The sequence below is a fragment of the Stegodyphus dumicola genome, chromosome 1 (genome assembly GCF_044657685.1).
Source record: "Stegodyphus dumicola isolate Sdum_Otavi_A_Nest chromosome 1, ASM4465768v1".
Classification (NCBI taxonomy): Eukaryota; Metazoa; Arthropoda; class Arachnida; order Araneae; family Eresidae; genus Stegodyphus; species Stegodyphus dumicola.
The window spans coordinates 38,555,066-38,627,154 of NC_140768.1; positions in this window are offsets into that span (position 1 = coordinate 38,555,066).

The window sequence follows — 72,089 nt, forward strand, 5'->3', positions numbered from 1 at the left end:
GTTGGTTGTGAAAAGAATCTATTTAAAACTTTCATTAAAAAAAAAGCAACATGTTATCATTTTTTTAGATAATTATCTGCTATTAATTTCAGGTAAAAATGATTCTTTAATAAATTATAATAATATTGCGAATAAATCAGAAATATCACTTCTTAAAGAAACAATTGGAAAGTATACCTGAGAAGTTGCTAATAAAACCTAAACAAATTCTTGAAATTATGCAGAAACATAATTTTTAAAGGCTTTAATGTTATGCACATGCATTTAGATTTTGAAATATTTCTTAATGATTTTTTGTACTTAGTAAATTACAGGTATCATCTTTATAACAGGTATCATCTATAAAACAAAAAACTAAAAATAGCGAAACATTTTATTATAAATTTAACATATTTTTACTGGAAAATTCATGCATAAAACAGCTTACAAACACGTACGTTTCACTACCGTATTGCAATGTTTTGAAGTAACAAACATGGACGCCACTTCTTCCGTGGAGTTTCATTCCCCGATAGTGGAGGAAACTGCGAACCCTCCCTCCTTCTATTCTAACCTCCTTGAAAATTTCAGTTTTATGCACCGAAAAATCTGCCTTCTTGCCCGCTGGCCGAATTTTTTGTTTTTGCGAAACTCTAATTTTAATTGTAATTTTTTTAAAACTGTTTTAAATGTATTTAGTGTTTCATGTTTTTCTATATTTTACAATTTTTAATGGAGATATTTTGAGTTTTTATGTATTTATGACTTGCCGCTAAGTGACAACTGAATTAATTCAATGAGAAATATACCTCTGGTTAAATTCGAAGAAATAAGTTTAAATGAAATGCAACCACATGCCCACCCAAGTAGCACATGACGTAGTAAAGACGTTACAACGACCACTTTGCAACCTCTGGGACCAGTTTGCAATGTCTGTGCTACGTCATGTGCTACTTGGGCATATTCCATGCCACATGATTCCATATGCCCATTGTTCCATTTTGTTTTAGGGAATATATTTAGTATTTCTTCTGTATACATTCTTTATTACATATATATATATATATATTCTTTCTGAATCTATATGATGTAAATCGTCTTTTTTTAATCCTTTTGCGCAGATATATTTTTCTATCTAAATATCTGATAGTTGACAAGAAATGCTTTTCACATTTCATTAAGAAAGCGGAAGAAATTCCAATAATTCAATTTCTGTGTTGTGTGAGGCAGTAAAATAATTTAAGCGAATGTTAAAAAAGCAGATTTGTCGTTTCATGCGATATATGTTAAGTGGAAATTTTCATTTGTCTTAGAGATAAATGTAATCTTTTGTCTTTAATTTCTCTGCAGCTGTCAGCAGCCGCTTCGAAGGCCACCATTAATTATTGAATACAAATGATGTATTGGCAGATTTATCAGAAATCCGGTAGTAATTATATAATGACCATTTTGTATGTGAATAAAAGTCAATAATATAATATTAAATAGCTGTAACAGAGAAATTTTACTTTATTTTACTTTAAAACGAGTTGTTGCGAAATTTCAACAAATGTTCATTGGCCGAATTGCGTACAGTTCACAGATCGAAACAATGTAAAATTTACAAGAGATTTTTGCAGTGTCCGCCCTTTCCATTCACAACCTTTAACTCAAATATATAAGAGAAACATTACATAGGATATTCGAATTATAATTAAATAAATAACATGTGTAAGAGAGCAATTGAAAATACCATAGTTTAATTCTCTTTAATTATCAGGAAAATAACTGTTTCTGCATGTGCAGCTCTGCATTGTTTTCTTCAAGTTAGGCAGAAAAATTATGCTTTCATCAGCAAATTGTTAACAATTGTTTACACATATTTTTTAAAGCAGATTTTCTTCGCAATGTCTTCACAAAATTCGTGTACGCTGTTTGATGACATAGTTCAATACTTTTACAACATTCACGGATTACACGCATTCGACAAAATAGTAAACAATCTACTCTTTTTTGGTATTTTTTTTTCTTCACAAAAATATTAGGATAGTGTTTTTTTTTTTTTTTTTAATTGGCTAATTTTTTTTTTTTTTTCTGGCGGGTAGCCATCTTTAGGCTTACGCCACTTCTAAGGCCAAAGTAGTCTACTAAGGTCATTTTATTATAGAGGTACCTAATAGTCAGCCACTGTTACTTCCTATGAGATGACACATAATTTACATCCATACGCTGTCCGGGATTCGAATCAGGACCCTTCGGTATAGAAAGTCGACACCCCTAACCACTTTGAGCAGTTATTATGATATAACCGAGATGAATTTCTTTTACTTATATTGCTTTCTGAGAATCATGATGTGGATATTATGCGAGCGTATATCATAATATAAAAGGAAAATCTGAAAAGTTTCAGATTTTAAATTACGTCCAAAGGGGCGTTTTTTAAATATTTTGTGTGTTACCTTTAAATATCATGCTCTTCGCACTAAAAACCATAAAATTCAGTTCAAGAGCAATGTCGCAAACCAATTTTAAATTGAGTATATCTTTAGAATTTCCGATACACAGTCTCGCGCGCTGGAGATGAAAATGTTTTTTTTTTTCGTACAACGTTGCTATTTCTCACTTTGAAATCCTTGAGTTTGTCAATCAAAAATTCTTTAGAGTTTTACAAAATATGAAATCCATAATAAAACGAATTCCAAATTTCAAATTTGGTCTTATACATGCGAATAGTCATAGGAGGATTACGTTATTCAAAATTGGGTAGCTGTAGGAACCGTTGTTTTATCACAATGCAAGTCTTTATTATTTAATTTCTTCAAAATTTAATATAGAGCGATAATATTTGGTGGCAACAGTTTTAAAAGTAAAACAGACATTCAAAGTGATTCGACGCAAAATCGCAAAACGAAAACAATAATCGCTCAGGAACAAAGCCCCTTTGGACTAGAAAAAAAAAAAAAAAAAAAAAAAAAAAAAAAAAAAAAAAAAAAAAAAAGGATTAGTAGGTATATGTGTAACAGCGGAATGGTAGACTGAGTTCAGCGGGAGCGTCAAAAACGTTCACAAATCCTTTTGAGAGACCGTTAAAATCTGAAACCTTTCAGATTTTGTAGTATTTACTTTTTTTGAAAATTTTGATAACTTTTAGTTTCATACCATTATTTAACGACATTTTCAGAAAACACTATTCTAAAAACCTTATTATAAGTATTGAAGATTAATTTGAAATTTTATTTTTCAATTTTACTACAAGGATCCGGGGTCGCAATTAGGTACTTGGAGGTCCCGGGGTAAGAAATGATAATACAGCCCCATTGTTTTATTGTTTCTTCCAAACCTTTTTGAGACGTTAGGTATTTTTTTTTTTTTTTTTTTTGAAGTAGGAAAGATGAAAAATGAGCAATCGTCTTCGCCGGGAATAGAACCACGGACATCTGGAATTCCTGCCCAGCTTTCAGAATCACTACACCACGAAGGCACGCTAGGAAAGCGGGAGAAATACCTTATAACTTTACCACTATTTCCCCAGTAATCGTTTATCATTTTCGTAATAATTAAAGCAGATTGGTATACTGCAACGAAATGAAAAATGTTTCGATATGCTTCCCATTAATGTCCGCTATTATATGCTATTTTTAATTTAATAATTTGTTAATCTCATTAGGTCAAATAGAATATTAAATTCGAGTTACTAGACGTACACAGCGTAATATATAAAAAATGTATAATACAATTGAGTTAAAAAGTTTACTAGTAAACTATTCACTTTATTTTATACTATTTTTTATTTTTACATTTAGATTACAAAAGTATCTGCTTAACTATTTAGGAAGAAAATCCATTAACTATTTTCAAAAGTTAATTTTTGTGTTCGATTATTCTCAATTGAGAACAAAGTGAAAATGGCGAGTTCATCCAATCCCATAATGCTTCGCAAATATTTTTTCATTATTTTCAATTTTGAGAATAATTTTTCAGCCTTAACCTAACAGTCACAGAAACCGTTAAATACATTATACATGCTTTGCATACATGAGGAAAACTCGATGAAAGTGAGCTTATTGTCAACAGCTTTGGTGATGCTATTATTCTGTTTAAGCTCCTCTGTAAATGGCGACTGACTCAAGAGTTGCTGGGATGGAAATATTGATGGCACATCCTCTAGAAGCTTTCACGCAAAATCAGCTGCTTTGCCATGGATCACTTTTTCATTTTTTCAATAAGATCTTCGGTTTGAATTTCTTAATACAGAGCATTCTTCATGACTTGGAAAAGATGACGCAGCTGAGTAGGTAACGTATATTTATCACTGTGGAAAACTCAGTCACCTTAAAATATAATTCTGGATCTTTTAATCACTCATCTTGACATAATTCAACCTAATGTCTTTTCTCTTTCTTAACCTTATTACAGCAAAATTCTTCAATTATTCTCAAAAGCTCCAAGATCTCTAAAGCGATAGATACCAGATCCCCACATTTTCTTCGCATTTAAACAATTCTAAACAAGGCATTCTTCAGTAATCCATGGCGCTGATAACAGGTCGATGGTTTAAGATTGCAAAGACTGAAAAATGTTTAGGATCCATAAACTTTGCATTGTATAAACTAAAGAGTAGGAAGTCAGATGTTTCCAATCTCTTCCATTTAGTTGCACTGCATTTTCTTGGTTTTTTGGCTAGGGAAAACTATGCAGTATCGACATTCATCAGATCACCAGAGCTATACTTTAAGACAAATACTGCATCATATGTACCAGTCCAGCGAGTTGGGTTAGAACAAAGTGTCAGTTTCGTGTTAGATGATCCACTCTGATATATTGTTTTCAGTTCTTCTCAGCGAACAATTACATGTCATTGTTCGCTGGTAAGCAAAATGCAAGCACATTTTGGACACTTTTGGACAAATCGCAATATACATTTTGGACAGTTAAAAAAAACTGGCAAATTTCTCTATTTCGCCGAATAATATCTTTTAAAACTACATCTAGGTTTTGTTGCATATAATGTACAAAGGAAATAAGTGGCATTTTTTCTGTTACACTTTGTTGCCCTGTTTGATCAGTACTGCAATAAGTTCTTCTTTTAAAGCATGAATTATTGTTTTATCATTAATGCAATAAGTTCTTCTCACGATTTCTAGTCAGTTTTTCCTTTTTATTTGTAGCGTTAATTTCAATTATTCTTTCGCAAAAAGATTTTATTTTTGAATTTTAAATTAAATTCTTGCTAAATATGTTTGAGAGGATTTTAATATAGATTCTGAAGTCGAAGATTATAGACTTGTGAAAGCGATATGAACTCTTTTTATAGTAATTATCCATAATTTTATTACAGTGTTTGGTGAAATTTATCAATACTGAAATTGAATTTTTTAATTCCAAATTTTGAAATTCTTCTTTGGGTCTTGTGCATAACAGACCCAAATCTGAATCTCAATTTCAACATGAAGTAATCTGAATTTGTTTTTAACATAGTTTGCGGATATAATGGGTAATAATTTTATTGCTATGCAAATAAATTTCGTTACTAATTCCCTGTCAAACAACGTCCCAAATGTATTGGAGAACTGAAGAATACTTCTACGTATTTGAAATCAATACGACGTAACCTAAAGGACGTTACGTCCAACTGATTCATACATATTGAAAGAGAAGAATTCTTCCAAGATAAAAAGGAAGTGACACTGCCGTAAGTGGCGCATTCAAAACTCGGAAAAATTAATTGACCTTTACATCAATATGTCTCAGAATAAGCACCTCAAGTAACAAAAGATTTTTTTCCCTCAGTAACACACACAGTGTCAAATAACTGAGTCCATTAGAGAACAATAATAGAGAAACTGGCGAGTATGGAACAGATCAATCAATGAAATAGAGTTCTATGAACACGTGAAGGTAGTTAGGGGTGGAGGAGGAGAATACTGGTTCATTACCTCTCTTTGGGGAACAGGTAAAAAACAAATAAATAAAAGCCAAACAAAGACAAAAAAACACAGAAATAAACTGCACTTTAGATCACAATGGAAGACAGGCAAGAAAGAAATGTATATTGGGGTATTGAGTGTGGAAAAAATACGCGATAAAAAGTTCGTCTGCGTTTTATTTTAGGCTTACAAGAAAGAAAAGTTCCAACAGCGTGTTGGAAATACGTTATTGTACGAAACAAAGAAGACCTTTCATCCAGATTAAAAAAAATAAAGAAGGTTATATTAAAAAAAAGAAATTCTTTCTGTCGTAAAACCGTGGCAAGGCAAGAGGCTTTTAAAATCTTTAGACAATGTTAAATTTCCATGATTGATTGATTTTCAGCAGCGCAAAAAGTACAAATCGAAAGGAAACAGCAAACGAAGAGTATTTGTTTTTAAATTTAAGTAATATGTTCAGAAATTAGGCTTAACTGTAACTTCTCTTGCAATGCTATAAGGAATTATTATTTTAAATAACGGGCTTTGTTAAGCTGAGCTTTTACTTTAAAAAAAAATACCTTCAGAAAATTTATCCCTCATCGAATGTAATATCATTTATTTAGTTCCGATGTTTATCCTTAATTTGAAATTCCGTTTAACTTTCAAATTAGAGGATAGCAGCCTTGTCAAATTTTACTTAACTTTTAAATTAGAGGAAAGTAGCCTTCAGCTCAAAGATACCTTTTATTAGTTTAGAAAAATTTGTTCTTGAAATACTTATAGATTTATGAATAGTATTTTTATTTGAATAGAGCATCTACATTTTAAAAAGCATACATTACTTTTTTTCAGCAAGATCAGGGTTTTTTTGTTTTGCTATTCATGATAATAGGAAAGAGCTGCATTGCTTATTTTTCATCATAGTTTTCTTAGCAGGTATTTGAAAAATTCTGCATATGACATCATTGAGAATATGAGAATAGAGGCCGTTTGTCAGTACACAGATGAGGGTGCTCTTGTCTGCTGGAAGATACGTTCGATAAGTTGCTTCCTCGAAGCATCCCATACATTTTCAATGGGGTTTAGATCTGAAGAATGTGCTGGCTGTACAAGCAGTTTAATATTATTGCTGACTAGGCAATCCTGAACAGCGAGTGTTCGATGTCGTCCATGAAAAGAATTTGTCATTGAAAGGACCACGGAAAAGACAAACAGTACAACTTCGTCAATCTATAGTTGGCCGTTCATATTCCAATTGCGACAACATGCAGACGTTAATCATGATGCGGGCCATACCATTATACTACATGTTCGATATTAGTCAGTTTCCTAGATATTTTCTGGACAATAAGCAATACTACTGTCACGGTAGGTAAGAGGCCTTTACAATCCGATGACAGACTGAATATATTCTCATCTTGGAATCTAGCATTCTCATCAAGCCTACTCCTCTTCAGTCCCACTGCGATGCTTGCAACACCATTTCCAACGGGTTGTACACTGCTGTCTGGGGAATAGGGCATACATAACAGGTCTGCGGGGGTATGGTCTTCCTTCTTCCAAACATCTGGTTGCAGTTTTGGGGAGATCTGCTGTCCTGCGGCAGCAAAACTCATTTACCGACTGCTGAGGGTTGTGTTGCGCCGATTTCGTTTTGCTGGTATAGCAGGTACACGTACCATGTAAATCTAACATGACCTACCCCATGATGCTGACTGCACATTTCAGTTGTTTTAAATGTTTTTCACAGCGGTGAAACAATGCTGTGGACGATGCTGAACTTTCTGGGCACATCTATTATTTTGCATCCTTTTCCCACCTTTCCAATGATATAGCCAAGCGTAAAATCACCTGAGTGATTTCGGCAGAAGTACTGAAAATTTTAAAGTCACCAATTAAATCTTCCGAGCAAATCTTTTAGTGCAACAACTGCCCTTTCGAGTCAAATCTTTGAAATCTTTTATCAGCGCTATCAAGTGATGATAAAAGATGATGAAAAGGAAAATTTGCATAGGCACCCATCGTCTTGCTATATCCTGTACTTATTCTATTTTTCCACATTTTGCTTCAATCCATTTTGTGATTGCTATGGGATATAATGTTGTCCATCCTAAGGAATTACCTAGTATAATGTACATAATGGGGGCAAAAAATTACATGGAAGCATGACATAATTAACTAGATAAATTAGTAAGAAACAATTATACTATACTTTCCAGTCTCAAGGAAAATACCCAAGCCTTACATTTAAAGAATACTGTACAGACGCAATATTTTTGTTGAAATTGACAGAACGTTTCATGACAGGTATAAAAAAGGAGCTAATGTCACATCCATCTCCGATTTTAATGAAAAAAATTTTAAAAGACTTTTAAAAGTGGATGTCGACCTTTTCAAGGACTCAGAAAAGAATTATAGAAAGTTTGGTGACGATAACTATAGTAGTGACTGACTTACTAGCTACAAACGCACAGACATTCTTCTTTATATATATATATATATATAGATTGCCGAATGTACTTTTGAATGAATAATAGTATTCGCTGCTGAAACTGGCTGCGTATTTCAGAAACAGGACATTCAAAATTTATTTATTATGATTTCTGTTATCGCACACAATCCGTATAATCTAAATGGAAGTGAAAAATCAGATTAGAGATAAGGATTTGGTTTGATTTTCTTTATTATGGCAAGACACGCGAGGGCTATCCGCTTAAGGTAAGTGATGCCTTTGCAGAGGATTTACTAAGGGAAACTGGTTGGTATGTATATTACACATGGGGAAAACCACGAAAACGCCGATGCAGGCAGCCTTCTCGCCTGGAATCTAACCCAGGTCTGCCCTACCAGTTTCGGCTATTTTATCGCTCGGCCGCTGGTGGGCCTAGAGATGATGAGGAAAAAAATTCATATAGTTCTAACGCCTCTTCCGTGACCATGAGCGCAAATACGCATGCGCCATTCGGACCGAATTATTCTTAAAATAGGGTGGAAGGATGGGGACTTTCTTTCCCTCCGAGATAGCTGTTTCCAGAGAGGAGAAGGTTTTCACTTGATCTTTCATGTTGCAGCAAGTAATAACGCCCCTTTTGGACGAGTCTACGTGTTTTGGCAGAATGCCAACCAGGGTTGCGTTTGAGGCGGTCGAACTATAGCAGGTAATAACTTCAGTGCTGGAAATGTCTCAGTTTCACTTAAAAATTTGTGCAAATACAGTTTTTTAGTTTCATGTTTAGGACTTTAATCCTTCACATTGTAGATATTCTCTTTTCGGGAGGGTAACTTAAAAACTCAATCGTATCCTCAACGAGATCCGAACCACTGTTCTTCCAGCTGCTAAGTGGAAGCTGTTTATACCACACGTACTCATGCAGAAAAATGCAATAATTTCATACAGCGTTTGCACTGACAAAAAGTACTTGGATGGATATTAATTATCTGTGTATGTGGAAAAAAAACACAATATCTCATCCGTTTTAACTTTTATGAGTCTGATTAAAATAAACTTTGCTCTCATATAAATATATATGCTTTAAAGTAATTTAAAACTGCAATTGTAACACAAATACTTTTGAGTTAAGTATAATCAGCAGACTAATGAATTACATATTCAAACACAACGCGCATCTCTGTTTCTCCGTTTGCCAATGTGTTTGGTAACAATTTCGCAATTTAAATTGAGAGCAGTAAATGAATGAATAATTTGAACGGTGAGTAAGTATTTCTTCACTTTACATTACACTTCCAGAACAATATGCAAGTAATTTAAAACTACTGTATTATGAAAGATAATCTGTAATTTTATTTACAAATGAATAGTAAGATATTTAAATCATTTAACTCAAGTATATGTAAGAGATCTACTTTTGTAAAACAAAATGGTTCTCTAAAACTACCGAAAAAAATATCAATAACCTGAAGACATAATAATAGCTAAAACTTCATATATTTAATCGTATAATAATAAAATGCTCTTTAATTATTTAAACAGTGTCATTAAATTCTTAACAACTTAATATTAACGTTTGACAAATATATTTTCTATTTATACAGCGTGTTTGAGAAAGAAAGCTACGATGTTATTTCCTTAAAAATTGATAAAAAAAAATTGCACGCCAACTGCAACGTTTCTCAAAATAAGGCAGAAAATCTTATGGGATGAATTTCATCACTGTGTATAGAAATGTTTCGTAAATTAAAAATGTAACATCATTTGCCGGCCTCTGAGGGCAAACTCCAATTAGCTACCCGTTCATTATGCTTTCAGAAGCTAAATATCAAATATTCCACTTTATTTGCAAAATTCGTAAAGACATGCGTAATAAATATATAAGAAACATCAGCTAATACAAAACTCATAACGAGTGCTGTTTTATCTAATGTACATAGTTTAATTATTTGATAAAGCTATCTGATTTTGTTGAGTGAAAATTGCTCTGATTTTCTGGGCGACTGAAAAGTGTTCTAAAGGTTAATAAAGTTTTTTCCTAATATCTCCTCGAACTTAGCTGTCAGAGATAGGAAAATTTCATACTTACCTAATGAACATACAGTGAATATTCTAGTTACCGGATATTTTCTATGAGATCCGTGTAATATGTTAAATATTGCATACAGTACAACTCAGATCATCCAAACTCCGACTATCCGAATCTTTTTCAGAATTTTTCAGAATCAACAGAAGAAGAGAAGGAGAAGAAGAAAAAGGGAAAAGAAACTCAAGAAAAGGAACGGGAAGAGACACTAGAAGATGAAGATGAGTGTCACTTGAGGAGTTAACCTTTTGAGGCCGGGCTTTGGTAACAGTAAAAGCTACCAAAGGACAAGGAATCTTGAACCGAATGCTTTCCTCCCTTTAAGAAATCACCTCTTATTTGCAACAAAGATTCTTGTGTGTAGTTTAATGGATTCTCAGAGGGGTGCATCTATGTCGCAAAAGGAAGACCTTTGAAAGAGATAAGTGGTTAAACCCTAGGGACGTCAAATTTGACATTTCACCCCACTTTTCAGCCTGGAAAATGGGGGAAAAAGACATGGCCACTAAAGTGGACAACCCCGTCTTTCAAAGAGAGGACTCTATGGCCACTATAATGGCCCATCCCGTCTTCAAAAGGTTAAGAAACATTCTTTTTAAAATTCCTGGATGTTGACAAATTAGTGCAGAGGGTACAGCAGAATGGATGGTGTATGACGTCAAATTCTAAATGATAAAATTGTTGAAAGTGTGTGAAAAGAAAGTGTCGAGGAAGAAGATGATTTTAATATCGAAGTTGAAGCAGACGCAGAATCATCAGCTAGTGCAGCGTTTACTGGCCTTGAAACTGCGATGAAGTGGATGGAGCGTCAGCGCGAGTGTGACCACATGCAACTTCTCACTGTTGAGCGGACACGTGACTTGGTTGCCCGAAAATGGAATAAGACAGCCAAACAGCTTACTTTGAGAAGCAATGACTTTCAACATTTGTAAGTACTGTACAATACGCTGTATAATATGTACGTAAAAGTGTTGCCTTTTCATCTTAATTAAGACCTCTTTTTCCTTAAAAATAGTTTTTGTTTCTTCCATTTTCAACACACAGTATTTACAGTAATTGATTAAAGCGTATGCAGACCCTCTTTTCGGGAAATATCCAGTTATCCGAATGGGGTCTGGTCACAATTGATTCGTATAATTGCAGTTCTACTGTACCTCTAATACTGGAACAGTTTCCATGAAGTTATGTACTTAATATTAGGGAATTCCTTGACTGGTGCAATATGTTTAGAATCAATATTTAAGAACTTAAAGCTTGCAGACAGCTTATCGATCGCATCATTAAGTAGACTTGAAGGTTACAGAATACACCTCTAATAAAAGGCTTTCTTTACGAGTTATTTAAGCTTCTAATTCTTCTCCTAACTTCTTTTCAGCTTTCAGGTGCATTGCAACCAATGCAATATTAGTAATGAAATAGAAACTTTAATAAAATATGATTCTAATGCTATATAGTAAACATCTTAACAAAGAATAAATTTTGTTTTCTTTGCCTATAGTACATTATGTTTGGTTCAGGGGTGTAGCTAGAGGGAGGCAAGAGGGGGCATTTGTCCCCCGCCGCAGCTTTCAGTGGGCGTCAAGCTCATGTTACGAATTTTTAAAATGAAATGGTTTCCACTTCTGGCAAACAGAAGGGGAACGCGAGACCTTCAGCTGTCCCCAGGCGCTGAAAACCCTAGCTACAGCTCCAGTTTGGCCCCACATCATTTACCATCCACGCAGTTTGGCAAGTGTCTCTTGCAGCAAATATATATCTTTATTTATCTTGCATGTGGTTTGGCAAAACTGTTGACATTTAGTATGGTATAATATTTTCAGATTCACTTTGTTAATTAATCTTGCACATTATAACTGCTTAGAAAATTGAGAGAGCAATGAAACATACTTCTTAGTCTTAAATTTTTATTTTATTTTTAATAATGCATCTAATTATACATTTTAAAAATATATTCAGTTTGTAACTTATAGTTATTAACATTTCGAAATTTATAATTTTTGCAGTTAATAAATGAGGATAATGTGCCAGTTATTACTCATCTTAGCAAAAAATTATATTTCTTTTCTTCAAACTTACAAGTGTTTGCATTAAATGAACTAAATTATTAGCCCAAAGGGCTAATAGGGATAATTTGCCCAGAAGGGCTATTAATTTTATTTTGGAATTTTGCGTCGTCCACTACAAAACGGCGTTTCACTTTTCAAATGGTTGTTACCAGATATTAGAGCCCTGCATTGTTTTTAAAGAAATTAAATAATGAAGAATCTGCACGAATGTATGTATGTTTCTAGCAGCGTGAAAAAAAAAACAACGACTCCTAGAGACATCATATTTTGAATAATATACTCCTCCACTCGAATATGTGCATCTGAAAGCCCAAATTTGGAATTTGGAATTTATTTTATTATCTATTTTATATTTTGCAAAAAATTACGAATTTTTGATTAACAAACTCAACGATTTCAAAGCGAACCGTGGTTACACTATAGGAAAAAAACCAGCGCGAGAGAATGTGTATCGGAAATTCTATATACATGCTCTTTTTAAATATTTTGTGATATTGATGTTGAATTGAATTTTGGTTTAAGTGTGAAGAACGTGATATTTAATAAATAAAGTTAACACACAAAGCGTTAAAAAACGCCCCTTCCGGCTTAATATAAAATCTGAAAGCTTTCAGACTTTTTTTTGTATTATTTTTTCGTCAATTAAGACTAAAAAATTTATTCTTCCTCCATGAGCTGATTTTTTTTCTCTTTATTTCGAAAACTTTGAGCCTGGAAGTTTATTTTTACAATGTTTAGAAATGTGAGTGAAATGTGATTAAACAGCCTTTTCCATTATATATAAGTTAAAATAAAACATATTGTATTTTAAATGTCAATAACATTATATAAATATTCGATAATAAGGAAACAAAATCTGTTAAATTAGCCTATGCCTTATAACTGGTCTTTAAATATCGTGATGATCCCTTTCGAAAACAGGGCGTTATGCGCATGCCCATTTCATTCCAAACAGTCTCCTGAAACCCACCGAAAATCCTCCCGAGTTGAGTTTCTACCGCAAGCATAAAGAGAGAAAATATGAATCAGTTACAACAACACTACAACACATCCCCGCTTAACAACGGTTGCATGGGCTTTACAGCATGGCCCAAATTTATGTTCCTGTAATTACAGCCATCTCTTTCCTCTGAGAGCGAAATTGTTGCCAGTCTCCTAATTTGGAGACTACAACAATCTAAACTACACTGAGCAGTAACAAAAGAGAGAGAGAGCTGAAGGCCAGGAGCGGAGGCAGGGAGAAGTAACCCCTGATAAGAGAACTAATTACCTCGCCATTGCTTCTGATCAGAGACAGGGTATTCATATAATAATGAAAAGTAATGAAACAGTCTTCGGTATCTGCTTGATACGTCCTGGTCTCTTAAAACTGAAACAAGTTAGGAGAGTGGAATGGTGTGGTTTATCTAATGGATGACTGCCCGGTTTCCCCTCGCAGTAAAAGGGGCATATGTTACAGAAAGATAATGTAATTTGGAAATGTCTTCCTTTTTTTTAAGTTTATAAACATATGTACGTGCGTACAACGTATGTCTAAGTTAGCCTTTCAACGTTCTAAAAAAATGAGCTGTTGTCGGATATATATGGAAATGTGCTGCTGGTGTTGTTGCTAATTTTTTCCATGTCTCTCGGTTTGCTGTCGTTTTTAGTGTGGTCTGGTTTGTGTCTGTCTGCTCGGCTCTGAAATTAGCCATCGTGGCATTGTGTTTATGTTCCACATTCTGCGTGTTTTTATGCATGTTAATATGATTTATGATGCAGTTAACAGCGTATAAATGAGAAAAAAGACAGAGTAAAAACATCGCATTAATTACGTGGTGTTTAGGCGGCGTGAAGAATTGGCGAAGTGGTTATTTAATTAGTTTAATTTAATACAACATCGATTCATTAGTCGAGATAACAGATTATTGTTGCAATCCACTTTTATTTGTGCAGTATTTAATGGTAAAGGTAGTACATAATTCCGAATAAGATATTTTGAAAGGATTTCTTAGTTAAGAGATACCGTGTTTTTATCATAAGCTTATTTGTATCAATGTCTGCTGATTTTTAGATGTTTCGTGTTTTATTCTCTCGATATTTCGGAAACCAGTTAAATCTGCGAATGTTTCCTCTTTCTCATAGCTTCCTAATACAAAGCTAAAAATAATATAATTTTTTGACAACTTTCTCTGATATACTGATACGCACAGATTACGAATATTCAAGTATTCCTTTTAACATATTTGATTTTTGGTTTGGACTTTCTAAGGGAAACTGGCTCGTATACACGTTACTCACGGGGAAAACCACGAAAACGTCCATGCAGCCAGCTCGTTCGCGGGATTCCAACCTCGGAACGAACTACCAGTGTTCAGCGACTTTACCGCTCGGTCGCTGATGGGCTATTTGATTTCTAAATATGATGCTTTTATCAGCCTTATCATAGCAGAGCTCTAACTTTCTAAGTTTTGCTGAATCTGATTCAGAAAATAATAAAATAAAATTAAATGAATTGGTAAAACATGAATAGCATAGGGTAGGCATTCATGTCATAAGGTATTTTCTCCCTCCTTTCCGCAGGCTTTCGTGGTGTAACGGTAGCACACTCGGCACGTATTCGACAGGTCTAGGTTCGATTCCCGGGGAAGGCACTGCATATTGTTCACGTCTTCTGCTTCAAAATAACCTAATGACTCTACAATGTGGCAGTCAAAGATTGATATTTATTCAACGTAACTTAATTGACGCCATACTTATCACATTTCAGTTTCATTGACTATTACCAAAACGCTATTGCTAATTTGCGACCATAAGACGATTTTGTTAATTTAGAGGGGATAGACATAATATTCATATCTTGATATCAGTGTATTGAAACAAGCAGACAAAATTCATAAACAGTTAAATCTCTTTTCATGATTTACCACGATATTATTTAAGTGTTTATGGCATTATGGCATTTTAAACTCTTTCGCTCCCTAAACACACCCATACACATACACGAATACACAGACACATACACACAGAGAGAAAGAGATAAACCTAACAATCCAGCTTTAGCTAGTTCTTGATAGCAAACTTGAAAGGTTAGTCGATTAAATAATTATGACCGCTCATTCCGAGATATTTACCTACGGAAGGTTGATTTCCTTAGGCAAATAGAATGAAGTACGTTATAAGGAAAATAATGCGATCGATTTTATTTACTCTACAATTCGAATGTTTGTTCTTCAACTAGGAAACCTGGTAGAAATTACAAATTTTTCCTCGTATTTCGCCACTCGGCTGATGGCAAGCCAGCAATTTTATAAAGGGAAGTAACTTATCTGATAGTTATAAATTTTATTTTCATCCGCAATAAACTTTTCGAATGGATTATTACGTTTTAGAGCAGAATATGAAAACATCTAATTTCCTACATGCTATTAAATCTGTAGACTCCTAGGAAGTAATTAAACTGTTGTTGATAGTGCTTTCGGATAGAAAAACGTTAAAAGAGCATTATTCTCTAAGTGACAAATCCTTCAAATGTTAACGAATTGTAATCACTCAAAGGATGCAGAATCATATTTTAACGGTTAAATTTGCTTTAACCGTTAAAAGAGTTACGTTAAGTGTGAGTTACGTGAGCCACGTGAGTTACGTGGCCAAGTGTTTTCCTGCAATTCTGGATATCATATCTCCTACATTTGCTTCCTTTTTTGTGAGCTGGGTATGTGTTACTCAGAGAACTGTTTATTCTTTATTACACCATTATCATTTTCTGCCTGAAAAATAAAACTTACTCATACATAATAAATCTAAAATAAATCGGTTTTTGCTAAGTTCGCTTCAATTTAAATCTCATTTGTGTCTGACTCTTTTGCATCCACTGATACAGATAGATGTAGGATACTTTTTCCTATGAACAACATAAATAGTCAATCAGGCGTTATTTAACTTAATTAAAGGCTCAAATCAGCGAAGAGTTGGGAAAGTGTTTGTATTGCGGTGAATTTAGTGTAATTTATGCTAATAATGCTTGTGGAAATTTTTAAGATTTATATATTACTTATGCGCAACTTGTAGAAAATAAACATAGAATAATTATTAGAAAATTGTATATATATTTTTTTAATATGGGTTTTCGCAGTTATACATATGTTACGTGAAAGACCGAAATTGGAGAATGTCGACTTTCACCGGAGAATGTCAACATTCACCAAATACGTCGGTGAAAGATCGAATATTGCACTACATTCTTGTACATTCGGACCCTCACCGGTGTATGTCGACAATCACAGATATGCTCTGGTGTAGGTCGAAAAGAGAGGAGTATATGTACACGCTGTCATTTCAAAAGGAAGTGTTCCACAAATAAATGCAGTTGTAAAAGCAAGGGCCTCTTGTGCAATTCGAAATGTCATAATAGTTTAAGTTGTTGCAAAAAATAAGATTTGAACCACAAAATTTGCTAAGTTTATAACTTCTATTATTTTCCTTTCTCATTTTGAATGTACTGTGTGTTTTAAGTTCTTATATTCTAAAGTTCTTATTCTGAGTCTCAAGTGTGTTTTTCCGCTAATGAATTAAGGAGAAGGAAATATAATATTCTTATATGTTCAACATTCACCATTAATACATGGTGAATGTCGACATTCACCGGTGTAAGTCAGAAATAAGAGTATTTGGAAAATATTTCGGACATACACAAAGCAACTATGTGAATGTTGACATTCACCGCTGAAAGTCGACATTCTCCAGATTTCGGTATTTCACCGTAACACATACATACATTTCAAGTATGTTAAAATAGCCCTTTGAAATCTATAATAAAAAAAAATTAAATATGAAAGGTTTCAGATTTAAATTACGTCCAAAGGGGCGTTTTTATAACGTTTTGTGTGCTACCTTTACTTATTAAATATTATGTTCTTCGCACTTAAATCACAAAATTGAATTCAACAGCAATATCGCAAAATATTTAAAAGAGCATATCTTTAGGATTTCTGATGCACAGTCTTGCGCGCTGGAGACTAAAATGTTTTTTGTTTCGTACAGTGTTGCCAATGCTCGCTTTGAAATCGTTGAGTTTGTTAATCAAAAATTCGTGACAGTTTTACAAAATATGAAACACGTAATAAAACAAATTCCGAATTCCTAATTTCGGCTTCTAGACGCCCATATTCGAGTGGAGGTTTACGCTATACAAAATTTGATGTTTCTGGGTACCGTTGTGTTTTCACAGTGGAAGAAACATACATACATTCATCCAGATTCTTCATTATTTAATTTATTTAAATATAATGCAAGGCTCTAACATTTGGTGACAAAGTGATACACCGTTTATAGTGAACCAAACTGAAAATGCCAAAACGAAATTAACAGACCTTCTGGACAAATTGCCCCTTTGGACTAAAAATTGTATTTCGATTTCTAGTGGAATCGTAATTTTATAATTACGAGTATATGAAACAAACCTTTCATAATCTTCAAATCTTACGCTTAAATGTAAATGTCAAGAACGAGCCTTATTCATAATTCCTTTTTATTTATCAATTATTATCGATTTTAATATTTCATCTTTTTTCCTGCGCATTGCAATGATTCTGTGGTTTGTAGCTCGAAAATGTTCACTGTGTTTCTATCATTAAGATCATGCCCCTATATGTACCGCTATCCCAATTCAATTACTCTTATGAATATATATATATGCACTAAAACTCCCTAAATTTGGAAAGAATGTTATAATCATTAATTCTCAACATCTCTGATGATTCAGAATTGCATATCATATTATCTCCATGAGTCGAATCTCGCTTATATTGCTGACTGTAGGGGAGATTCTGCTACTACTTTATAGAAGCAACTTTAGGATGTCTAATCACCTCGCGGCTAATCACATCTGACTCAATAATCTAATCAATGAGTTTCTCTTAATTTTAACAGCATATACTATTCCCCTCCTAAACTTCTTCAATTAAGCAGATAAATTCAGGAAAATTAAGTCGCACATAATCATTTCATTATTTCAGCACACACTGCTTGTAATTTCAGATCTTTCGCACAGAATTTTAAACACGTGTGAGAAGGACTTCAAACACTCAATTTAATTTAAACATATTTAGATGATGAATAATTAAATTATTGAACTGAAAATACTATCGCTTTGAGAAATGTATTGTCAAAGATTATTTCTGCTGAAATTTTAATTGACTTAATGCTTCGAATAATATTTGCGGTGTTCTTGAAAATCTTTAAACTTATTCAGTAAGATGTATTTTTAATGCAAATACTTACCTATTGTATATTAATACTTTCGAGAATAAGGTAGAAAGTGATTAGTTCTAAAATGTGATGTGTTCTGTATCTAAAGGTTGAGAATATTTTAATTTATGTGGCATTTCAAAAGCATAATGTAGATGGAATTATATCTCAGTTTTAAAACAAATCCTGTAAATTAACATTAACAACGCTATTAAAAACATTTCTTTTGCCTTTAAATTTCAAATTTTAATTTGTTATGCTTAAATAAGAACCTTCTTCACATTGTGAGAGGCATTTCTTAGAAATTTCTGTAATTTTTAAATGAAATTTCACTTTTTTCATCTAATTTACTTATAATTTAAATCGTATACTCCTATTACATATTAAAGGCTATTCACGGTGAATGTATAGAACTCTCAACTTACTGTATTGCTTATTATCTATGCTGTCGTAAAAGATGTTGAATAGAACATCTTTTCTGTATTTATATATTTTCCTTTAAGCTTCCGATTCTGAAGTTTAGAAATTTAAAACTGTTTCAAACGACATTTTAGTTTTTAAATGTCGCAATTCTAGGTAAAATAATCACTGAATAAATGTATGCAATATTGGTATATTTAATTACGAATTATGGATTTTCTCGGTTTAAAAAAGCCTTTGATTAAATATATTTTTGTTTGCTTATGTCTCATATTCTTTAATGTCTTATACTTAACGTTTTACATGCAACTGATAATAAAAAGAAAGCTTATAATTTCATAATATTTATATACAACATATGTTTTACAAGTTCTGTCAAAGATATGTATGTATTTTACTTCTTTGTACGAAGTAAAGGAAGTATTGTAGCAACGAAAAATTCCGGGTATCCTATTTCAAAAAAAAAATATCCATTTTGACCGCTATCGAATACAATTTAACGATGTTTTTGCGTGACATATGTACGTAAGGACAGAATAAGGGTCTCTTTTTCCCCAAGCGGATTATAAAGTTCATTTAAAATGGATTCAGAAGAGTTTTCTCCCCCTGACGTCTGTACGTACGTATGTATGTCTCTCGCAAAAACAAATAGCCATACAACGTCAAATTTTGTATAAAGGACTGCTATGACAAGTAGTTGTGCATCTCTCTTTTTAGTTGCAATCAGCCGCACCAAAGGTATATATATGTACTTTTTTTTTTACTTTATACTAATATGTATATATACCTACTCTGTTACTCGGCTTCATGAGGTCAGTTTTTTTAATTCGCAATTTACGAGCATACCGGTTAAGGTTTCTAGGCATTTAGTTACTCTGCATGCAATAGTTGTAGAATTATCAACAATTTAAAAGTTGCTTAAGTGCGGCTAACTATTTTTTACCATAGCAGCCATATTTTTCTACATTTGAAACTTAGCAAAAGAGCGAATTAAATCAGTTTCTGAACCTTCAGTGTCTTTTTAGCCGAGTAGGACCAAAAGTAAACTTTCAGTTTTGTGCACCGACAAATTTGCCTCCTTTCCTGCTGGCCGAATTGCCTATTTTTGCGTAGAAACTCTAATTTTAATTGCAATTTTTTTTTTCAGTCCAAAAGGGCTTTTTTCTTGAAGGACTATTATTTTCGTTTTGCGATTTTGCGTTAGTTCACTATAAATGTCCGTTTCACTTTTCAAACTGTTCCCACCAAATATTAGAGTCCTGAATTATATTGGAAGAAATTAAAAAATGAAAAATTTGCATAATTGTATGTCTATTTCTCGCATTGTGATAAAACAACGGTACATAGGGCCATCGAATTTTGAATGACGTAATCGTCCTACGAATATGGGCATGTGGAAGAGCAAATTTGAAATTTGGAATTTGTTTCATTATCGATTTCATATTTTGTAAACCTTTAACGAATTTTTGAGTAACAAACTAAACGATTTAAAATCAAACAATGGCAACACGCTATGTAAAAAAAAAAAAAAAAAAAAAAAAAAAAAACTTTTTATCTCCAGCACGCGGAACTGTGTATCGGAAATTCTAAAGATATGCTCACTTTAAAGTTATTTTGCATTTTGCGACATTGCATTGAACTAAATTTTATAGTTTAAGTGCAAAGAACACGATATTTAATAAATAAAGGTAACACATAAAACATTAAAAAACGCCTCTTTGGACGTAATTTAAAATCTGAAACCTTTCAGAATTTTCTTTTTAATTATTTTAACTGCTTTTGTTGTTATGTGTTTTACTATATTTTCCAATTTATGGTGAAGATGATATTGACTTTCCGCGAAGTGAGAACTGAATTAATTTTGAATAAGAAATGTATTTCTAATGAAATTCTCGGAAATAAGTTTTAATGAAATGCAGCAAAAAGTGCTTATAATTTAATATTTCGTACAAGGAAGTCATGTGGTGTCCTCATCTGATGTTTTAGTAAGAGACTAACTTCGTATATTTCATATACTTGAGGATTCGAAGTTCTTGTTTAGTCTTCAAAATTAATCATCAGATTCAAAGATATCATTGGCTATTCTCCAAATAAATAGCAGAAGTATTTAGCCATAAAATGCGCTATTGATTGTAAAAAATTAACTAGCAGTAAGAAAGCGTTAGCACGTTAAAGCTTTATACATTCAAATGCGTTGATTTAAGATATTTGTATTTATATATTTTAAATTCTAAAATAACGCGACAAATTTAAACTGTTAAATTTTGATCCATAGCTAATACATTTTATCGCAGTTAATATTTACAATTTGTTCTTACTGTTTTGCTTCATTATTACATTGCTCTTGGAATTTAAAGCGAAAATGCTCTGCTCCTTTGCTTGGGAGAATGTGTATTCAAAAATTACTCGTTAAGATAATTTCGAAGTTTTCAGAAAAGCAGCGACGCCAAAGCAAAAAAAAAAAAAAAAAAAAAAAAAAAAAAAAAAAAGTGACAGGTGATTCAAAATTCAGAGGGAGGTCGTGTTGTGTCATGGTAAAAAACATCTGTTAATTAACACAGGACAGATTTCATAAGTAATTTGTTCCAGTAACGATAGTTGTTTCTAATTTAGCTGTTTAATGATAATTTAATTGTTAGGAGTGGGTTTATAGCTGATAACATTTCCTGTGCTTCATAAAACGCATAACAGTTTCTTTGGATGAATGTTCTTATCCAGATAAGGTCTTATCTTCCTTAACACACAGCCTCATGGACCACAGAATGATCTGGTTGGAACTGCTCGTACAGATCTTCTGTTGTTAAATAAAGATTTTATTTTATCATGCATGAAAAAAAAAACATTACGGCTTACTTTATACCCCAAAATATATTATCTTATTAGGTGTCACAGATGTTCGTTATCAAAATCGAATTTCTTTTTGATCATATTCTGGGTGGTCACCATGGTATAGTATCTATAGCTAAAGTTGCAGAAGTTGTTACAAAGAAAGTTCTCTTTTACTGCAAAACTGTAAGCCACATTATTTATAAGGTGTATTTCAGAGGCTTTTCTTAATTTAGCAACTAATTCTTGTGATAATATTTATATATATTTTTATCTGGAGATAATTATGTTTCCTTTTAAACTAGTAAAACTAAACTCAGTGGCGTAACAGCCCTAGTGGGCTGTTACGCCACTGAGTTAAGTGCCACTGAGTCACGCCACTAGGGCTGTTACACCACAGCCCTAGTGGGCCAATGCCTGCAGTGCCCCGAAATCTGCTTTCTTGACCATGTGCCCAGGGTGCGTAAGCATATGCCCTGCACAAGTGGTAAGCTTGTCGCAGGACCCCCAGTGTTTAGTACCCAAGAGAACCTGGTACTCATTTTATCGACCCAAAGGATGGAAATCAAGGGAGTCGACCTTGCCCAGACCGGAGATCGAACCCCGGACTTGTACTGTTACGCGATGCGCTAGCCACTGCTCCACCGGGCCTGACGTTTCCTTTTATTAGCCCAAGAGGGCGTTAGACCAGAAGGGCCATTGATTTCATTTTGGCATTTTGCGTTGGTTCACTAGACTACATGTACATTGTAAGAACGTGAGACAACTCACGTTCTTACAATGTACTTCAGGTAGTCTAGCCCTTGTATGGCCATGTTAACTTTTTTTTTTTAAGATCCTAATAAACTCCCGGGGCGGCCTCATGGGGCTCCAGGGAGTTGTTGCCTCTAGATAGTGGAGGACGCGGGGCATATGCCTGTTTACCTATGTTAGACACCAGGCGCCCCCCGTCCTCCATCACCTGTCACCGGCTTTGGTTCACTATAAAAGTCTAAACCATTTTTCAAATCATTGCCACCACATATTAGAGCCCTGCATTATATTTAAAAAAGAAGAATCGACATGGAAGTATATATATTGTGAAAAAAAGGTACCTAAAGGCATCAAAGTTTGAATAATGTAGTCCTCCACTCGAATATGGGCATCTGGAAGCCCAAATTTGGAATTTGTGTTATTTATTTTTTAACACAATTTGGGCTAACACAAAATTTTTGATTTGTGTTAGCCCAAATTTGGAATTTTTGTTATCTATTTTATAATTTGTAAAAAGTTAACAAATTTTTATTAACAAACTCAACAATTTCAAAGCGTTCCATTAACATCATGTGCATCTTTAATCACGGATATTTTGTGTGCGAGGTTCCTTTACATTTCTTATTGGTATTGTATTGGTAGCCTAGCAGCGCCAGAGACTTTAAAATGCCTAATGTCTTTAAAATGCCTGGTATTTTGAATGTCTGTATCATTCCATATCCCGTTTCGAATCTCTCGGGAAAAAAAAAAAAAACGCTCTTTTGGGCATGATTTTATTTTATTATCTGAATTTAATTTGCCAATCCTTGCAATAATGCTTACATATCTATTTCATATTTTCTTAAAATATCGCATACAGATTAAATCAAACCATATCACTTGTCACCTTATGTCAAGGTAGATTTGCGTGATAAAAGACACAATCACTTCTAAGTATCAAAGACTTCTAAGTATTTTAAAACTTTATTTTATTAAAAATAAAATAAAATAAAGTTTAAAAATACTTTATTAAAAATAAAATAAAGTTTTAAAATTCTAAGAAGTCGTTTATTGCTATTAAATTTCTCAGTCTGATAAAAAATTGTAAGCTAAAAGATGAATTAAACATTTTTATCGCAGTGAATAGCAACGATTTGGAAATTACCATTTTACTAAATCACGTGGATAGTACATTGGTACGGTAGAAAATTACGAAACTGCATGGCTGATAAATGATATAGAGCAGAACGTACAGTAATATAATTGCCAAAATTCTGGAAATATTTTCTAACGACGTTTCCATATGAAATCATTTTACTCAGTGGTGAGGTACAGATATTTAATTAAATGAAAATATCCGGTACTGTGTAGAGTCATTGGTTACTTTGAAGAAGGAAATGCAAAAAATGCCAGGACTCGGATTCTGGACTACTCGAATAACCGCCGAGTACCGTCAACATTCCAGTGACACCATGAAGGTATGTGGAAAGGAGGAAGAAAATACTTTACATCTGAATTTCGGCACAGAAATTATCATAAAAAATTCATCTTTTCTCAAAATTGTCAGAAGCACGAAGAACTTGACTTTTGTTTGCATTCGGAGCAAGTACTGACTCACAAACAAAATTCTGTCTTCAGATTATGTTCTTCCAGGCTCTGATATAGTTCTAAAATAAAAATTTGTACTTCAGAGCTCAATTAACTGTGTAAATGAGGACATTAGCCCAATCTTCAACTACAAAATTTTAAGTTATAATGCAATGGCATGCTTAAAAATAAACGTCAAGGAAATGATCTTAAGGAATACGTTAACTAATCTTCAAGTCACTTAAGTATATCTGTGAAAATTATGTTCTAGTGAGCACATAGAGTTAAAACATGTTGTTGGTATTGTTGCTGTGACTTACCTCACTTGTTTGACAGTAACATTAGAACAAGCCCACGAGTTTCATCTTGGCTAGCAGAGGAAGATTGTGTCCGTCGTTACTAAGAGCTTTGAGCACCAAACAGGTGACTCTACAATTTCAATCAGTGCCCCCCCCCCAATTTTGATGGAGAGAACACAAGGGGAGCGGGTCTGGGGATTTCCCACGTCTCTTCCCCTACGACAGCCTCTCGAGAGGTCTTTTGGTTAGCCATCTATTTAGGGTGCCCCCATGCCGCAAAACCACCATACATTTACAAACATCCGTGCCTTCTCCGGGATTCGAGCCCGAGCCCTTCGATATTGTGCTCAGCCGGGGCTGCCCAGGACTGCGGCTTGGTAGCTAGTGGTTGACTCCCGCCGAGTTGGTAACCAATTCTGCATGGATATATCTATACCTGGGTCGGAAGCCAACTCAGCGGTTTACCTCCTCTAACCGCTATATCATCTGGGAAGCATAAATAATATTACTTAGCACTGTCTCTGTAAAAATACGTTTTCAAAGATGAAATGCGTAAAATCTCACTAAATATCAGCACTGACAAATGAAAACTTTCAGTCAATTTCGATGTTCAAAAGCAAAACATTTCTATCGCATTGAATGAAATAATCCCCATTCAGAACAAAAATTTCATTCATTTAAGTCCAATAAGCTGATGTTATGATAAATATATATATACTCGTTGTAACAGCTTTTTGAATTTCATCAATATGAGTTTTTCTTTATATATTTATTATTTGCATGTAACATTCAATAATTTCGCTAGCTTCAATTTATGTTCTGACCAAGAAAAACTTTAAAATATAACCTGTTAAAATATAAAATAAAAAAAAACTCTTACTTTCTACTAACTAAACTTTTTTCATTTACAGGCACATACACGTTTCAAGAGCATTTGAGCTAATGCCACATTGTGTTAAAATATGTAAAAACAAAATATATGTAGAATTTCCGATAGAGTCTTATGTGCTGGGGATAAAAATGTTGTATTTCGTAAAGTTTTGTCAATGCTGGCTTTGAAATTGTTGAGATTTTTTAATCAAAAATTTGTTAACGATTTACAAAATATGAAATAGCCATTTTGTATTTTGTAAATCTTTAACAAATTTCATAGAATATGAAATAGTAAACAAATTCGAAATTTCAAATTCGGCGACCAGTTGCCCATGCTCGGCCGGAGGACTATATTATTCAAAATTTGAAACTCTAGGCACCGTTGTTTTTTCAGTGCAAGAAACACATGTACAGTCATGCAGATTCTTCATTATTTAGTTTGTTTAAATATAATGCAGGGCGATAATATTTGGTAGCAGCAATTTCAAAAGTGATACAGCCGTTTACAGTGATTCTAAAAGATTTAGTGATTCGTTCTCTGAAGTTTCACCACTTCACACATTACGAGTAAAAATTTCTTCAACTAACTAATCGATTAGTTAGGGAAAAAATCTCTTCGTAAATTCATAAACAAATTCTATGAAATTGTCGCAGGTAAGTTTTGTTTCGCTTGATTACATCTTCCTAAAATCAAGTTAAGTCGAACCAACTGAAAGAATTGCATTTTCGTAGCTATTTTAGTTTTTCTACTTTAATTAATTTATAGCACTGTAGAGACATTAGGTAATTTGGAAGCAGAGAAGATAAAAAATATGCAACGCCTTCACCGGGAATCGAACCACGGACTTCTCAATTACGCGCTGAGCGTGCAGACCACCACACCACGAAGGCATGTCAAGAAGGCGGGAGAAATACATTATAGCATATTGCAACAAATGAACAAAAAAGGGGGGCAAAAAGAAGAACGAAAAGTGGAAAAAATTAGAGGGGGGCAATTTCGAGGGATCAAAATATTTAATATTAAAATAATGATATTATTGTTAATTCAAATTTCTAAAATTGTTTAGAAATATGATTAAGATTTTATATTCTTTAGAATTCCCTGAATATGAGAAATGACTTAGTAATTTAATTAAACGATTATAAGGTTTGGTTTTAACTAACAGCTTTTTTTTCCCTCTCTTTTATTTTCACTCTTGCTGTCAGCACAACTCGATCCGGGTAATTATAGGACATTTTAAACAGGTATTTTAAAATCTGTCTCATTTATGTGACTGCTCATTATCTCATTGCTCAATATGTGAATCATATGAATTATATTAAATTGAAATTAAACAATTTTACGCCAAATATTGCATCAATACAAGTAGCGCAGCCATTACGTTCATTGAAATCGAGATTTTGAGCAATTAATAGTGTCTGTGATTCTGTGTTTGATATTTTTTTATCATTTTAATAATAAAGTTAAAAAAAAAATCTGAAATGTTTCAGATTTTAAATTACGTCCAAAGGGGCGTTTTTTAACATTTTGTGTGTTACTTTTTCTTATTAAATATCATGTTCCTCGCACTTAAACCATAAGATCCAGTGCAACAGCAATATCGCAAAATAGTTTTAAAACGAGCATATCTTTAGAATTTCCGATACAGAGACTCACGCGCTGGAGATAAAAATGTTTTTTCTGCACAACGTTGCCATTGCTCGCTTTGAAATCCTTGAGTTTGTTAATCAAAAATTCGTCAAAGTTTAAAAAAATAGGAAATCGATCATAAAACAAATTTCAAATTTCAAATTGGGTCTTCCACATGCTCATATTCGTTGGAGGATTACGTTATTCAAACTTCGATGACTCTATGTACCGTTGTTTTATCACAATACGAGAAATATACATACATTTATGCAGATTTTTCATTATTTAATTTCTTCAAATATAATGCAGGACTCTAACATTTTGTGGCAACAGTTTGAAAAGTGAACCGACATTTATGAGTCCGACGCAAAATGCCAAAACGAAACTAATAGTCCTTCGGGATTCAAATCCCTTTGGACTAATAAACCATAAAAAGGCGAGAGAATTGTTATTATTATTAATATTATCATTATTATTTGCGTGGCAGTATATGCACGAGTAAATCTGATAACACAAAAATAATGCAGTTTTATATTGTAAGATTGTGTAATATTAAAATTTAGTATCGTCATTTGAATTAATGTTTCACAAAAATTTAAATACTTTATAACGTATTTTCTCCCTCCTTCCTGCATGCCTTCGTGGTGTAACGGTAGAACACTCGGTGCATATTCGAGAGGTTCTGGTTCGAGTCCCGGCGACGGCGTTGCTCATGTTTCTTTAAAGTAATCTAATGACTGTGTAGTGGCTCACGAACTAAAACAGGCTGACGGATGATGATTCTTCACCACTAGAATTTGGTGGCTGGGTCCTCAAATTTCCAGTAACTCTTTTGGGTGTGTTCTTCCCCCCGTTCTTCTTACCTTCGCGGTGTAACGGTAGTACACTCGGCGCTTATTTGAAAGGTCCAGGTTCCAGTCCCGGCGAGAGCATTCCTCATTTTTCACTTCTCCAGCATAATAAAAAACCTGATGACTCTACAGCTTTAATTATTATGTTATTACATTTATCAAATAAAATAATTATCTTAGATATACCTAGCTACCTCTGTGAAAACAAACTCCGTCCGTAATTTATTTCCTTGAGCATAAATTTGTTGCGGGGGATGAAGGTATTATAATTAAAATGTATTTGGTTTCAAAAATTGCTTGGTTTGCTTAGTGATTTTTAAAGCAATTAGTACAGACTAAACGAAACATAAATTAATTTGGTCTACAAAGAGTAAATACACAGCTGGGAAGAAATTCAAAACATTATTAACTGTTCCAGAAATAATTGCACAATAATACCATTTTAAATTTTCTGCCTTGCATTTTTAACAGAACTTCCTGAAATGCATTTTCTTTATAAATAGCTGTCTATTAATTGTAATCACTTTCCCATAAAATTCTGCAGCAAAACTGCCAGTAAACGCCTTAATTACTTAATGCATTACTATTAATAGTACGCCTACTAGAATTATAGAGTACTTCGAATGGAATTAAGAAGTTCTATTTGTGTCGATGCTAATGCATAATGGAAGCTGTTTCGGTATATAATCTTTTCCTTTGATGATTAATAAATATTCCAAAGTTTCCTAAAATACCATTTATGTAATTTCATTTTCTTCTAATGGTATACGTTTCAAAATACTGTATTTTTAAAATTCATATGTTAATTACAGAATAAGTACATTATTGCATTAAACTGAATTTAAAATAACATTTTAACTTCATGTCTCCTTTCAAATATGTCATATTCGTCACATATACACCCAAGCATTTAAAAACAATATATCATTATAACTTGACGTGAAAGAATGGGCTAACATGTATCTCACGGAGCTATATTTAGACCTCTTAATTATCCACCTTGTAAAGCCTCGTACAAATTATAAAGATAACATAAAAAGATCGATATTATTAGAGTGCTCATTTTATGTGCTGCTGAGCCTCATTATAGAAATATCAAAACGGCAGATGTTAATTAAAAGCTGGCCATTGGTGTTACCCTAAACAATTAGTGTGCTGTGTAATCTGGAAGATTCTTTCAGGCAATTCTGCCTAATTTCATTTAAGAACCAGCAACCTCTTCTTGAGGAAATAACTACAACTTCTCTAACTGAGCATATTTGAGCTACTACAGAGTCTTTGTGAAGACTGGCGAAGCTCAGAATTCTAGGAAATACTGGACATATTTTATGGAAACTTAATCTGGCAAGTATGTTGGCTGTCCTAGTTAAATTTGAGACTTTTCATTAGTGAGTTTGAAGAGTTATCATTCATCAGACGGAAGGATAAAGCTGCGCCATCTTAAAGAAACTAACAACAGAGTGCAGAACCTTTTCTTATAACTTATGTCCCATTTTCTGTTCTTTTGCAAAAACATACACATCTTTGCAGTTTTTTATATAATATTTTCAACAAAACATTGCCAGCTCTATCTCTATTCAGCTCAGGATCTACAGCTATTTTTTTTGCTCTGTCATTTGATAAAACATTGCCAGTTCCAGAATTTTATCAGATTAAAAGAACTTAACAATTAGACTATACCTCATTCCTGAAAAGTATATATGTTTAGTCATTTTAGATGTTTCGGAAGATGTTAACGATTGATGACAGTATTCTAAATGTGCTTCTTTGGGGATGGACGTTACAGGGATACAAATAATAGATTCTCTCGCACAGAGATACGTCTCCCACGAAACATAATAAATATAAAATTTGGTACCTCCATCCCAGTTGCTATGGGAGGAAGTTCATAGTAAATTGCCTAATTGCTGCCTAAAAATTTATTCTTGCTGCACGTACGACAACGTACGACAAGACGTACAGCAGTGTTCACAAAATCTGTAGTAGACGATTTCGTTTTCTATCATGACGAAAGTGCATTGAAAAATTACTACCATGTTTTTGAGACAAAGTCTTAGCAGACTTAGATCTATGGATCTAATTCGGATTCGCTCAGTTATTACCAGCCTATCACATGCTTCTGCAGCGATTCATTTAAATTTCGGGTCATTTTGGCAATATGTCCGTATGCATTCCTTTTTCTTAAGGTTTCAGACCAAACATGTGAAACAATTATCATTGTCTATTTTTTTATGTTTTTATCTTCATGCTCTGTGTTATAAACAGCGTATATTTCTTTTCATTTTCAGGAACGCATACGTGTAGATGAATAAGAATAGAATCGGATTAAAAATACGAAGCTCAGTCCAATTCTAAGCTTAATCTTAATTTTGCTATTATTTTTCGTTTTAAAGCAGGTACAAAAATTCAGCGTCGTGTTATATACGTCAAGCCATCTTATATTCTGTAATAATCCTTACAAATCTTTATCAGAGCACATTTCATTTTTCACAGCAGGCATGCTATGCTTGCTAAGGAAACCCTTTCACAGTGTTTTTATTCACATTTTCTTCCACACTCTTAACCGTACAATAACTTCCGTCGTAGTCGGAAAAATCTTGAAACCTACAAGATCGAGGAATTTTAAATTTCGTAAATGAATAGCACATGATCCATATTAGTGCAAGAATATATTGTTAATCGAACATTCCATTCTAGTGTATCGCTGGAACGGATGTTTGAAATAAAAATCTGATAATTTAACATATTACAGGTGACTCATAATGCTCACGGATATAGCATATTTAGCTATAAACTTTTATTATACATTAGCTTTTCTGAAATTTCGACCATTACGATAGATAAATTGACACTGATACAATTTCAACGGTAGTATGCAAGTTTCTTAATATTATTCACACTTAATTGCTTAAGTGTATAATACACTTGTTACTTACCCTTTTACTTATATATTTAAATGTCCAAATTTATTTTTTGAAATAATTAAAATTAAAAATTTTTTATTAGGTTAAAGTAACCTATAATTCACACGAAGTTCAAGGAAATATTATTTTTCCACTATTCATTATTTCGGATGAGGTATTTTTCTTCAAATTTGAAACATGTATATTATGTACATGTAAACATGTATAGGAATTAGAGTGTTATTAATGATAAAGTTTATTTTAGATAAATTTTCCATCTATATTCTCTACAATAATAATTCACTGTAATATTACTTCATCTAATGTAGAGTAAATAAATGTAATTAAAAATTGTTTTAATGAAAAGTTAATATAAAAAATAGTGTATTTTATAAGCTCACTTAGCATTCGTTAAGATATCCAGAAAAGATACATCATTGAAATTTAAAAATCTGCCTCTTACATTCGTTTTTACATGATTGAAAACTCTCCCATTGACAGAGTATAAGGAAAACTAACTGCAGGAAGGATTAAAAAATGTAGGTAACAATTTTATTAGATAAATTCAGAACACACTGTAAACGTTTTAGCTAAGATTATGAAATTTTTAAACATAAGCTGTAAAAATTTTAGTTAAAATGTTTTGTAAAGCAGAACCTTTATAGTGTTTGAAAAAGTCATCTAAGGAAATTAATGAAAAATATCTTGAACACATCTATCAGCAAGAAATAATATGAATTCCCTTTGATTTCCATGACTATATGCAATCAATTTGTTGTTATATCTATGTATAATAGTTTTTCATTTTTAAATATAAACTAAATTGGTAGCAAAAATTATCAATTCTAACAACACTTTCTTAAATATTGCATGCTTATTTGCTAAAACGTATTCTAGTGATATAATGTCAAGCCTTAAACACCATTTTTCGTGTCGTGTTCTTGCAGTTTCTGTTACTGTTCCAGAAGATAAATCCCCTTAACATATTTTAAGTTGGAGCAATAATCGGGCGGAAAGCTTACAAATAAATTAAAATTCATATTGGAAATCAAACTCTTGTCGATTGTGCTTAAAAAGTAATTAAAAAAAAATACATGGTATCAGACTACGTTCTGATCGTCAATTTTGAAGAAATTTTTCAAAACATTTTTATTACTTTAATTTAAAGCTTATATTTTTAGCTTCGAAAAACTGCTTTTGTTTTCTCTCTCCGGTGATTAGAAGTAGAGTTATGGCTTGTGTTTACATTCTGATTTGATTGCACTCTCATTTAGCGTACTTGCTGTCATTCAGTATTATTTTTTATCTCGTTCTACTTTGTTATTTTAACATTGTGATAAAAATATTTTCACTTTATTATAGTAAACGTCATAATGGGTCGGCGTGGATCTTTTCGTTCTAAAAAACGGCAATTTGCTGGAAACAGATATACTGTGAATGCTTCAGGCTCTGGTAAAGTAAATCAGAACGTTTCGTATGCAACTGCCAGTGAATCAAAACTAGGAAACAATGAATTATTTTCTGAAAATTATAATGAAGCTAATTTAACTGGTAATAGAATATTCGATGTTGAAATTCTAAAATCTGTATTTTCTGCATTGTGCTGTCCAGTGTGTTTCGAAATTAACTTGATTTTGGAAGAAGAATCCACTTTTGGAATAGCTTCTAACTGGTGCCTTAAATGCAATAATTGTTCTTTTATAAAGCGTTTTGTCTCATCAAAAAAAAAAAAAAAAAAAAAAAAAAAAAAAAAAAAACGTACAGTTTGTTTGAACGCTCCGAACGACTAAGGGGTTTGCAATATACAAAGTATTATGGTGATGGAGATTCAAAAGGATATTTAGCAGTTAAAAACATGTACGGTAAAGACAGCGTTGAAAAACTGGAATGTATCGGCCACATTCAGAAAAGGGTTGGAACTCGATTGCGTAAATTAAAAAGTTGCAACCCAACCCTTTGGGTAAAGGGAAAATTGACTGATAATTTGACTGAAAAAATTCAAAACTACTATGAAATCGCAATAAAGTCAAATGTTGGTAACTTGCAAAATATGCAGTCTGCCACTATAGCCACATTCTTCCACTGCTGATCTTCAAAAATGTTCCCAATTCATGGGCAGTGTCCGAAAGGAATCGACAGCTGGTGCAAATTTCAAAAATGTAATGCTTTGGTAAAAAATTATCAGGATAATTCTAAAGGATTATCAAAAGCTGTCATAAATGTTATAAAACCAGTGTACATGGAACTTTGTCATGTCAAACTATTAAAAAAGTGTTTGCATGTAAAAACTCAAAACAATAATGAGAGTTTTAATAACGTATTGTGGAGTATCATACCAAAACAAGTGTTTGTTGAGTTGAGAACATTGTGCATTGGTTCCTATATAGGAGTAATACAGTTTAATGATGGATTTGGGGGTATGCTAAAAATATTGGAAAAACTTAATATGAAACCCGAACAATGTACTGTCAAGGGATATAAAAGTATTGATAAAACTCGGATTGTCGATTCAAAACGACATTACTTACATTCTGCAAAAATCACAAGAATAAAATTAAGAGCTTTAAAGAAAAAATCTTCTAAAATGGAGTTAATAGAAGGTGTAACATACAAAACAGGGCAGTTTTAGCAATGTAATATATCAATTTTTAATATATTTTCTAAAGATAAAACTTTAAAGTTGTTTTTTGAAAAACTTGTTTTTGTTATCATTTCTAATACGAAAAACACTGTAACTTGAAATATTTCTAATACGAAAAACACTGTAATTTGAAATATTACTATAGCAATTTTATGATACTTCCCACAAATATTCTATAGAATATTGGGAATTAAATGTACTAAAAGTTTAAACAATATTTAAGATTTTTGCAGACAATTTTGTAAATAAAGAGAGAAAAGTTTCTCGAAAAATAGCTAGTGTATGTACTCAAACAGGTATATTTAATAGACATTTTGCTTTATGACTTCGATTTTAGTCCATTTAATTCCTTATGCTTTAATAAATATAAGTGAAAAGAATAAAAGTAAAATATTGATAAATAATTTTGAGGGAACTAATCTCGTGATAGTGAAATTTGAATACATTTTTGATCCAAAATGTGAGAAAAAAGTAAAAATTATATTTTAATAATATGTTTATAACCTGTTTCCATCATTTTAGGTAGCATTCTGCTAACTAACACCAAAAATGAATTTATTTATACAATGTTTCAAAATTAGGGTATCGAACGTAATCGGATACCTTAAAGACCATTCTTCGTGTCGTGTTCTTGCAGTTCTGTTGCTTCTCCAGAAATAAATCCCCTTAACAGATTTTAAGTTAAGGAGCAATAATAGGGCGGAAAGCTTACAAGTAAATTAAAATTCATATTGAAAATCAAACTCTTGTTGATTGTTCTTAAAAAGTTATTAAAAATAATACATCTTCATTTAGCAAGTAGACAAATATTATCAATTATTTACACATTAACAGTGTCCAGAAAAGTTCCTAAATGATCAGGGTTCTAAAACTTCTGACGCTATCCCACAATGCCCCAAAATCTCACCTTAAAAAGCATAGTTCTCCTTAGTCATTCAGCCAGCATTTCATAGTTTAGCTTCCGCCTAAATTTTAAGCCGGGATGGAATTATCTGGCAGAACCCCAAATCTTCCATGGATCCTCGCATTAATGGCAAGACACGCAACAGTCAGTTACGACCTCGTTTTCTTCTGCTACGTTTTTGAAAAATCCATCTGTATCTGCTGTACAGAATGAAATGTGTCAAAAAATTACGGAGATAGTTGACGTTTAAACAAAATTTCAGTTGGCGCAGAAATGCCTTAACGTCCATTAGATAAATAGCTATAATTTACAACTGCAATAAAACATTTCAGAACTTTAAAGTTCTTATTTTTTATTGATGACAGACTTTTGGCATGAAAAGCAAATGACATAATGCGTATGATTCATATCGAGCCACGTCTTCAAAAATTTCCAATAAACAATAAGAAACACCTTTATTACGTTGCTGTCGCTGCTCGATCGATCAAAACACACTACTGGGAATCTCTGGGGAGGGCAAAAAAATAAATTCTCTAAAGTGACGTAAGAGGATCCTTGTGTTCTCCGCGTGCTGATATTGCTGAAGTAGATTTATGAGGCCCGCACAATTACTTAAAGGCCTCTAGAAACGGTATCAGTCCAAAGAAAAGGAAAGTAGCTGAAAAGCGGGCGAAATTGAGCTTTCACTCACGATGCCAAAGTTTAATCTGCCTTTGAATAATGATGACGAAGAGTTAGAAATTATCTGGCCCGACGCCAGAAACAAAGGAGTTTAAATTTTTCGATTCATTAATCATCATTTTTCAAAACCTTTAAACATGCTTGCATCCATCGATGTCTTCGTTTGACTCTGCGAATCTAGTCGCTGGGATGTCCCCGACTGCTTTGATGGGCTTTATATTAAATTGAGTTTAGCTCTTCGTTCGATTTTTCCCTGGTTGTGTGTAGTAGTTGGAATGATGAGTGGTAAAGGGGAGGATTTTTCACATGAAAGAATTAATTTAAAATCTAACGATGCTGTAAAGATTATATAGATTTATCGATTTATTATATAAAATTTAGTAAACTGCAAGTTGCTTGTTTGTAACTGAATGAAGTTGAATCGGAAAGGCAATTACGCAGTTTTTGCGTTAGTTTCCATATCTCTCTTATTTGCCGTTTTTCTGTCTGGAAAGTCAGTAATTGATTCTTTTAGATATCAAGGAGCATAATGTATCTGAAAATCTTTTTGAAGAGCTTATCTGTAGTTGCTATCTTACAACAGACTTTTTTTTATTTCATGCTTTCATACTGTGCGATTAAGTTGAACATCATTCAGTGAGAACTAGGAATGTTTTTACTTTCTTAAACGAAATAAATGAAGTATTGTAATCTAAAACAAGTTCGAGTATCATATTTCAAAGAAAATATCCATTTCAACTGCTCTCGAAACCATTTGAAAGATCATTTTGCGCGACATTTGTATGTACGGACAGAACAAAGAACAGTTTTTCCCCAAAAAGAATTGCAGAATGGATTTAAAAGGGACTCAGGCTAACTCAAGAACGAGTAGCCGCAGAACGTTGGAATTTTCTATATGGGACTGCTATAACATGTAGTTTTGCACCTCCTTTTTTAGTTGCAATCGGCTGCACCAGAAGCGTATAAATACCAAACACATATATTTCCTCTTTGTTACCTGACTCAATGAGCTGAGTTTGTTTATTCTTATATGTTGCTTAATTGCGCATTTGTTTGCTTTAAAAGTAATTGAAATACGTGATTTCTAGGTTCCGGTTAAGGTTTTTATGCCTTAGTTAATTTGCATACAATGGTTGTAGAATTATCAACAATTTAAAAGCTTAAGTGGTGAGTTAAGCCTGACGAACGGCTTTGTTTACATTTGAAACTTAGCAGAATAGTGAATCAAGTCAGTTTCTGCACCTTCAGTGTGTTTTCGCCGAGTGGAAGCAAACGTAATCTTTCAGTTTCGTGCACCGAAAAATCTGCTTTCTTGCCAGCCTGCCGAATTGTTAATTTTTGCGCAGAAGTTGGTGTTTAACATTTTCCTATATTTTTCAATTTTAATAAAGATATTTTGAAGTTTTTCTGTATTTTTGCCTTGCCGCGAAGTAAGAACTGAATTAATTGAATGAGAACTGTATCTCTAATGAAATTCAAGGAACTACGTATAAATGAAATGCAGCAAAAGCCGTGTATAATTTAATTGGCCATCCAAGGACCAGCGCTCACTCATTGAAATCTAAAAGTCTTTCAAATTCTTTATAAGATATTTTCTCCCTCCTTCGAGTATGCCTTCGTTGTGTAACCGGTTGTACAGTCGGCGCGTATGCGAGAGGTTCAGGTTCGAGTCCCGGCGAGAACATTGCACATTTCTCACGTTTCCAGCTTTAAAATAATCTAATGATTCTATATCTTAATGAAGCAATACTGTAAAGAATAATAAGTAGAAGCCGGAAATAAATTCTAAGCTTCAGAAATATGCATTTTCGAATGCCATACTAGCGTTTTATTTTAATTGCAGAGTTAATTTTTTTTTTACCTTTATTCTGGCTACAATTCTGATGTATCCGTACAAAAATTATTCGAGTGTTTAGAAAACGTAATTAACATTGGTTTTATCAGCCTTGAAACGAGACTACTAAGAATACGTTATATGGTATGGATAAATTCTCTTTGAAAATAGTTCATACTCTGTAGTTTGTCGACAGTTAAATGAAGTAATATTGTTAAGAAATGTCAAGGCGCGGTGAGTTGAGTCAACACCTCCTAGAACTAAGTTAGTTCTAGGAGGTGTTGGTTGAGTTCCCCGCAAAGCAGTTTTAGGGTTGCCATAAAATGACAAAGGAAGGCAGGGTTGCGACGTTTGGTGAGAAATCGTCCATTTGGCGACAGAATTGGCGATATGCCATAGGACTGATGGAGAACCTTCTGGAACGAATTCTTAACGGTTTAGCCCAGAATGTTCTCGAACACAAGCCGAAAGCTATATAAACCCTGCTGGTCCGCAGTGAGTCAGTTAGTATCGAGAGTGTGCTTCATCGAGAAGGCAGGTTAGAGTGCCTCGTCGAGAGGGCGAGTGAGTGTGTCTCGTCTAGAGTGCGAGTGTCTCATCTAGTTAGTCCGTGCGGAGACGATCGAGTTGACAGCCGGCCAGCGCGTGCCGAGTGGATCGTCGAGTACACCGAAGGAGTCTTTTAGTGTATTGCGGTTAGTGCATCATCGAGAGAGCGTCTTGAGCTGAGGGAACGACTGAACCGAAGAGTCGGGAGCCGTTCTCTGTGTGTCGTCGAGTGCATCGCGAGTTGTAGCGTGGAGAGTCTCGAGAGTACGTGGAGTTCCGAGAACGACCGAGCAGATTCGGAAGCTGTAGTCTAGTGCTTGCAGGGAAGCTGTCTCCACCGTGAAAGCGTGATAACCTGAAAGCTGTGCTGATTGTATCAGCGTGTCACTGTAGGGTCATTAGGTCATTTTGAAGCAGGAAGACGGGAAAATGTGCAGTACCCTCGTCGGGATTCGAAATTGAACCTCTTGAATAGGCGCCGAGTGTGCTGACCGTTACACTGCGAAGGCACGCTGAAAGGAGGGAGGGAAAAAACTTATAAATTTATCAGTATCATAACTATATCAATATTATAATCCGTGTACTGTATGCATAAAGCTGTGTCCATATATGAAAAAAAAAACAATGCATATTGGCAGAGAAGCAAATATTTGGGATAAAAAATCGAAATCAAGTTACGTTTATCAACGCAATAAAATCTGTATTAAATTTTACAGCAGTAATTACAGATTTGCTTTAATTATGCTGTTTAATGGATCCACTATCTAATTTTTATCGTTACTATTTAAACACTTAAAATTCTTACTACAAAAATATGAGTGTGGTGGTACGAGAACCTCTTCATCGTTTCTATTTGTTACAGTCTATAAACCTTTGCAAGTGGCTAGTTGTCCATTTCACCTCGAGACACCTTGGTGAAAAATATTAACCCCGTTTTCCTTGCACCGTTGGAATAAAGCCATAATTCATACTCCTCTTAACCTTACCTGACAAGTAGAAAGTACACTTTTCCTAAAGCTTCGCGTCAGTATAATCCTGGCTTTTGATTAAAGAATAATCCTTCCACTCATCGCCATGCATAACTTATTTCGGTCGCCAAAATGTGATTCTCCGCCAGAAGGGGTGGCAAAGTAGATCTCTTGTTTGCTTATTTGCGTCATTAATTATAATTAGGGCCGCACTTGTCACGTCCAATAAAGCGATAATAAAGCTCTACGTTGCGCAGATTAAAAGGTCCGTAGAGTTCGAACAGTGGGTGAGATTGAAATGTTATTTTCTGTCTATACTTTGACGAGTTCATTTATAGAGATCGTTAAATTTCGGTTAATGACGGCATTCTTAATTCATAATAGACTTTTTTATATTTATTTATTTATTTATTTTCATTCGCTTCTGGCGCGGTAATTATGCATTAGATTTATGAGCCTTGCCGCGCATTGAAATGTAGCTCCATTGCTTTGGAATTATCAAAAGCTTTTTGAATTTTGCTGGGAACACATTATAGATCAATGTTAAAGGTTGATCTTTTTCAAAAAGGATTATTATTATGAAAGAAATGTTTAATGTGACCCTAATTACTGTTTTCTTGTCACAGTTAGTTTAGTTCAGAATTAATTACGATATGCAAATTTGCAATAACACAGGAACAGCCACCGTTATTCAAAACCCACGTATACTCAAGACCTTGTTGTTGTTGACTAATCCGCACTTGTCTGACCTATAGTCAGTTCACGCCTACGAAATTCCTCGTGGCAAGGAGCACAAGATACACCTGTCGTTGGCAACAGCCTTGGGCACGGGTCCGAGGGTTTCCAACCTCTCGAGAGGACTTTCGGCTCGCCGCATATTTAAAGTGCCCCCTGCCGCATATCTCATCCTTCTCCGGGATTCGTACAAGGGCCCTTAGACACGGCAGTCAGCGACTCGAGATCTTAATGTACAATTCTGTTCTGAACTAAATAACTGTCTGCACGGCAACATTTAGAGTATTTCTTACAAATTTCATCCTACAGTGTCCAAATATGATACATACTGTTTTACTATCACTCATCAATTTTAACCTAAGTTATAAGGTATTTCCCCCTCCTTCTTAGCGTGCCTTCGTGGTGTAGTGTTCTGCATGCTGGGCGCGTATTCCAGAGTTTTGTTTTTTTAAATTAGAGTGAACGGGTCAAAAAAAATTAAATGCTCTCTTAGATGAAATTGCTCCTACTCAATAATTTCAGCTTCTTAGTGAAAGATGCCAAATATATTTGTTAATGCTAATGAATAATATTAACTAAAATGTCCATAAACTTAATGACGTTTTAAATAATTTTCTGAGTAGTTATTAAAATAAATAATCAGTTCCAAACTTGAAATTCTAGTTTGCTATAATTTTAACCGTTCTGGCTTTGTTCGACAATTCTGTTAATAGCTTTTGACGAGATGAGAAAGATTAAAAGTCCAAAGGGGCTTTGTCCCTGAAGGACTATTGTTTTCGTTTTGCGATTTTGCGTCGGACTCATAAATGTCGGTTCACTTTTCAAACTGTTGCCACAAAATGTTAGAGTCCTGCATTATATTTGAAGAAATTAAATAATGAAAAATCTGCATAAATGTATGTATATTTCTCGTATTGTGATAAAACAACGGTACATAGAGTCATCGAATTTTGAATAACGTAATCCTCCAACGAATATGAGCATGTGGAAGACCAAATTTGAAATTTGAAATTTGTTTTATGATCGATTTCCTATTTTTTAAAACTTTGACGAATTTTTGATTAACAGACTCAAGGATTTCAAAGCGAGCAATGGCAACGTTGTGCAGAAAAAAAAAATTTATCTCCAGCGCGTGAGTCTCTGTATCGGTAATTCTAAAGATATGCTCGTTTTAAAACTATTTTGCGATATTGCTGTTGCACTGGATCTTATGGTTTAAGTGCGAGGAACATGATATTTAATAAAGAAAGGTAACACACAAAATGTTAAAAAACGCCCCTTTGGACGTAATTTAAAATCTGAAACATTTCAGATTTTTTTTTTTAATTTGTTCTCACCTTGGTGTATTCTGTATATAATATTTAAGCAACAGAAAATATAATAAATATGGTGTACATACTGTGTGAAATGCATTGCAATTGCTATTTTAGTATTTGCTATTACGTAATTTTATGAAGAAAAGTGATGAGCATAATTTGCAGCGCACACTCACTACTCATTTATGATAGAAATAGTTATTATAAAACTAACAGCGAACAATGTAGACTGCAACACTGGAATACAACATTTTACCCCTTTCAACCACTAATGTATGGTTTAGCATATAAAGATAGGCATTAATCCATCATTTGTTAATTGCCTGCATCACTTAAACTGAAAGCGTTACAGGCAGCAGCTCATCTAGGTAATACATTGTATTGCACATAATGATAAATACTGCAATAAAAGTATAAATACAACAGGCTTATATTACATTAATTTTCAACAGGGGTATTTGATGCAATATACGAAATAAAACAGAGATACAATACGAATAATATAAGACTTATGTGACATAAAATATAGTAAATATACAAAGTCTGCTATTCTTAGAAAGCTTATACTATCGACTAAAAGGACTATAGAAGAATTATCATCAAGTCTTATGATTACAGAAACAAGTCAGAAGAAGATTGTAAGGCCTCTTATTTAACAATAACCCAACTAGGGTTTGCACAACCCCATCACTTTTGGCTTAACTTAAATAAGGAATGTTGAACTAAAATCAAATTTAGTAAGATTAGCCAAACGTCTCACAGGATAAAGTAATGCGCAGGAAAGGCTCTGGTTTGTAGAAAAAAACGGCGTGACAAGATGAATGGCTCGAAGCTTTCAACGCCACCGAATCAAATTGCTATTAAGTGACGATACCAACGTTGCCTCAAGCAGGCAGAACACGCTCTAAAATCAATTTGCCAAATCTTCGCTTAAATAGCACTTCTTTTTCTCTCAATCTGAAAAACGCTTGCTATCTCATTTACATTCTGACATGAAAGGTGTGGGTGAAAAGAGTGAAAGAAACTTACTTAAAATTAACTATTAATTAAAAAGAAAGAGATAAATAATCACAAATGTATAACACGTAGCTTGCATTTATAAGTTAATGTCTATTTTACATTCAGTGTCTTCAGTGAATCTCATAAACTCTCTGATTTTTATAATATAAGAGTCAATATAGAAAATCACATTTGGTCTTATATTTTGCACAGGCATATGAAAGAACATTCTTTTATTACCTTCCAGGGCACAGTCAGTCATATATATATGTTACGGTGAAACACCGAAATCTGGAGAATGTCGACTTTCACCGGTGAATGTCAACATTCAAATAGTCTCTTGGTGTATGTCCGAAATATTTTCCAAATACACTTATTTCTGACTTACACCGGTCAATGTCGACATTCACCATGTACTAATGGTGAATGTTAAACATATAACAATATTATATTTTCTTCTCCGTAATTCAGTCACGAATAAACGCACTTGAAACTCGGAATAAGAACTTAAGAACACGAGAACCTAAAACACACAATACATTCAAAATGAGAAAGGAAAATAATAGAAGTTAGAAACTTACTTAATTATACAGTACGTTCTAAATGAGAAAATAAAATAACAGTAATAAAAACTTGCTAAATTATGTGACTCAAATCTTATTTATTGCAACAACTTAAACTATTATGGCACTTTATGACCTCTCTTTCACCAGAGCATATCTCTGATTGTCTACATACACCGGTGAGGGTCCGAATATATAAGAATGTAGTGCAATATTCGATCTTTCACCAACGTATTTGGTGAATGTTGACATTCTCCGGTGAAAGTCGACATTCTCCAATTTCGGTCTTTCACGGTAACATATGTTATATATATATATATATATATATATATATAATGGAGGAGTACAGTCAAATATATAATGGAGAGCTTCTGCTCCAAATGTAGCCTTTTCATAACCATGTTTAGAGTTTTTAATAAGATACCGTAAAAAAACACATGGGAAGGTCTCCATATTTAGTGGCTAATGGCGAAATGAAATTTCTGGCCTTATGCTTTTGAGGCTAATCTGAATGAAGATTTTATAGGTAAATTGCCCTTTACGTTTCGCATCACGTTGTTATCTTTCTTGTCACAAATATATCATTATCTTTTCTGTTTACATTTCACTGAGTTTTCCAAGACTTGTAATCTACGTTAACTTTTGCTTTAACGTCGTATGTTTTGCAGCTATTTTTCAGCTAGCTTATTGCCAACAAACACAACAAAGTAAGAGTCTGACTTTCTGTTGGACGATTTTGAATATTTCCTGAAAAATAATGCTAGAAACTTTGATTTCAATCCTTGAAGAGCCAGAAGCAGAGTCTGAAGATCGGAGTACATGTTGCCTCTAGAGGTTTTGTCTCAGAAATTGTCTTCTATCCATGAAAACTCTGTGCAGAGCTACTGTTTCTACTTGGAATGCAGTAACAGTATCATGGATGAGATACACAACGAAATGCCCAAAATTGTAAAGCACACAATAAGCAGCTTTAAAAAATTTCCATTAAAATCTCCATTAGAAGTTCTTAAATTGCCGATGAAGATTGCTATGTATTATATTATAAGGTATTTTCTCCCTCCATTCTGCATGCCTTCATGGTATAACGGTAGCACACTTGACTCGTAGTCTACAGGTCCAGGTTCGAGGCAAGGTTTTGATCCAGGTTTTATTCCCGGCAAGAGCAATGCTCATTTTTATACCCCCTGCTTCAAAAATCCTAGTGGAGCTCGAACTAAAAGGTGGTGGATGATGATTCTTCACCACCAGGATTTGGCGATTGGGTCCTCTAATCCCTGGTAGCCTTTTAAAAGGAGTAGTATATAAGAAAATTTCTCCCTCCTTTCCGCACGCCTTCGTGGGGCAACGGCAGCACACTAAGCGCTTATTCGAGAGATCCACGTTCGAGTCTAGGCGAGGGTATTACTCATTTTTTACGTCTTTTGCTTCAAAATAACCTAATGACTTTACAACGTAACATTCACGTATTACATACAATAGTATATTCATAGTAATCCATCCAAAAGTATGGAATGAAGTACCACTTGCTAAGCCTTGAGGCATCTACTTTATCTCAAATCAAATACAGTTCAACTCCAACTATCCGAGCTCCGACTACCCGAATCGCGGATTGTCCGAATCGCTTTCAAAGTTTAAGAAAAATATTAAGACGGAAACGTAGTGTTGGACAATCAACGATTTCAGTCATGAGAAGGAGCAAACCTACACTTTTAACCTTCGTGGTACTGCTTGAAAACGTAGACAGAAGATCTTCAAGAAAATCAGAAGGCAGCAACAAACAAAAAAAAATTTTGAAAAGGCCCTTTGCAAGTGGTTCGGATCGGGTCTTTTCAGCGCGCCTATTCTCATTGCTGTAACATAACTCTTTTGCGGTGGCATAGAAAGCTGCAAACACGTCGCCTAATTTATCCTATAAGGAAGAAATGTTACGTTTACAAAAATTATTAAAAGATGCATCAACTGTTGAAGATTCCATTGAAGAAACTGGTAATGAAAGTTATAGTGAATTTTTTAGTTCTTATGATACTGATTCAGAAATCGAGATGCATTCTGAAAAGGAAAATGAGAATGACATTTTTTGCTTTATTGGAAAAGACAAAAAAAAAAAAAAAAAAAAAAAAATTTAAAGAAGAGCCTAAACCTGATGTTAAAACTCCTGCTCATAATATTGTAACTAAATTACCTGGAAACATCGGTATGACAAAATATGTGCAGACTCCAAATGAATCGTGGGAACTTTTACTAAGTGAACAAATGTTGCTGAAAGTCGTCAGTTATACAAATATTTATATTGCATCTATTTCTGACAGCTTTCAAAGAGACAAAGAGGCTCGTCACACAACTTTAATTGAAATTTGTGCTTTTATAGGTTACAGACGGAACCGGCTTGGAAATTTTCCACAAAACTATGTCCTACAATATCAAGATGTTTGCGCTTTGATGACATACGAACACGCGTCATCAAGAAAGATTCAGATAAACTTACACCTATAAGAGAGTTTTTTGAAGATTTTGTTAATAACTGCCAGAACTATTACACTGTCGGTGAGTTCATAACAATTGAAGAAAAACTTGAAGCTTTCCGAGGAAGATGTTCTTTCAGGCAGCATATTCCTAATAAACCTGAATAATAATATAGCGAATTACTAATAAATTTTATATTAGAATAAAACTTTTTTTTATTCTTTTAAAAGCATTTTATTTCATAAAAATATTATAGAAATTAAAATTAAATTTTTAATTTGTATAATTTGCATATTTATTAAATTTTTATCGTAATACTTTAGTATAAATGTAACACTTTTACCTGAAGAGTAACAGTTTTTTCTTCAAAAAACACAAGCTGAGTCTTTTGGGCCTAGGCCGCGGGCTCCTGTAACTCAAAAGAGCGCGCGCGCTTCCGGGTTAAAGCAAGTAACGGCTGGCTAAGAAATTTTAGTGCAGTCACGGTGTCCGTCAAACAGGCTTACTTTGACCGAGATGGTCAAGCAAGCAATGGCTTTCAGCACTTTGAAGTACTATACAGTACGCTATGTAACATGTACGTAAAAGTGTTGCCTTTTCATTTTAATTCATTAAAATTTCTTTTTTCTCAAAAGTAATTTTTATCTCCCACTTTCAACTTACAGTACATACAGTAATTAATTAAAGTGTACTTAGACCCTTTCTTCGGAAAAATTCCACTTATCCGAATTTTTGATTATCTGAGTGCTGTCCGGTCCCAATTGATTCTGATAACTGGAGTTCTATTGTATATTAATTGTATCTTGGAGTTAGCTTAATTTCATTAATTATAAATCAAAAATCACTGTTAATTTTAATTATTTAATATAAGAAATGCATTAAATAAAATTATAAATGTATATTTTGCCATATATGTATGCCCTGGCCAATCATGGAACCGTATACACTCAGCTATACCATATATAAAGCCACGTAAGATCAGAAACCCAAATGTGTAGACCATTTTTAAAAGAAATAAGTACGTATAACGGTAGAAAATGAAAGAAACATGCATTCATCATAACATTAATCACACACTTTCATTACCCGTTTCCAGAAAAACCACATAAAAGTTTCCAAACAGTATACGAAACACTGAGATGTGTTATGTACGGTAAAAATACCTTCAGAAAGAGTAATCAATCAATTAATCGGGTTTCGCGATCTGATTCTCTCCCCCACTAACTTGCAGCAATTAATCAGTTAACCTTTCAAATCAGAAATAACGTAGGAAATTTATGTTCGGAGCTTGGAGTAACTCAGATCTTATCGCTTTTGCAAATATCAGGCACATGCACACTTCATGTAAAGGGTGTGTGTGTGTGTGTGTGTGTGTGTGTGTGATTATGGCAAAGCCTCGAGGGCTATCTGCCTAAGAGGAGGGATGCCTTCGTGGAGGACTTTCTAAGGGAAACTGGCTCGTATACACGTTACACATGGGGAAAACCATGAAAACGCCCATGCAGCCAGCCCGTTCGCGGGATTCGAACCTCGGACCGAACTACCAGTGTTCAGCGACTTTACCGCTCGGCCGCTGGTGGGCCTCATGTAAAGGGAAATAGATGCTAACCTCATATTAAAACAACGACGTATGTTAGTTTACGCTGTTTTTCTGAATAATGATAACAAAAAAGTTTTGGTATAGTTATTAGCCCAAATAGCCAGTTTACTCAGAACGGCTATTAATTTTGTTCTGGCATTTTGCGTCGGCCACTATAAAACGCCGTTTCACTTTTCAAGTTGTTGCCATCAAATATTAGAGCCTGCGTTATATTCAAAGAAATTAAATAATGAAGAATCTGCATGAATGTACGTATGTTTCTGCCATTTAGAAAAAAAAAACAACGGTACCTCAAATTTTGAATAACGTACTCCTCTACTCGAATGTCAGCATCTGGAAAACAAAATTTGGAATTCGTTTTATTATCTATTTCATGTTTTGTAAAACTTTAACGATTTTTTTTTTTATTAACAAACTCAATGATTTCAAAGTAAGCAATGGAAACAACCGGCGGGGAAAAAATTATCTCTAGCGCGCGACGCTGTGTATTGGAAATTCTAAAGATATGCTCTCTTCAAATATTTTATATTACTGTTGAATTGAATTTTGTGCTGAAAGTGCGGACAACATGATATTTAATAAATAAAGTTAATAGATAAAACGTTAAAAAATGCCTTTTGGACGCAATATTTTTTTATTTTTTGTTTATTCATTCATGAAACATTATACTGGGCTTAGAAAATTTAAACTGCTTTCATTTTTGAAATTTACAAATCAGATCTTTTTGGGCAACAAATTACAAAATTCAAATTTTACCGGCATAGAGTTAAAATGACAAATACAATTTAATATTTAAAAATGTCTGTCTTTGTTCTTGAGAGATTGCTCATTTGCCTACGCAAATTTTGAGTTTCTTTTTCTTTTTTTTTTCATTAATAGTTGAACTTTGCCAATTTTTCGTGTATTCAGGGTAACACAAAATTCTCTCATCTAATATTAGCATAATTTTTATTTGTTCTCAAATTTTTAACATTTTATTTCTTTTTTGTAGTTTTACAAGAAAAGTTTTTTTTTTTTTTTTTTTTTTTTTTTTTTTTTTTTTTTTTTTTTTAGTTTGACAAGAAGTTTGCAACAAAGGCTGCAAACTTCTTGTAAAAGTATAAAATAGTTTTTTTTTCTTTTTCTTTTGTGGGAGGATTTTAAAGGAGGTCAATTTCGTACAGATCATCCATCTGCTTCAAATGAAATGTCAAAGCCTGTCTATACAACCCTTATGTACAGAACATTTAATCCAGAAAGTTGGGAACAAACACTAAACCTATTATCAGTAATCTTTCGCACCTTGACAGAAGGGTGAAAGTAGTACTATTGTTAGATTATAATGTCTTCAATCAAGAAGAAAATTAGCATTAAAAACAGGTATTCACCTCTTTATTTTATATTTTATATAGTGTTCTTGCATTATTTTTAGTCCTAGTATATTTCAACAAAATGCATCGCAGCAAATGGCATATTCGTTGCATATTTTGATACATCTTGTAAAATTCGAGATTTCAATAAGCTGTATGCATTTTGGAGAAAAATATTCAAACTTCGTTTTTGCCTTTTTTCTGCGTGCGAATGGCATTTATAATTTTTAAAGTTCTTTATTTGCATTCATCAACACTCTGGACTCTAGAAACACAGCATTGCAATTAAATGTATTATAAAGCTACTACTGCGCGTTAATGGACGAAATAATTTATCATTTCTTTCATTCTAAAAGTTGATTGCAAACGTTTTTAAATCATAAAATAATGTGCAAGAACAAATATTAAAATAAATGTATTCTTAGCAGATTAAACGTGTATTAATTTACTACTATAATCCAATGACATTTTTGTACTATTGTATATGGAATCAGAGCAATCACGCTTTGAAAATATATCGTCCCTTAAATACTAATAACTAACCGCAGAAGTTAGATTGCAAGTTTCATTAGATACACGAATTACCAATTTGCACTTTGGCTTTATCTAAGACGGGATAATGCTGTGTTTCTTCGATTGTGATAAAATTAGATTCTAATTACTAGAATTCCATTTTCAATCTGATTTAGGTAACTAATTGTATTTGCACGTGTATTCCAAGGCATATTTTAAATGATTCTTGGAATTTCGAAAGGCGAAATGGCAATTATCTTGATTCGAAGAATATAGTTCAATTGAATTTCCAAGATTGTTTTACGGACCAACTGTTGTAGAATTAATGAAATATGTATGTGGTTGTTAGTTTGACGCTTTTTTTCTGATCATTCACATTACATGATGTTTGATATTATCTGCTAAATTAACTATTGAAACTTTTAAAATCTTTATGCCTTATTGAAGAATTTTAGTAATGGCAGGAGTGTATCCAAAATTCTTTTCAAAATCTGTTACATGGAAATTAATTAATTAGTTTTTCGTATTCGTAAAAAAGAATGAATGGCACTGCTACATTTGTAAGATCTAATATTCTTGCTAGGCTTGAATAATACCAGCGCAAAAGAAGATTAAAACAAACCCTTTATTATTCCTCCAACTCTTAACAAAAAGGCCAGGGCTTCGTACTTACAATAACACCGACTGTTTGCAGTGGAAACTAAAAATAGTTAAAACAATAAATTCAATGCTAAGTAGTAGGCTAAACAAATTAGTTTAAGGCTAAACCAGGGTGACTCAGCAACCTACTCAGCGATAGATTTATTAAATGGCCAAAATGTGTATTAGCAACTCAGAGTATTCAAGCGGGAAAGATAGACTAGCAACGTGCGCTACGCTGGCGAAATCACGCTCTAACTATTGTCTGTTTACGAGAAGAATAGCTTGGCGAGGGGATATTGATAATTTAAGAAAAAATAACAAAAATTTTAATAATTCGTTATTCAAGCCAAGAGAAACATTACACGCTCACTAGCCTTTTAAGCCCTAAATTTGAAATCAGCAACTGGTTACAAATTTTTTATCAGTTTTATTTTTTAAAGCTTTAATATTAAAATTATAAATTCACTTGAGATGTAGCCAATGAAAGTATATATACGCAGCTTACTAAAACGTTTTAAGACTGATTTTGCATTCAAAACGCAGTGCTTTTTTCAGACTAGAGTCTTTTCATTGAATTAAGTATTTATATTGTTTTATAAATGATTCAAAAACAGAAATTTAGAGTGAAGCACTTCTAGTATTTTCGTACACGATGTAATATATGTCATAAAATTTTAGTGCTCTTTTTCGCTCATCAACGGATCTTCTTCTTTTCCTACAGTAATATTTACAACAACAGCAGCATGAGAGTTAAAAATATGAGTTTAATATTTTTCTCTTACAGCATCTCTTCATACATAACATTCAGTAATATAAAACATGATTACTCTTTCCCCCCTCTCATTTCTAGCTACTATTCTTCCGAGTTTTATAATCATGCAATCCAATTGACATAAGACTAAGAAAATATATTTCCCTTTATTTAAGAACCTATTTCTCAAAACCTGCAAGATATCAGTAAAATCAAATAAAATGTAAGCACTATTAACCATCATTCAGTGATGCATAAAATAATTTGGATTCCTGAATGCAAATATGTTTCGTAGAATAATTAAACATGATTGAACAAAAAGGTAGGAATTATTAATTATTTTAAATCTCTAAATTTTCTATAATGCATCTTTTATATGATGATGTATTTTGAATCGAAGACTTTACGGGACACATAATTTGAATAAGCTGCTTATTCTGAAAAAAAAAAAGTTTTAACTTTTTTCTTTAATTTTACTTTGTTAAATTTTTGCAAAATATGAAATAGATAATGAAACAATTCGAAATTCCGAATTTGGGCTTCTAGGTGTCTATATTCGGGTGGAGGACTACGTTTTCCAAAACGTAATGGCTCTACGTGCCTTTGTTTTTTTCACAATGCGAGAAAAATAATACATTTATACGGATTCACCATTATTTAATTTCTTAAAATTTGCAAAGTGATTTAACGCTTTTAGTCATTCGACTCAAAATGCCTTTTCGAGAATAATAGCCCTGCTGAGGTAACGCCCGTTTGGGCTAATAAATATTTTGAACTGCACTTTGTATTATCAAATTAATTAAAAGGCATTTTTCCTGAAAATATTTATTAGCAAATTTGTGTTAACAGCTAAATATTGTTGAGAAATGCGCAACTGCGGTAAGATAGCTTCCCTGCAAAAAGAGGTTAGGGTTGCCAGATTTGGCTCAAAATCTTCCGTTTGGCGACAAAATTCGCGCTATGCCACAGATGCGACGAGAACATTTTAGAAGTCATTCTTAGTGGTTTCCTCGAGAACGTTCTCGAAGGTAGATTAAAACCTATATACACCCTGCCTGTATGCGGAGTTCAAGGATGTGTTTCAGAGATTAGCTTGAGAGCGATCAAACCGAGTCGGGAGCTGTACTTTAGTGCTATGCCGTGAAGCTGTCTTCCCCTTTGCAGTCCCGTTGTAACTGCGTTTCAGGGTGTCTATCGTAATTTTTAGACGCCTATAGAGGTGTCTTTAGAACTCTCCTATACAGTACTGGCGAATAAAATGTAGTTTGATTCTTCATCAAATGTAATCGTTAATTATTCCGAATACAAGAACTCGTAAAACACGATATTTAACAAATACAGTATATTTACATAAGGACCACAGTTTTGTAGGCAATAATTTTCCGCATTTTTCATGAATTGCCGATTGCAACGTTTATCTGCAAAGCAGTTCCCTTGAAACGTACGCAAGTCAGTATTCAGCTGAGGTATGAATACAAAGAGATAATTGTAATATTTTGCTTAAGAAAAAGAATCAAATTAGTTTTTCAAAATATCGAAATTTGAATATAGCACATTTCCTTAATTCTATATAATTGTTACTCCATCTTTGTTAGGCCCACCAGCGGCCGAGCGGTAAAGTCGCTAAACACTGGTAGTTCGGTCCGAGTTCGAAGCCCGTGAACGGGCTGGCTGCATGGGTGTTTTCGTGGTTTTCCCCATGTGTAACGTGTATACGAGCCAGTTTCCCTTAGAAAGTCCTCCACGAAGACATACCTCCCCTTAGGCAGGTAGCCCTAGTGTGCTTTGCCGTAATTAAATACACCACACCACACCAGCTTTGTTAAGCATTGACGAATTGTTTTCCAATCAGCTGTTTTATAATTCTTCAGTTTTATGTCACCCTTAAATATTGTTAATTACTCCTAAATGCTGTTAATAAGCATCTTTCATTATTTTGTTTTTTTTTTTTTTTAGCTAAAATGATCATTTCGATTTCATAGACAAATTACACTTTAAATAAAATAAATAAAAAAAAAAATCTGAAAGCTTTCAGATTTTACATTACACACAAAGGGGCGAATTTTTAACGTTTTGTGTATTACCTTTATTCACTAAATATGTTCTTCGCACTGAAACCCTAAATTTCAGTTCAACAGCAATATCGCAAAATAATTTTAAAATAAGCGTATCTTTAGAATTTCCAATACACAGTCTGGCCGCTGGAGATATTTTTTTCCCGTACAGTGCTGCCATTACTCGCTTTGAAACCGTTGAGTTTGTTAATCAAAAATTCATTAAAGTTTTACAAAATACGAAATAGATAATAGAAGAAATTCCAAATTTGGGCATGCAGATACCCACATTCGGGTGGAAACGTACGTTATTTGAAATTTTATGGCTATAGTTACTGCCGTTTTATCATAATGCGAGAAACATACCTACATTTATGCAGATTCTTCATTATTTAATTTCTTTAAATGCAATACAGGGCTCTAATATTTGGTTGCAACAATTTAAAAAATGAATCAACGTTTATAGTGAATCAACGTTTATAGTGAATCAACGCAAAATACCAATACAAAATTAGTAGTCCTTATGGGCAAATTGTCCGTTTGGACTAATAAAAGTTTCTTTACAATGGCCAACATTTTACTAGGCAATCACATCGTAAATAAAGATAAGTTTTTTTTAAGCATAAATTTATAAAAGTACTGTATATTGTCTTACTCTAACGATTTTCCTTGCCCTTCAGGCCACTAATTAGGATTGCTTTATAACCAAATCTTGAGTTTTCCAAAGGAGAAATAATATTACAAATGAGGTTTATTTTTTCTAACAAGTTCCATCATCTCTACATTTTAACCCAAAAAGTACAGAGAATAAATAAAAATTACATTGGCTCGCTTTTATCAGATAATCAAATTAAGGATAACACTAATAACTAATTATTTTGGTTTTCATGTTTTTGAACCTTTTGAACAATATTACGAGCAACGATAAATTAGTAATCGAAACTCTCTTGGTTGCCAATTCACTTAGGCCTACCTTAGAAATAAAGAAAGTGATATTTGATTTGCTTATACGCATGATTATTTGATGCATATAATGGTAATTTGAAATTTACCACTATCAATGTAAATATTCCAAAGAGTTACTGGAAGTACTTTTATTATATGAAGCTTTCATCTAAGTGGTATGAATAACATATTCCATCTTATAATACTAGGTGCATCATAAAGTTATTTTCTTCTATTAACCACTGACTAGGTTCCAAGGCCTTCTTCTTTACTAAATTTTAAAGTATCTGATTTTTTATCTGGACACGGTAAATTTACAAGTTACAGTTACCTATTTCTTTCCGATCGAAGATCAAGTAATTTATGTGAGTGTTCGGAAAAAGTACTTCAAGATGTAGAATATTTATTGTTCTCCTGTTTCACTTTCTATGGCCCTAAATTATGCCTACAGAACGATTTAGAAAGGCTATGTGTGGCTTGACCAGTGAGCTTGTCTGTTTTTGTGAAGGCAAAGCCGCTGTTCTCTGTATTTGTTTATTTCATTAATGCATGTAATGTTAATTACTTAACTTACTTTTATTAGCCACGTCTTGTATATTTGTTGTGCACGGAAAGAGTTTAAAGTTTTTAAAAAATCCAAATATAAAAAGCATTAACATTCTTCTTGACATCCTTTATTTTGGAATTTATAACAAACCATTTTATCACGTCTCTAATAACACTATTTCATCAGAAATACCTTAGAATTACCATTCAGAATCTGCCCAAAGCCATGAGTATAATATATTTTAAAGCTTCAAAAGGCAATTATTGATTCAATACCAAATTGGAGAATTTCCCAATAGACAGCAATAAATGAAGAAACTGACAAAAAAATTTTACTTCATTTCCCACCGAAATCCCATTTGAAATCTCCTTAAAAATCTTTGAAAATCCACACAAATTCAAATTCACCTTCCTCCAGAAGAAAATTGACTTTTGCCCTGTGCTTCACAAACAGAGTTTGGAGGAAACGTCAGCTTCGTACCACTAAGAGGGAGGGAAGTAAGAAAAGAGGAGAAAAAATTCACATTTTCGCTGATGCTGAAAATTTGCTCCGAATTGGATGATAAATTGTTCTTTTCGTTTGTGCTGGATTGAGGTCGAAGCAATTAATCCAAAGGACTCTACTATTCTATGCAAAAGCATTCTTTCGGTTTTATCATCACAGCAGTCCTCAGGAAGAATAGTTAATTTTCTGTGGAACCCTTTTTACTGCTAAATAATGTTTACTACCCTAATATATTTTCTGTTTTCATCTCTGTGAGTCATCTATTCAAAAGACATTCCTCTTGATGTAAAAAAAGTGTAAATCCAATGAATATTACGTGAAATAATAAAACTTTAAAAGGACCATCCATATTAATTCACGCAATGAAAAAAAAAGACTGGTAAACTCGTAAATCGTTCGTGTAATTCGCAAAGTATCACCCCCAATCCTATAATAATGTTATTATAAGGACAAGTTTCTATTTTATTACAGCCCACCAGCGGCCGAGCGGTAAAGTAGCTGAACTCTGGTAGTTCGGTCCGAGGTTCGAATCCCGCGAACGGGCTGGCTGCATGGGTGTTTTCGTGGTTTCCCCCATGTGTAACGTGTATACGAGCCAGTTTCCCTTAGAAAGTCCTCCACGAAGGCATCCCTCCCTTTAGGCAGATAGCCCTAGTGTGCTTTGCCGTAATTAAATAAACCAAACCAAACCTATTTTATTACACTTATGTTAAGAAAAGCCTCTGTTAATAATTATTCTGACTAGAAATTACAAGTTATAAAAGTTGGAATATCTCTTCCATTAATTAGAATAATGGTACAATCATAACCATTATGTGTTATTTTAAATATATTATATAATATATGAATAAAATATTATATAAATTATATCAATCATGTATGTTATTTTAATAGTGCAATGAAGATTTAATTATTAAGAAGAAGGATAAAGATAACGATTAGAAAAAAACCTCATATACTTTGAAATCACTCATGTTTGCGAAGCAGTTATGGTCATAACTTGAAAGGTAAATTTTCATTTTATAAAACGTCACAGTGAAATTTGTAAGAACTGGTTATTTGGCAGATTGCTTGGAAGTTAAATTACATGTTACGTATCGGCGTAATAACCTTGCTTACTGTATGTAGGTCAAATGTTACATCGCAATATCATCCAGGAACGGTAAACTTGAAAATATGAAAGACATCAATATATATATATATATATATATATATATGTTTTTAATGTCAATTTAAATAAATATAGGAATACAATAGAACTACGATTAATTTTCAATGGCTTGGCACTTTATTTAATAGCGAAATTTAATAGGGTCGGAAGTACTGGCCATTTCATTATGGAAGCAACTAATAGATAGCCACCGTTGCTTCCTATGTAGGGATGGACAGTTGCAACCATACCTTCACCGGGATTCGAACCCGTGCCATCGCTATGGAGTGAGGGTCAGTAACTATTATATCGGCTGGGCAACGATTAAACGTAAAAGCCTTACTCTACGTATATTCTTTATTATCTTCTTTCTATTCCGTATCTGTTTCTGGGGATTATCAGTAGGAAGGTAGACCAAAATAATTTCGAATAATTGAAAACCTCGAGTAAAATCGAAATAATCAGTTATTTACTTTTAAAATTACAGTGGCAGCAATATTTAAAGTTAGCATTCAATTAAAAAAAAAAAAAAAAAAAAAGGTAATCTGGCCGAAGCAGAAGTAAAACTTGTTCCTATGCCTATTTAAATATAAATTTAAAAATAAGTATATCGACACATTGTGCAAGTAAAGAGAAACAAACTGAACTAGAAGTACATTTTACAACGCTAAAAACGCAAATATGATCCGCAACATGTTATACCCTAAAATGATATCGGGGCTGGATACCTTCGAACACTTTTTTTTTTAAATTTTTAAGTTTGTGTATTTAATTCCCGCTTTAAAGTAATTAATGATGAATAAAATGAAGAAGCTGAGTTATTTAATGGCCATTAATTTTATTAATTTTGTATTTTTGGAACACTGTGTTAAAAAAGTGTAATATATTTTCATATTTTGTAAAATGCAAATCCATCATAATGATATTCTCAAGGAGGTTTACTATTATTTTAAAGCTAGGAAGTTATTTTAAAACACTTTAAGCTAGAATGTGTAATATAACAAAGAAAAAGCATATTTTCTCATTAAAATCATGTTTAGCACATAATAAAAAATGCATAGTATTAGTAAATAATCCGTCTCCTTACATGAAGTGTTCTAAACATGTACACCAATTTGCATAAGATTTCAATCATAATGTTTAGTGATATTTTGTTTCATGTTAGCATTAAAACGCGAAAAATAAAAAGCGAGATAACGCATTTAAAGAATTAAAACACTCGATTACCTCCTTTTCATCAGGCGTTCCGTTTTTGGGCCCACCAGCGGCCGAGCGGTAAAGACACTGAACACTGGTAGTTCGGTCCGAGTTTCGAATCCCGCGAATGGGCTGGCTTGCATGGGCGTTTTCGTGGTTTTCCCCATGTCTAACGTGTACACGAGACAGTTTTCCTTAGAAAGTCCTGCACGAAGGCATCCCTTCCCTTAGGCAGATAGCCCTAGTTTGCTTTGCCATAATTAAATTAACCAAACCTAACTAACTAACCTTTTTATCAGTTTGTAAACTTAAAATTCCCCTAATTTATAACTAATGCGCTCTTGTTTTTAGAATTATTATTATTATTATTATTATTATTATTTGTTTTCTCGCAGCTTTTAAAACTTTTCTCTGCTTTTTAAAGCCAAATCAGGAAATGTCATTTTGCTTGTCGATACGGTTAATATCAAACCTTTCATACTCGTTTGCAGTGTAGTAACCAATATCTATACCTAATTACCATATCTATACGTAATCTATACCAATATCTATCTATACATATAAAAATTAATGAATATTACTCAGTAATAAATAAAAAAGCACTTATCAGCAATGTAAACAATCAATCAAAACACGAGAGAAAATGCGTTAGTGAATTCATAACACATAGCTCGAAAATATGCTAGAACTTTGTTTTGTTGCCATCATAAAAATACTTTTTGGTCTTTAAAATGCAATTAGATAAAGTTTTAAGCCCCGAAAATAAAAGTAAACAACTCTGACACACCCACTTCAGCCTTTTAAATAGTTACGTCTTGTGTACTCCCGGTATGCTTTTCGAGGACAAGGTATCAAATAAAGCATCATAACTCCGGTTTAAATCAACTTAGGAACAAAATTCAAACAGTTTTGGAAACGTAAGAAATAAGACTTTCATAGACCGTAAGAAAAAAAAAGAAGTTTTTACCAAATTATCGGTTTCTAAGGTTGCATTCCCCCTTTTCAAAATGTAGCGCCTGTCATTTACATTTATATTTTTAACTGCCCTCGTTTTCTTGTGCGTAATTAAATAATATGGTTCAGTTCTTTTATATTTCACAGTAAAATTAAATTTTTAATTGTCGTTAGTACTGGAATTGGCTGTTTAATTATAAGATGTTAATCACGTCATTAGAACATCCCCTTCCTCAAAGAACATTTTTACATTTTAACTACCACATTTTATATTTAAGCACATTGTGCTAGAACTGTGTTATTTGAAGTAGTTTTAGGTAAAATGTGGATAATGTTCGAAGACTTCTTATATTGATCTCAGTGATTAGACATGGGTGTTTTCGTGGTTTTCCCCATGTGTCACGTGTATACGAGCCAGTTTCCCTTAGAAAGTTCTCCACGAAGGCATCCCTCCCTTTAGGCAGATAGCCCTCGAGGCTTTGAGGTAATTAACTAACCTAACCCAGTGATTAGAAATGAAATCTGTAGGTTAAAACGTTGCCATTCCATATTGTGCAAATCATTTTTCCTGATTTAAGGAACATAAAGTTATATATAAAAAATCGTATGTGGACACCTCATGACTTCCTTATATGGCCTATTAAATTATACACATTTCATTTAAATTATTTTCTCGAATTTCATTAGAGATATATTTCTCATTCAATTAATTAGGTTCTCACTTAGCGGCAAGACAAAAATACATAAAAATTCAAAACATCTTCATTAAAACGTGTAAGATACAGAAAAATATAAAGCACCAAATACAGCTAAAAACAGTTTAATTTTTTTTACAATTAAAATTGGAGTTTCTTTGCAAAAGCAGCCAATTCGTCCAGTGGGCAATTTTTCGATGCACAAAACTGAAAGTTTACTTTCGGTCCCACTCGCCAAAAAGACACTGGATTTGATACAGAATTTACAAAGAATTTCAATCCTCGATTATTTGAAATTTTATCGTGTTGATGAATTTAAAATTCGGATCCCTAACCGATTAATACCGAAATATTGCGATAATAATAAAAGTTTCCGTTATAACTCGAAAATTAAAACAAATAAAGTCAGATCATATGAAATATAAATTAAAAACTCATTAATTATTGGTCTGCGCCTTTACCATAAACTTTGACATTATCATAAACACATTATGACACTTTGACATTATCGAAACATATTATCATAAACTTTGACAGCAGCTAAAAACTTCATAGAACTAGTAACAGAGCAGATTATAATTTAACTCTTAATAACAGTTGGCTGAAATATACGTGCAGCTAATTTAATGTTGTTTGTAGTATATTATAAAAATATTTCGGCTCTAAATCAATATAACCTAAAACAATATCGGAACACTTCGAAGATATACAGTTACAAAGTTGTATTCATTTAATTAGCAGTTTTTACCATAATTATTCCTACTGGCGTTTCTAACTGCCATGGTTATTAATTTAAAAAAATCTGATGTGTACACCACATGACTTCCTTGTACGGAATATTAAATTATACACATTTTTCTTGCATTTCATTTAAACTTATTGGATTGAATTAAATCTACTTCGCCGACAGCGCATAAACCACACTAGATTAAATGCATTCTTTAAAATTCACTCTAGCATTTTTTACCATAGCGACACTCTGGCGCTAGATTCACTTAAGAGTAATATATATCGTTCATATTATAACTCATAATGCACAAAATTTATATCATTTAAAGAATAGAATTATGTAATCGTTGCTACATGTTCTATTCAAATACTATAATAAAGCTAGAACGATGTATAAAAGAAATTAAGCAAACAAAACAAAAAAGAAAATCTTTTTCACAGACTATTGAGTATTTCTCATTCAATTAATTCAGTTCTCAATTCGCGAGAAGGCAAAAATGCATAAAAACTCAAAATATCTATATTGAAAATTACGAAGTAAATTTTAAACACTTATTTCCTCGAAAAAATTCTAGAAAGGATTAAGCATGATTTAATTGTCAATAACAAATGAAGGCCTTATCTTTCTTGTTGCGAAGCTAGGTTTCTCTAGATTGGCAACAAATTCACTAGTCTGCTGTTTCAAATGCAAACAAACAATAGCCGACATCAAGAAGAGGATTAGGCTTAGCGGCACTTAAACAACTTTAAAATTGTTGATAATTCTAAAAATATTGCATACAGATTTACTAAAGGCATAAAAACCTTAACCGGAAGATAAAAACAACATTATAATTTTTAAGGCAAAAAATGCACAATTTACAAACATATAAGAGTAAAGAAACTGAGATTACTGAGCCGGGTGACAGAGTGGATATATATATAAATATATTTATATACGTTTGGTGCGGCCGATTGCAACCAAAATACGAGGTGCACATCTACATGTTATAGCAGTCCTATATGCAAAATTTCAACGTTCTGAGGCTACTCGTTTTTGAGTTATGCGAGATACGTACGTACATACGTTCGTACAGACGCCACGAAAAATTCTCTTCAGAATTCATTTTAAAGCAGTTCTATAATTTTTTGAGGAAAAGAGTATTTTATTCTGTCCTTACGTATAGATATCAGGCAAAAACATCGTTAAATTGCATTCGATAACGGTCGAAATGGATATTTTCTATCTAAAAGAAAAGTTATCTTAAAGGTTCTTACTAGTAAGAGTTGTAGATATCGGTAGTCATAACCTGCACATATCATTCATAAATTTCCTCCAGCATCCTTCATGGCTGAATCCGCTGTATGACACTTAGCCTTATCTTGCCGTATGCGTAATTTATGCTTATTATTCTAGAATAAAGCAAGGTAACTGACAAATAATATCTCAGTAGTTTCATAGTCCGTGATAAATCCTTCCTACCTGCCAAAGACTCATAAAATCTATTCGTAGTTCATCAACCTCTTACATGTAATGCTATAGCTTAAGAATCGGGGATCAAAGTAAAATAATGTGAACAACATTACGTTCCTGTAAATATACAATCCTTTTTTTAAATTGAACAAGGACGCGTAACGAATTTCCAAATTTTTCAATATGTCCTGCTATATGTTAAAACCATTTGTGAATGTAAATTCTGCTTATTTTTAAAATTTAACAGATATTTCTTCAGATTGAGAAATGGAACCATTGAGGAAAATTAACATCAAATAAAAGTAAAAAACTTAAATCCTCAGAAAGATCAACATGAAGGCCTGAATCAAATCAAAAATAATATCTGTCGTTTCTATAAAAAACATTTCGAGAAGTAATAATTTTAAAGATATATTTTATTTTTTATGTTTTAGTTAAAACGTTTTGTGTGCTGATGAAATTGGAACCTCTTATGCTGGCTTCCATGCACAAACTAACGATCAACTTTACCATTCAGATTATTTTCAATTTAATCTGACATTTACAGCTCATCTATAAAAAGGTACGTTTTCCGAATCCGACACCAGCTTCATTTCGAAATCTTTAAACAGTCATTTTAATATTCTTCAACTCTTTTTCATCCTCTACACAGAGACAAATATCCAGAAGCTGTGACCTTTCGCTTCTTTCATTCATCTGTTTACTTTAGGTGTACTTCAATCCATGAATATTTCATATGGCATGCTTTGGACTCGATCTTAGATGAGAAAGGCGAACGAATGCGTGCTGGTGTTCTAATACATATTAGATTCAAGATTAAAGAATGACTGACGTTGAGCTGGTGTTATCCTTTTCAGACATTCCCTTATCTCCTCATACGGAGTTCGAGTAACGGTCTCTTCCATTCTGAAAGACTCTCACCGGCATTTTATAGCTTGCGACCTATTCAGTCTCATACATCTTACCAAAAAGCAGTTTTTAACAAAGATTCAAAACGCGTTATGCTTCCATACTGGGTCATAATATAATGAACTCCTGTGCTATTAATGCATAAGTATGAAATTTAATAGGAAAAAAAAAGTAGTAGTAAAATTGTAATTAATGCAACACTGATCTGCAAAGGTTTCAAAGGAAAGGCATAGAATGTGATATTTAGATAGAATTTAAACATTAATATAACAATAATAATAAAAAAATCTGAAAGGTTTCAGATTTTAAATTATGTCCAAAGGGGCATTTTTTTAACATTCTGCGTGTTACCTTTATTTATTAAATATCATGTTCTTTGCACTTAAACCATAAAATTCAGTTCAAGAGCAATATCACAAAATAATTTTACATTGAGCATGTCTTTAGAATTTACAGTCTCGTACGCTGAAGATAAAAATGTTTTCTCTCTACAGCGTTGACATTGCTCGCTTTGAGATCTTTGAGTTTGTTAATCAAAAATTCGTTAAAGTTTTACAAAATATGAAATCGATAATAATACAAATTCCAAGTTTCAAATTTTGGCTTCCAGATACCTATGTTCGCAGTAGATTACGTTATTCAAAATTTGATAGCTCTAGCTACCGTTATTTTATCACAATATGAGATTCATACATACATTTATGCAGATTCTTCATTATTTAATTTCTTCAAATATAATACAGGGTCATAATAGGCAACAGTTTGAAAAGTGAAACAGACATTCACAGTTATACGACGCAAAACCGCGAAACGAAAACAACAGTCCCTCAGAGATAAAGCCCCTTTGAACTAATAACTAAAATAGTGATAAAAAATGTGTGAACGTTTTCAGATTTTATATGACGCCTAAAGGTTTTTGAAGTTTTTCGTGTTAACTTTATTTATTACATATCCTATTATTCGCACGTAAGCCATAAAACTAAACACAACAGCAAAATCATAAAATAATTTTAATTATAAAATAATTTTAACTTCTCCATAAGTTCAATATTTAAGTCATTTTTTCACCTATCAATAAATTTCATATTTTGATTCTTAAAGATTTCATATGTGCTTTTAATTCTTGTGTAACTTAGCATAATTTGATACATATCGTGCTGCTTTGGTATATATTGGCCAAATTGAAAAAGCATTGAAATTTCTCGTCAAGGAATATGAATAAATTTTCGAAAGGAAAAAGGAATGTTTTTTTAGCTAAGTACAGCGATTACTTAGTTACATTTTAATATGGGGTCTGCAAAAATTGTCCATAAATCTTCTTCATTTAATCAACTGGATTCCTTTGAACACTTTATAATCATTAATAATTTTTCTTGTGTACTTAATGATATTAACTTTCCAATCTCACTCTTTCTAAAGCTTTCAAATTTCTAAACCTTTACGTTTCATTACTATTTTCTTCAACACATCATTCTACATTCCTTCCCTTATAAAATCGTTTCGCTCCTCCCACTACAGAAATTTCCTTTTCCTGTCATGAAAAATCTGAATAATGCAATAATAATTATTGTCATTCTTGAATTATGTTTTTATAGAAACATTAGCAGTGAAGGGGTAGTTTAACAAATATATTTTATTTTGTTATTAAAAACAATTGTTATTAATAACAAAAAGAGAATTTTTAAGACAAAGCTTTAAATTATTTGTGACTTTTTAATATGAAGAATTCCAGAATTTTTAGTGACTCATACGGATTCAAAACTATTTAGAATACGCCTCACCTCTTATCTATACATGTATACAAATAAGATTATTTAAGATAGCTGGCTTCTCTTTGTGTTTAAGGCTAACGGCTCATTTCAAAATGTTTTTTTTAATTCTTGTGGCCACAATTGACTTAAGATTAAGGGGTGTTGGAACCCCAAAATCTTCAAAAAATTGTGATTTTGGATTTTTGCATTTTCAAATTCTCTACACTTTTATCTTTCTAAAAGTACCATTCTTTAATCTCTTTGAAAATTAGAACTGTAAACAAAATCTAGTTTTAATTTGTCATCTACGGCTTTGATCAATGAGGATTTTTGCATAAAAACGCGTTTTTCTCCAAACGGGATTTTTTTATACTCGATGTACCTTTTCTCAGGAACTACTGCTCATAGGTATCTAAACTTTTTATGGCTTATTTATTAGGTTCCCTAATATTTACTGAAATGATGTAATAAACTTAGAAAAAAATTTTAATTGTTTTGTGTGAGAAAAGTGCTAAATTTTACTATGCCTAACAAAATATTGTGTAATTTACTCTAAAATTCAAAATGCTTCAAAAGCTCATTTCAGTATAATCACATAGGTATACTTTAATTACAGAAAAAATTTCAAGCTTGTATCTACAGCAGATTTTGAGAAAAGGTTCTTCGAAAATGGCTAATTTAACATTGTCGGTATAGGGGTTTCTGATACCCCTTAAATAATTAACTTCCCGAAGATCTGTTTGTTGTTTTCAGGAAGCGGATTTTGTGTCAGGCAATATAAAAGGAAATGCCCCTTGAAAAAATTATTTATTGAAATCCCCATGCGCAATGTACAATAAATGTACGACTTCGGCTTGAAGTTTCCTCCTTATTAAATAAGTGTATGTATCTCTACATAGAAGTAATCTCTACATATAATAAAAGAAAGAATATGTGTGTCTTTCGTTCATGCTGCGTGTAAGCTAATAGACCCAGGGCTAAGAACTTTGGTATATAGGTGTATCTGGACAACAGCCAGTGCACCTCGAAGCGGTGTTTTCAAAATTCGAATCAGTTTTTTTTTAATTTTATCTTTTCGAGTTTATCGCATCATTTTAATTGTTTCATTCTTTTAGAACTGGAGTTTCGGCAACAGTTTTTCATTCAATTATATACTGGAATGCTGCCTGTTAAAAATCAGCACTATTGCCACATAGAAAAGTGAGGGAGACAATTCTGTGCAGTTTTTAAATTTAATGTTTCTCTTGAAAACTGGAAGTTTGTTGAGAGAAGGCAATGGGAAAAATTGTTATTTTGTTATATGTAATACATTTTTTTTCTGGATGAAATTTTCTGTAGAGTAAAATTCTGCGCAGTTTTTAAATTTAACGTTTGGTGTTTCCTTTAGTTATTTTTCCGGTACATTTAAAAGCCAGAAGAAGGCTGGCAGCGTAGCTGCTAGTTTATGATAAAATGATATTAATATAGTTCTTCCTTGTCATTTCAGATTTACCTTGCCTTGATATACAGTTTATTTTTCAAAATGTAAGATTTTATGCTCTCTACATTTAAATTCTGCGCTTTAATTCTTAAACTACTCAGGTTATTATAACTATTTAGCTTAAAATTTTTTGAGAAGTGAAATTTAAATATTAATTTCAAAATCAGATTGCAATTTCTTTTTAATTTTTATAATTTTTGTAAACATTAATTTAAAAAAATATTTTTTAAGTTACTTAAAGTTTTAAAATAAGTTGTCAGCCTTCTAGATTACAATCTGAAGTTTTTAAACCTGCTTTTAAATTTTAACTTTTGCTCCCTAAAATCGTAAAGTTAGAACATAAAATTTCTAGTTAGGATTTTGACTAACTGGTCGAATTTTTGAATCTAGAAGTTGCTAAAATTTTGCTGCACTTAGTTACCAAATCCTTTATATTAGCAAAACCTATATCTTATTACATCAGATTTTGTAGCTTTTATTTAGATAATATTTTCTGGTTATGTAGTAAATACACACATATATTTGGTTTAAGTATTGAATAAATATTAAAATCATTTATTAAAAATTCTTATCAATATATATTGCAATTCCAAACTTCTAATTCTACTTTACTAATAAAATTCCATTGGCTGTCCTTTCTGTTTTCATATAAGATGTCATGGTCCTTACTAAGCTCAAGGTTTCGAAAGCTTCACAATTAAAAACAATATATTGCTGATCTAGTCCGTAAATTATAGTTCGCACAATTTTTACAAGATTTTGCTTTGCTATAAAAACAAATTGTCTGTTTAGAAAATACTTTTTTAACTACAGGCATATTTTTGAAAGTATAAATTATCCACTGAAGCTTGACAGTTTTGTGTTCATGCAAAATGGCGCTTTAAAAGGATCAGTGAATGAAAGACTATGTTTGTGCTTTTTCCGAAGAAAGTTATTCGTATCTTGTTATAAAAAACCGCTGTGAAAGGCCATAATGCTTCGATATCTAAACCTACCATAGGTAATATTGTTAACAAGAAAGGAAAAAAATGTCAAAGTTTAGCTTTCAATGGAGAAATTGGAAATTTAAAAAAATCTTTTATTAGGCAGCTGAGCTCTTTCTTTGATGTTACGGCTTTTGTATTTAGTTTGCTATTTTTAGTAAAACTGTAATTAAAATTGTTTTATATTCCCTTGCAATGCAGCAGGAAACTTATTTATTGAGAAAGCTACGCCGGAAAAGTTAAAATACAGGCACATTTAATAAATAGATATTTCGTAATTGTACTCTTTTGCTATCCAGAAAAATCGAGAAAATAGTAGAATGTTCTCGTGCATGATTAAAATGCTTATAAAATCCGGAGTAAAACATCTCAATTCAGTTGTTGGTTACTGAGTTCTTGTTGTTGATTATAGCGAATCAGCGGTGAAATCGAATTATCTTTCGCTTGCGCTTTTGAATTGAGTTCTGTTTAACGTTTTAGTAGTTCAAAATATAACTACTGCAAGATATTGTGATATTGGACGAATATCTCTGAAAAAATGTCAGGATTTTGTTTCATTTCTTGAGATAAGAATACATTTTATTAACTTTTTATCGGTTTGTGCATTCAATCCATTACGAGCCCGTACGTATAGTAGTTTAAAACCGTATTCAAACTTATACTCTACAGTTACAGAAAAATATCGAGCATTACATTGAAACGAATACCCGAGTAACGTTAGAGTTTAAAGGTACTACAAAATACTTGTTATTTAATGGCATACTTGACGTTAAATGTGTCTAAATGATTTACGCACAAAGTATAAAACGTAACAAACACTATGATAATGTTTGCAAGATTTTATCACTTAGTAAAAAGCTGTAAACGTCAAGGTAATACCTGCTGAAGATTTATAAAATACGTTCTTTTACCATTTAGCTTATTTTTTCAAGTGACAAAAATGTGGTTTTTCATATTTCTCCATTTCGTGAGACGAAATGTTTAACATGATCGTAATTACATGTGTTCAGAAAAAAATTTCATATTTCAAACATATTCAAAATCTTAGCTGCCATACTATTAAATACGCAAGCAGAATATACTAATACGTTTGAATCTTATTTCAAAGGCCGGAAGGTAAATTTTGGTTCATAGAGGAAGAAAAAGAAGGCTATAAAAATATAAATTGCTTCTCTCTTTCTGACGATGATGGTGATGATGATGTTCTGGACCCAGGTGTGACTGCTCCGTTTCTCTCGAATTATGTCTTTCAGAATGATGTTTTTCTATCACACATAATTTTCATCAAATAGCTGCAAACCGGTCTTGAAACTCAACATTTCGGAAGAAATTTCTTTACTATTGGAGAACTCACCTGCTCTAGCCTTGTTTTTATTCTACTCCCATAATGTTTCGATTTATTTTTCTCAAAGTTTCCATTAATTTTTTTTTTCATCTTTCATTTATTTTTGAGAAAGTCAGTTTTAATAAATATCCAACCAGAGAGGTTACTCAAAAGAATAATCAAATTTTGAAATTTACTACAGGTTACATTCATTGCTTTCATGTTCCTAATGTTTAAGGTTTTAATGATGTAAGGTTTTTAATGATGAACATCTGCAATGCATTATAGTGACATTGTTTTGAAAAACGATTCTACCCACATCGAGGAACACTACGATTATTGTCACTATTAGAGTTTCAAAGAAGTCGATTTGTCTTAACTGATAATAAGAACTTCGGACTTTATTAAATATGTATATTAAAGCATATATATAAGATATAAAGATGTATATCTATATATTGTTACAGATTTTGGGCATATGTAATAAATTTCTCTTTCACATTAATCACCAAAAGTCGGCAAACTTGGCGACATTTTGGTCCTGTCCTTGTAACTGTAATTGAATAACCGTAATTCATCTTTATATGCAACTGAAACTGCATCCGGCCCTTAGATGCAACTTTAACCGTATGTGTCTTCCAGTAATTTCGAAAGATGGAATTTACTAGAGGTTTCTCGGCGTTTGGGTGAAAACGACATAAGATCAGAGAGAATGTCTGCTTTCAGTAGTTTTTGTTAGTTCAATACCTGAACTCAGAATATTGAGATATCCGTGACAACTTCGTCTTTTAGATCTGCTTAACATTGCGTTGTGTTTAACATTCTTAGTAGTTTGAATGTAATTATTGATTGCACTCTGCGATACTATGAAGATCTGGACTAGTATTTTTGTCGAACGTTCCAGAACTGTAAAGATTTTTTTTTTTTTTTTTTTTGTCACTGAAGGACTATTGTTTTCGTTTTGCGATTTTGCGTTGGTTCATTATAAATGTCCGTTTCTCTTTTCAAACTGTTGCAACCAAATGTTGGAGTCCTGTATTATATCTGAAGAAATTAAATAATGAAAAATCTGCATAAATGTATGTATATTTCGATAAAATAACGGCACATAGAGCCATCGGATTTTGAATGGCGTAATCATCATACGAATATGGGCATGTGGAAGACCAAGTTTGAAATTTTGGATTTGTTTTATTATCGATTTCATATTTTGCAAACTTTAACGAATTTTTGATTAACAAACTCAAGGATTTCAAAGCGAGCCATGGCAACGTTGTACAGAATAAATATTTTTATCTCCAGCGTGCGAGACCCTGTATCGAAAATTCTAAAGATATGCTCAATTTAAAACTATTTTGCGATATTGCTCTTGAACTGAATTTTAAGGTTTAAGTGCGAAGAACATGGTGTTCAATAAATGAAGGTAACACATAAAATGTTAAAAAAACGCCCCTTTGGACGTAATTTAAAATCTGAAACCTTTCAGATTTTTCCTTTTCCTTTTTCCTCTTTTTTTTTTTTTTTTTTTTTTTTTTGTGTAAAATAAATTTTATTAAGTTATCATCGGTTCTGTGTGCATTATTTCCGTATGCACGCAACAATATGTAAGATATAAAGATGTACGTGTAGGTATGATATGAATTAGGTAAAATAAAATAATAACATTTCATTTTAATTTGGCTGCTTCCACTTTCTGTCCTAAAAAAAGTAATTGCTTATAATAAATCTTTCTAAACATATTCATTTCAAAATTAATCCGTGCCATATGATTCTTCCATAACGTTAGTGACGCAAGCGACACTTACATAAAAAGTCTTCAGGCAATAAAAATTTTGAGAATTGGAAATTTTCTCATCAAAATACTGCAAAAGCAAAACTAAATCTTTCTTAACGAGATTTCATTTTGAACATGTTATAAGGTATTTCTCCCGCCTTCTTAGCGTGCCTTTGTGGTGTAATGGTCTGCATGCTGGCGAGTATTCCAGAGGTTCGTGGTTTGAATCCAGGCAAAGGCGTTGCTCATTTTTCATCTCTCCTGCATAAAATAACCTAATGTCTCTACAATGTTACATGTGTTCTCTCGTTTCGTTGCTGTTAACATGCTAACACTTGCTGCTACTGCTTCAAATGTATTTCAAAACTGAAACAGTATGTATGAAGAATGGGAGCTCTTGCTGCGACAAATTATGTGTGATTACTTATGTCAAGGATCAAGGAAATGTTTAATCAGCATTGATGATTGCAACTACGTTTTTATGCATCAACATCTGTCTTCATATATGTATATTTTTATCGCTTTGACTTTCACACCGTACCCATGAAACAAACTCTACATAACTTATTTCCTTTAAAAGCTAATGAAAGATTCTAAATTTTTTTAATATTAATGTACGAACATTTGTGATGTAAATTTCTATAATTTTTTTATTAAATTATTCACGTGCAGAAGAAAAAATTGTAACACTATGTGTTTCTGAATTTTGTCTCATTTATGAAAAATATTGTTGCGTGCTTACGGGTTCGTAATGGATTGAATGCACAAGTCGATAAGAAGTTTATAAAATTTATTATTATCCCAAGAATAAATACAAACTACTTAAATTTCCTCAGAGATATTCGTACAATATCGCAACATCTTACAGTAGTTATATTTTAATCTACTAAAACGTTCAACAGAACACAATTCGAAACAGAGAAAGCGAATCTGATCTCATCGCTAATTCGTTACATTCAACAACAATAACTAAGTAAACAACTGATTTGAGATGTTTTTCTTCGGCTTTTATAAGCTTTTTAATCCTGCACGAAAACATTCTGGTATTCTCTCGATTTTTCTTGATAGCGAAAGAGTACAATTTAAAACGTTAAATGCACGTGCTCCTGTATTTTAATTATTCCGGCATAGCTTTCCCTTCAAATAAGTCTGGTGCTGTATTGCACGGGAATATAAAAAATTTTAATTACAGTTTTACTAAAAATAGCAAAATAAATACAAAAACCGTAAAAATATTTAAGCGTAGGTTATTATTATTAAAATTTTAATTATCTGATAATACCTTGGCAATGTAGGCGATATTTTTTCAGAACAGTTTAACAATTTAAAAAACACAATTTCCTGTGAGATATATTCTGTAATAGTATTGTGAATACGTTGAATTTTTTAAAAAATAAAAGCAGTAGTTTTACATATTACTAGTGTATTGTAGACGTTACTTAGGTGTTTTACATAAGTCTTCATACGTGATATTATTACTAGAAAATTTAAAAATTAAACTAATTAAACTTAAAATGAATTTAAATTAATTAATTTAATTACTTAACATTTTGTGTTTATTTAAACCATGAATATTTTAGTTAGAATTTAGCTATATTTTTTTCATTAACTAGGAACGTAAGTTTAGGCGTTTAAATTCAATATGCTTCCTGGCAAACTGTGCTTTTATGTATGTGAGAATTAATTTAAAATCCAAGAATATTTGCTCTTCTGCACCTAACTCGAAATACCGAAACTAAAAGCGTTTTTGAAATCGAAAGAGGGACTCCCTAAAGTAGGGTTTAAAATTAGAAAAAAAATTAGTTTTTGTTTGGCGAAAGTTTGGGTTGAAACTCGAAATTTCAAAGGGGATCAGAGCTCAGAGACCTGTTCTTCAGAAACAGAAAAAAAAAAAAAAAAAAAAAACGCCCTATGTCAAATCAAGGTTGCTTTTTTGTCTAATTTTAAATTTTACATTAATGTTTTTCTCTTCTAATTAGATTTATTCCGTCAACCAAAAATTTCGAGAAATTTCTGAGAGTGTCTTCGTTTGTCTCCTTGTGCCATTTTGTTTTCTAGACCGCTTTTTTAGTTTATGCTGGAATTTTTTATTCTCGAAATTGTTCAAGTTTTCATTTCAAATTTATATCTCCTTTTTAATATTACCGATTTAACTCTGCTTGATATTTTTTTAATTTGAAATTTTGTTATATTCTAAAATTTTGCCGTATCATAAGCGTACATTTTCTTTTATACTTACGCTTTATTTTCTGCCATTTTGACTGTTTTTCTTGTTGTCATTTTATCCTTGTGCTGTTTATCCCTTTTTGTATTTTATTCCATTTGCTTTAACATGAAAACAAGCAGATTTTAAGTTAAGCCTAAAGTGTGTTAGAGCAAAAATATTTTGCTCCTGAAGTAGAGGGACCTTTCTATCTGACTGCCCTTGAAATCATTATATTCAAATCTATGCCAAACTGAGGTCTAATTTTGTTATCTTCAAGCCACTTATTAGACGGAAATACAATGATGGAAGATTAATTCAATTTTAGGTAAGGATTTGGACGAAAGCAAACCGCAAAAACAACGAATTTCCTCTCTTACACAAGTACGCTTTTTTTAGCATAAGCTACCAAATTGTATAACTAGATTTTCATTCGATGAAAAGACGGAGCTAAATTACGAAGAACTCTTATTTATTCATAGAGTTATTTCAGGCAAATGTATCAAACCACATGCGATATTCACATTCATCGGTCTGTGAGACCATTTTAAAAACTCCATTCCCCATCCTTATGATGGCGAAAGCGTGGACGAAAAACAATGAAAATTTACAATTAAGTTAATGTAGCTTTTTCTTTTCCAGTTCCTTTTAGTTTGATTTTAAAACTATCAATGTGTAAATGATTTTATTTTGCTAAAATAATTAACTGTTTGAGCCGTGAGTAAGACAGATAAGTCATATACTAAATTCAGTCAGCTTAGTAATCAACCTGGAAATGTGTGCTGGGGCAATCTAAATCAGATTTACTTTATTTAATCAAGTAAATCTGAAAATAAAGTAAGCGAGCGTGTCTAGATTAATTAATGGCTGTATTTATAAAAACAATGTTCTAAATTTATATATTTTATTTTTTGAATCCAAGTCGCAATAAGTTCTGTTTATTTTCCGTTTGTAAAATTCAGAATGGCGCACTAAATAAATTAAAGATTTTTAGTCTACATAATATAGTCATTAGGTTACTTCGAAGCAAGAAACATGAGAAATGAGCAATGCCCTCACCGGGACTCGAACCTGAACATTTCAAAAATGCGCGCTGAGTGTGCTACCGTTACACCGCAAAGGCATGCTTGAAGGAAGGAGAAAATACCTTATATACTCCCCCTTTTAAAAGACTACTTTGGATTAAGGGTCCCATGCGCTAAATTCTGGTGCTGACAAATTACTCTTCACCACCTTTTATAGTTTGGGTGCCACTGTAAATTAATTCGGTTATTTTGAAGCAGGAGGAAGAAAAAATGAGCAATGCCCACGCCGGATTTCGAAACTCGACCTCTCGAAATGCGCGCCGTATGTGCTATCGTTACACCACAAAGGGATGCTTGAAAGAGGAAGAAAATACCTTGTAACTTGATTTATAATTATTTGTCATATATTAAAATTTTGGCTATTTTGGGTAAAATAACTATTTCATATGTAATGTTAAAAATCTAAATAAAAGTTTTAATACCTGAAATCTTTCTAAATGAAGTACTGCCACTGTAATGTCATATTTAAGCTTCGAATTTCTTTTTGTATTCATATTTTATGAATGTAAATATGGAAAATTTATTAATTAAGAAAATTTTAATTTTTAGGCACTTTTCCGTTTCGCCGGCGCAAATCTCGCCAAGCAGACTTTGTTGGCGACAACATACAGTATACACATAAAAAATGTTAACAAATGTTAGTTCTAAGAATTTTTCATTTGCAAGGCTTAACCATTTTAATATGGTTTATAATTTTGTAGAAAGTCAATAAATAAAGACAATAAATTTGTAAAAAGACATTCATATAAGAATTTACATTGCTATCAGGGTTCATCATCCTGATTCGCCGATTCGTATCACGTAACCCAAGATGATCTCATCTCACGTAAACTACGCTACAAAAATATAATTCTTTCAGTAATTATCTACATTAATTTGTTAATCGTAATTTTGAATCTTAATCTTAATTTTGAATACAAGTTTAAATGCAAGAATTATTTCAATTCGTACAAATAGCTTACTGGGTAATTATTCAAAACCGTAGTGCTTCACTTCGCTAGTGCATTCTTATTAGAATTGATAAATT